At 38.7% G+C, this 72,089-nt stretch overlaps 2 protein-coding genes and 1 long non-coding RNA gene across 6 annotated transcripts in view; 1 reads left to right on the top strand and 2 right to left on the bottom strand.

The window, feature by feature from the left end:
• Positions 1-6,280, bottom strand: part of LOC113966992 — a 9,064-nt gene extending 2,784 nt beyond the window's left edge. Inside the window, exon 1 of the long non-coding RNA XR_003534041.1 lies at positions 6,226-6,280. This is a non-coding gene — a long non-coding RNA (uncharacterized LOC113966992). The remainder of the gene's footprint in view (positions 1-6,225) is intronic.
• Positions 6,281-26,140: 19,860 nt separating this feature from the next.
• On the bottom strand, positions 26,141-46,520 carry RPAP3 (RNA polymerase II associated protein 3). Of its 3 annotated transcripts, none has more exons than XM_027682198.1 (18): positions 46,427-46,519; positions 45,517-45,558; positions 44,376-44,534; positions 43,103-43,243; positions 42,491-42,613; positions 41,167-41,294; positions 40,460-40,581; positions 40,046-40,116; positions 38,973-39,101; positions 37,480-37,607; positions 35,774-35,895; positions 34,252-34,322; positions 33,970-34,086; positions 31,470-31,681; positions 30,146-30,338; positions 29,517-29,614; positions 27,983-28,087; positions 26,141-26,888 (listed from the first exon to the last, which is right to left on the bottom strand). In XM_027682198.1, exons 3-18 carry the CDS (start codon positions 44,526-44,528, stop codon positions 26,831-26,833), a joined length of 1,971 nt encoding a protein of 656 aa, XP_027537999.1. In that variant the 5' UTR covers positions 44,529-44,534; positions 45,517-45,558; positions 46,427-46,519; the 3' UTR covers positions 26,141-26,830. The 3 variants fall into 3 exon arrangements, with proteins under 3 accessions (XP_027537999.1, XP_027537997.1, XP_027537998.1); XM_027682196.1 differs by having other exon boundaries at positions 27,987-28,087; XM_027682197.1 differs by lacking the exon at positions 45,517-45,558 and having other exon boundaries at positions 27,987-28,087; positions 46,427-46,520.
• A 107-nt stretch (positions 46,521-46,627) lies between these two features.
• Positions 46,628-54,844, top strand: ATP23 (ATP23 metallopeptidase and ATP synthase assembly factor homolog). Of its 2 annotated transcripts, none has more exons than XM_027682266.1 (6): positions 46,628-46,900; positions 48,185-48,230; positions 48,338-48,419; positions 49,053-49,190; positions 52,171-52,254; positions 53,174-54,844. In XM_027682266.1, exons 1-6 carry the CDS (start codon positions 46,720-46,722, stop codon positions 53,375-53,377), a joined length of 735 nt encoding a protein of 244 aa, XP_027538067.1. In that variant the 5' UTR covers positions 46,628-46,719; the 3' UTR covers positions 53,378-54,844. The 2 variants fall into 2 exon arrangements, with proteins under 2 accessions (XP_027538067.1, XP_027538068.1); XM_027682267.1 differs by having other exon boundaries at positions 46,788-46,900; positions 48,148-48,230.
• Positions 54,845-72,089: the final 17,245 nt, after the last annotated feature.

Raw genomic sequence — 72,089 nt, 5'->3', positions numbered from 1 at the left:
TGTCTCTTTTCTTAAAAAGAGAAAAAAAAAGGAAAATAATGTTAGTTTTGTACTGACTTGCATCTGTCAGCAAAGGGTGATTTTTCCTTGTTAGCTAATTTAACTTACTCTTTCAAAATCAGAATGGTAATGTAGCCATCTGATTTTTGGGTCTGTAAAGTTCGCATTTAGTATTTCATGGCTTTCTCTTCTCAGGCATGTTTCTTACATCAAAGAAGAAATACATCATGTATCTTGTGGCTGTGTAAATGTGTGCCATTTCTTAGTCATATTTAGACTAGACACAAAGTCACACATTTAAAACTTAATTCTCCCAACATTGGCATAAACAAATGTAGGAAATGTACCTGGGTGATATTAGGAGGTATTCTTAACAGGATTATTCTCTTAAGAAGCTAATATATGTTACATGAGATAGAAGAGGGTGTATGAAATTACTAATTTTCAGAGGTTGAAGGTTTAAAAATAAAATTACCTGACTGTACTCAGGCTTCATGAATAAAGACAAATAACTGATAAAGTAGCAAAGTTTCAGAAAAGTGACTCCATTAATTTAAAGATTTCAGTGAAGTGCAATGAATTAACTTTCTTCACAGTAAATAGAATTTTTAAGTTGTAACCGGACAAACGCACTTATAAAAGCTAGAGGAAGATTTAAATATCAAATAGTGTGTATGTTAAGGTATCTTAAATTGCATGAAAGCAATAACACAGCCTTTACAGTTTTTTTAGGTAATGACAGCTTATTAGGGAAAAACTGCCATTTTCTTAATCACATCTTCACTTGCTGCAACAGTGTTAAGGAGCTTGTTTAATATTGACACAAAGCAGTTAAAATAAATTAGAGCAGAAGAGATGACCATATCCTTGGCTGGACAGGGCTCGAATTTTGCATGAAGACATATCTTGCCCAGCTGATACACATAGTGGTAGTACAAGAGTGAAAAAACAAAATTTAGGCAAAAAGTCTTCCATTAGATCAATCCCTCTGTTAAATAGTGGCTCTCTATTTCTTTTTTCGGTGAGTTTATGTCATAACATATCAGAATAGATGCAATCCAGCCCTCATGCTGACTTAACTCACTGTGAAAGCAACCAGAAAGTTGCACAGAAGTGCCATCAGGTCTTGCATGGTGTTAGGTATTTCCTACCAGATGGGAAATAACTAAGGATCTCATTCTAAAAAAGCTATATTTCTTCTTTTCCCTGTGAGTGTGGGTGTTGATTTGGACACACACAGGCAGGTTAAAGCGAGATGGCTGCATATTGTGCCTGTTTACTCACCAGCTCCTCTTGCAGTCGTGCCACCTCTATGGCAACAAGTGAACCATGTGTGTAGCTCCTGACTGTCAGCCCACACAGTTAAATCAAAGCTTCTTATGGGCTGTATGAACATGCCATTCTGTAGGCTGAAGAGTTTCAGAGGCTGCTTTGTGTACAATGAAATGTTTCTACTGAAAGACGACTTAGTCTAATAGCTTCTGGACAGATTGAAATCTCCCATCATTATCTGAAGTCCTTTAGAAATAAGTTCTCCATCCTATCAATATTGATAGTCACAAGGGTAACATGAATGTTGGCTGCATTTTTTTAGCAGTTTGGTAGGTCCAGTGATCTGACTGGAAGAAGTTGGGTATCACATGTAAAGTTTTTTGGTTTCATCTCTCACAATTTACAAGAGTGATATCCAAATATAGTTTGTGTTGGCACAGAAATACATTACTTGAAAGCAAACCTGCTCCCACTGAGACTATTAAAAATTCTACGGTGTGGGGAATAACTCAGGAATGACATTTACTCCTTCAATTGTATGCTAAAGAAATTGCAATATGAGGGATAAAAACAACTTTCAAGAAGTCAAAGAAATGACTGTGGAATTGCTTAGGTGTTTTTGGCCAACGTTGCAGACTCCCCATCTAGAAGAAAATGCTGATTTTTTAAAAACCTAGCCATTAATTTAAGGAAATAAGATTTCAATTTTCACAGCACACTATTTCAGAATTATTTCTGAATAAGGTTCCTTTCTCAATTTATTTTTGCAAGAATTAATTTTGACATAAAAATAATATAAAGAGGATGTGACTCTCTGATATGTTTTGGGAGCTGTTTATTACGCTGTGTAGTGCGAAAATTGCTCACGAAGTGACCTGATATCATCCCATATAACAGCAGCGCAAAAACACTTAAAATGGGTAAACTACATGTTGTTGGTGAAAAGTAAAGGTACAAATCAGATTTGGTGACAAATATGAGCCTGTTCTCTTGTTTTGTCATCTGGTTTATTTTTATACTATTTATTGCTTGATTTGTGTCTGCTGTTCCAAAATTATGTTATTTTAATTAAGCGGAACTGCTCAGCCTTTCTCACACACTTCAGACCTAAAATTGAGGATAGCATGATGACAGCAGAATGTTTTTTTGAAAATACTCTCATGAATGGTTTTCCTTTAGCGAGATTTTTTTGATCATTACTATATTATAGCTTAAGCATATGGAGATATGTCAGTGAGAAATTTGCTCTTGTGAAGAAGACTTGAACAAATATATTCAGTGTTCAAGGTTGGTCAGGGCGTAGTGAATCATCTGACTGGAGAAAAGGTTCAACCAGGATGGGAATTATGCAAAGATGCATCTTTTTTTTTTTGAGTCCAATTGCTCTCTAGTGAGAGCAGTCACACAACACATGAAATCTCTAGAATTTGTTTTCTCTGTGGAAATTCAGTTTCCGTATCTCATCTGATCACTGAACTATTAGCTACCCTGACAATCAGGGTAGAGAAAGAGGTTCCTAGTCTCTTTTTTTTAACTGGATCCCATTTTGAACAGACTAACTTAACCTTATTAAATGAAAGCAAGAGAAAACAGACAACAACTAGGACATTGACCTGGAAAGTATGAGAGAGATTATTTTCAATCCCTGCCTCACAGGCCAAAGGAAAGATTTTAACTTCCTCTCCTTTTTAAGCTGCTCCAGCCATTAAAAGACTATGTGTTTGTCTTTGGCACGTATTGTGGGAAAACTGCTATAAGCATCTGGGTCTGAGAGAAGTTCAGGGTGATGAACCCAAACCTTCAAATGAAGGAGAAGAGGTCAGAAGGGAAAACTCCTCTTAATCTTTTCTGTGGTTCTTGAGGTTCCCTATCAACCCTGTCTATCCCATCTGTCCTTTTCCAGGCACTACATGATAAGCCCTGACTACAAAAAGACTAGGTTTTTCTGATGCTAGCAGAGATACCAGTAAACTGCTGTCTTTTTCTGGGTCGCTTGATGGCATCCGTGTGTTGTTTAATTGAAACAGAATGTATGTGATTTTCCAGTACTATTTTCAAAAAGAGAGACAGAAGACAAAATTGCCATTTGTTATATTGCTTGTTTTATGGATAGGCAAAGTTAGGGTTATTAGACATGCTCCTGCATCGTGCCATTTTTGTGCCACACTGAGTTAGTTTATAAAAGAATAAGGAGACTACCAAGGAGGAACAGAGATATGTAAACACAGTTTTGACTTTTGTGGTGCTCCCAAGGAAGACACAGAAAGAAGCCAAACAAATCATGGATGATAATGGATTTCTTGTAGCAACTTCCACTTGTCAAGAGCACTCCAAATCAAGCTCTTGACTGAGCAGAGCTGCTCCTTTTTGGACCACCTCCTGAACCCAGAAGCACCTATTCAGGAACACCCCAGCCACCCCTAGGGCAGATCAACACTTACACATCCATATGGCACTGTGCAGCCAGAAAGATTTTAGTCAGAACTGTGTCCATGCCAGCTGGCTGTTCTTGCCAGTGAAGGTGGTGGTCTGAGATGCAGAGTCAGTGCTACAAGTTTGTGGTGTTTGCCTGGTCTCTGCTAACACAGGACTTGTTGTCCTGCCCTGCAACTTGATGTGGGCACCTGCCAGAGGGGGGTGCTGGGAGCTAACCTCACCTGAAGAAACACAATGTTGGTTCTTGGTGTGGGAGATAAGCTCAACACACAGCATAGATTGAAGGCGCAATGTCCAATGATATATGTTAGCCCAAGCATTACACTGATGTGCATGGAGTGGACAGAGAGAAGTATTTAGAAGATAGGCTTCACACTAATCCTGAGGCTTTTAAGACTGTATGAAATCAAATATGCTTTAAACTTTATATCTTACTTTATTTCTCATCTTATGTTCTCACACAGTAGACTCAATTATGTCAATGGTATTTTCCAACCTAAATGATTCTGTGATAATTAAATCTATATGTTAAATATCAAAATGTTGTGGAAAAGACGTTGTACTGAAAGACACTCTAGAAGTCTGTCAAGCTTACCAAACTTGCCAAGGCACTTTGGGGAGAAGAAAATCAGAGGTCCTGAAGAGCTCACTAACCTACCAGAACAAAAACTAATAATGTCTGTAAGTTAAACCGTAACCCAGCTAAAACTTAGGTACTGCCCCTTTAAGTGATGAACTGGAATTTAGAAACCACATTTAGAGCAGGCAGGAGGTTCTCCCTCTCCTGTCATCTCCAGATCACATCCAGATGCCTTACTGTGATCTGCTCTGTCTGAATACAATTATCAGTCTTGATACAGGGACTGGAAATATACGTCAAGTTTCTTCTATATGGGATATGTCATGGGGTGATAGGAAAAACACCAGCAGTCCTGAGCCACGCAGCTGCAGACTCAATGGCTGAGAGTGGCTGGAGTGAGGTGCAACCTTGCGAGAAAACTGTGAGAACCCAACTCTAGCCAGGTGTGATGATGGGCATGTTTATATCATGGTGCACAACACAGAGATAGATACTTAAGCCAACTGTCAGACTTGCCAAGAGAAAGCTGGCAGCTACCTCTGACTGCCGGGGTCAGAGTGCCACAGTCACGCTGTTTCAGGGGACAAGGTAGTACTTTTGAGCTGTGCTGCACTCATGTACTTGGTGACTGGCTTCTTTATAAAGGTCTTCAAAATCTCAATATACTTTAAAAAAATGAGCAAAACTCAGCTGGAATTTATATTGTTTATGACGTAAATAGAGACTGGAAAACCAATTCATGCAGCAATATGTGAATGTCCTCTGATTATTTTTCATATTGAGGTGGCAGACTAAATTTTACCCACAACTCCATATGCATTTTTAGAGGTGTGATGACTAATGATGGGTAAGGGGAGAAAGAGATTGGATGTTTTTGCTACTAGTGCAATTCAGAACCATTTCCTCTCTTCACAATGTGTTACAACCAATGGATGCGCACAGACCATACATTTTAACTAGGAGTGGGATGTACTCTTGGTCCAGTAAATTAAAACCTGATTTTTTTTCAATGCAAACTGCAGTGTATGCCTAAGAGATTAATCAAAAAGATGAAGTAGTTTTAATATCCATTTAGGAAATGCTACATTAATCACATATTTTTATTTAAATTACAAAAAGAAATTGTCAGAGAGGCCTGACTTCAGGCATTTAGTTGGAATTCCATATATTTGTTGCTAACAGTCTAATAAAAGTATCAAAATTGGTTCCTATGTTTTGCTGTTATCCCACACCAGTCTATTTCTTCAAGGCATTACCTAGTTGATATACTTGTTACTTTATATTTAAGTCAATATTTTTGGTTCTATTTAGCATTTGAAATCAAATATTCAGAGACTTGACCTATTCTTCTGGGCAAAATTACTGCTTCAGACGCCTCTATTAAAATATTAATGAAAATATAACTTTTTTTATAACTATGACTTTAGTCTGCACTTTTGATTCTAATTAAAAACAGTAAATCTGCCAGAAAAATCTAATTGTATACTTTCAGAATCATCATCAAATGGGAACATTTCATACCTCAATATTGTTTTCCAGAAATTCAGCTTTAAAATAGGAAAGAAAATTGTTTTAAATTACATTACCATGAAGAATTTATGTTAGTGTCCTGTTCATAAGAGTTAATAGTAGCTTCTCATATTTAATCAACACTAGGTTTTATTTGAAATTTTTTCCACTATCTGTCCATCCAAGAGTCCAATGAATTGAGACAAAGTGGAAAAAGCAAAATGTGCCCACAGTAGACCTACTCACTGAGGTTTTAGATAATATTTTCAACAAAACTTTAAGCCAACCATTATTTTTAAACAGCTTCTCCTAAAATGTCTACAAGAGGGAGGGTGCTAAGAGGGATCAAGCATGGTAGCTGCTTCTCCTGCTGCCTTGTTTTGTATGCATATTGATTGTTGCTGTTATGTGTTTATTAACACCTTTACCTCTCAATTTTCTGTGACTCTGTCTGGGGAGCTGTTTCACAGCCAAGAGGGGTAGATGTGGAGTGATAAGTTCCAGAAACTTGATATGAAGTCATAGAATCATGGAATTATTAAGCTTGGAAAAGAACTCCACTGTCCTGGTCCTGCTGGCTGCACTATTTCTGATACAAGACAGGATGCCATTGGCCTTCTTGGCCACCTGGGCACACTGCTGGCTCATGTTCAGCCGGCTGTTGACCAGCACCACCAGGTCTTTTTCCACTGGACAGCTTTCCTGATACCCTTCCCCAAGCCTGTAGTGCTGCATATGGCTGTTGTGGCTCAAGTGTAGGACCCGGCACTTCATCTTATTGAACCTCATACAATTGGCCTAGGCTCATCAATCCAGCCTGTCCAAATCCCTCTGCAGAGCCTTCCTATCCTCCAGCAGATCAACACTGCCACCTAATGTGGTGTCATCCATGAAATTACCGAGGATACACTCAATCCCCTCATTCAGATCATTGATAAAGATATTAAACAGAACTGGTCCCAATACTGAGCCTTGGGGAACCCCACAAGTGACCGGCCACCAGCTGGATGTAATACCATTCACTACCCCATGATGGTGATTTGTGGTTCAAAGCTTAAAGAACCAAATATTGTGAAATTTGCTGTGAAAATCTCTCCAGAAAAAGGGGAACAAACATTTTAAGATATCCCCATATATTTGGTAAGGTGGAGATTACTGTCAGTCACCCTCATACATACCCAAAGCTTTTCCTATTAGCTATTTGCAGAAACAACATCGGCAATTGTGATATTTTTATGGACAAGAGATGATCGCTCAAAGGCTGGGAACAGGACTTATCTCTGATTATGTAGGGCTGGTATTCAACTCATGAGATTAAGGCATGGACCCTTCTGCCATCAGGTGTGGAAGCAGACATCAGGGCTCACCACCTCCCAGGAATTGCCTCTCAAGGAAAGTTTTGAACATTACATAAAGATTTCAGGTTTTCTGTTGCCTACATTTTCTCTTGGGTTCTATGAATCATAAAATCATAGGAAAAAAATCAGGATGTAAGGGAGCACTGAAGGTCTCGAAGCCAGGCCACCTTTTAAGCTTGGTCAGATTGCTTAAGGCTGTGCCTGGCCAGCTTTTGAGTGTCTCAGGATGGGGCTTCCACAACTACTCTGGGCAACTGACTTTGGTGTTTGAGCATCTTCATTGTGAACATATTTTTCAATACATGCAATTGAAATTTCTCATTATAACTTGTGTCCATTGCCTCTATTAGAGAAGAGACCTTCTTTGTGGAGCGAGGAAAAGAGTATGGCTCTACATGTTCTACAGCTATCTTTCTGGTAGCCGAAGGCAGCAGTTAGGTGTCCCTGAAGCCACCTCTCCTCCCGGCCGAACTAGCCCAGGTCCCTCATCCTCTCCTCACAGGTCAGGTGCTCCAGCCTCAACAAGTGTGGGGTCCTTTTGTCAAACTTGCTCCATATTTTTGTTGTTTCTTGCACTTTAGGGCCAACAAATAAACCCAGTAGGACAGATGCAAACCCATAACTGCTAAATAGAGATGAAGAGTCAATCCCTCAATGCCCTGGCTCCATTCTTGTTAATACTTTATGAGGCTGACCTTCTCCACAAGGGCACACTGTTGACTTAAGACTCCACTTGTTGCCCATCAGGACAACAATTCACAAGTCCTTTTTTGCAAAGTGATTTCTAACCAGTCAATACAGAGTCTGTGCTGTCGCACAGGCTTATTCCATTCAGGGGTTTTACATTTGTCATTTGCTGAACTTCATGAGGTTCCTGCCAGTCCATTCTTCCAGCCTATTGATTCTCTTCACATAACAGCTTTGCCCTTTGGTGTATCAACTGCTATCCCCATTTCATGCCATTCATGATCTTGTTGATTGTGCATTCCACCTCATTGTCCCAGTGAAAATACTGAATAGTACCGGCCTCAGTATCAACCACTGAGGAACACCAGCTACTTGGTAGACTTCAAGGGAGTTATTGTCACTTTTGAGGCACATTCGCTTATTGTAGCCTCCCCATCAGTCTATACCTCCTGAGTTTGGCTACAAGGAATTTTGCATTCTTCCACATAAGGAAGTCTGGCTTCAAAAGAAAGAATGGAAATTGCATCTTTCCTCCTTTAATTTCTCCTGTTTCTTTCTGTCTTTAGTGCAGATCTCTTACTGTGGGTGATGTAGCCTCCTGGGTTTATATAAAAGGTGACTGGTGACATAGATTTTTGCCATAATTTTTGAATGAAAGAGACTGTAGTTCTGTGCTGTTGCTGTGAATCCAGGGAGGTCTAAGTATGCTTATGGTAGTAAAGACATCTGTTCGCTGTGCTATATTTGAGCTGCATTGAGGCTTTCCCACACATTGAACATGGCTTTGATGCTCAGACATTTTCTCTCTCTGATAATTTATGCCTGTGCATGTGTTCCTACTGTGCCTAAAAACATACTGGGCAGCACATACTGTTGTCTCCAGCATGTTGTCGGTTTTCCATCAATCCTCTTCCTTCCCTTTTATGAGACATATGTGGGAATGTATCCTGAAAATGTGGACTTTGTGCTACAATGCAAGTGGAGATCTCAGTGATTTTCCTAAGAAAGTTACTTAACAAGTTTTCCAGCACAGGACCAGCACAACTGGTAGTTTGGAATTTGACCACACAGATTGGCTGTCTGCCTGGAAGCCACTGTATGTTCATTTATCCCCCAAATCTGTGTTTTATTTCCACAGGAGGAAGAGGGAGTGAGATGGGAGGGAAAGAGTGTGATACACACCCACACCAACAAGCCAACATGCACACCAAGATCGGCTGCTACAGGTACAGTTAGTATTGGGCAAGGGGACGTTCTGCAGATCACATCATGTTTTGTTTTCCTGAGTTTTAGCATGGGACTTTACACATGATATATGGCCCATATACTGGAGATTGCCACTCTAGCAATTAATCCAGCAATTCTGCGGTTATAAACTAGTTATTAAACTTGTTCTCAGCAGCTAGAGAGAGATAAAGCTTTGTACCTTTGTTTTCTACCATATTCTTCCACATTTTTTCAAAACAGAATAATCCAGTGATCTAATTAGGCCATGCAAAGTTGAATTTTCAGAGACATTTAGGACCCACTGCCCAGGATGTTCTAGGGCACTGGCTTGACCTATATGGATGAAGAAAGGGATTTGAACCAGGATTTTCCATTTTGATGCTCATCTACTGTGATCTCAGGGAAGCGTGGGGACGTCAAGTTTTCCCTTGAGGTATGGTTAAACTAAAAGATCAAGCCCTATTGGTAGGGCAGATATACCCCAAACTGGTTTCAGTATTCTATCCTTCCCAGGTTTTTGTGGTCTACATGTACACACTGCAAGGAACTTAAGCTGACTGAAAATTCAGCAGAAATTGACGAGCTGAAGACTTTTTACCTCATAGGGTGGAAGAGGAGGATCTGATGCAGTAATTTGGGTCCCAAATCCCCTTTGAGTTGTTAAACCTCCAAAAAGCCTCTCTTCCTATCATTGTTTGATATGAAGGAGCCAACAAGACTGAAGACTGTTTATGTTTCTTCTACTGCTGAGAATACACATATAACATACCTTGCAAATCCCCAACATGCTGCTGCATTTGCTAAATGTAGATTGCAATAATTTCAATAATTAACCCACAGAATTATTAAATGACTTGATTAATGACTTCAGCACGAGTAATTTTAATGTCTTAGGATAAAAAGCCCTCTTAAAAAATATGTGAAATAGCAAGACTTGTGCTCAGAAGTACAAGTTGTACAAGTCAAGAGGGTTCAGTGTAGAACAGTTTGAAAAGGAAAAAAGCCAGACTTGGTTTTTATCCTAATTTACTTTCAAAGTCTGGGCTTTTGGACACACTATACTGTGGTCAGCCTGTTTTACCTTTATTGGTTTTGTTGCTGTTTTCATGATGTCAGTTTTTCTGTTGGTACCTTTCTTTTTTTTTTTAATAGTTTTTATATAACTCTTGAAGAAGATTTAGAAAAAAACTCCAGGCCAAAAATGTAATCATGAGGTTGGCAGTCACGTTATTCAGACTAGACATTCCTCTCTGTGTGTTTATTTTTCTAAACCAGGCTCAACGTTGGCTTTTGCAGCACAGTCTACCAATCAAGTAGAAAGTCATAGTATCTTTTTGGTGTAATCACACATGCTTAATCTCATCTTCCCTTTTTTCTTTGACATAAAGGCCCCCTTGGAGGAAACTATTCTATAAAGCTATTCATTGCTTTGCTTTTCTTTTATTTATGTTCACAGATAAAAGAGCATTATGAGGAAAAATCACTGTTGCTCTAACCTTGTTTTGCTTTGTGTCCTGAACAAGACTGTATCATGACGTCCAAAGAAGTACAGAAGAATATAAAAGATTCATATTTGTCATGTTTTCACAAGGTGGATTTAGCTGAGGAAAAGTGATATTTAAGCCAGAAGGAAAATATGTGTGTTGCATATGCTATTGGAAACTCAGCTGGTGAGGGGAGTGTGTGACATACGGCTTTATGCCTGAAAGTAGTGTTTTTCATTCATTCTTTGTGTTTAGCAAACTCACCTTTGCAAGGAAAAATTGCTGTGATTTCAACAAGTAGCAGAGGGGTACAAAAAGTCAGACGCTGGTCTGACAGCTGAAGAGAGGGTTCTGATCCACTTTTGCATCCCACCATCTATCTCTTCCCTTCCTTCTTAGCTGGTGCATTGCACAACTGGCGCTCTCCATACAAAAGAGCAAGTGCAGCCTGAGAGACACTGTTTCTCGGTTTCTTTCAGCCTCCATTCTGTGGGCAAAGTGGAATAAGTGCAAAAATTTAGGAAAGACATTTTTCAGCCCCCTGCAGCTTCATTCTTCCAGTTTTCCTTCAACATATCCTTATTTTGCACAACATTCATTCTTGCGCTATGTCTGGGCTAAAGGAAGTGCATAATTGTTCAAGCCAGTTGAAGAAAACTCCTTCTTGCAATAGAACTGCATTTATTTCATTTGCCTTGAATGATAAGCAGGGACCTTTTCTTTTCTCTTTTCTCCAAATAAGTCTTTTTGGCTTTTTGGTGTTTTGCCTTGTTTAAAGAAACTGAGCTGCTAGTGATTAATGACTCAAACATTCAACCACCTGCAATGATTACTCAGGTGCTGTAAGAGACTAGACTGTTGGTGCTCATGGCTCAATCAGTAGTGTGCTTTGCTAACAATATGCAGATGCAACCCACACCAGGTGCTGAGGGTGTGCACATCTGACACATCAGGCTACAAGCTGAGTATTAAACAAGATAAAGAAAGAGGGAAATCCTGTAAGGTGGGATAGTGTCTCTTTTTCCTTACACAGATGACTCAGCTGTGATAACTCCCAGGAACATTCATACCCAGCCTGAAGGTTTTCATCTCTTATTGGTGAGCCATAATGGGCCATAATGGACTCAGCTGTGCTGATGTGAGAGACAGGTGCAACATCTTAGAAGGTGTCAAAGACTCCAGAAGTATCCCACGATTCACAATATTGCATCGTCCAGTGTAAAACTCCATTCCAGGAGAGGTACTGAAGGTGTTCCCACCTAAACTCTGAGTTTTGGGGGTTCTGTCACCCACCTGGGGCTTCTACCACCACCCTGATGGATTTGGACTGCGACCACCACTTCAACCAACGAACACTGAAATTGCAACAAACAAGACTTGTCTCTGGATCCAGTGGGTGTCTTGCAGGTCCTTCCAGTCACCCAGGGGGTCTGCAGGCCTGGTCTGACTCCCTGTACCAGCACCACAGCCTCACTCCAGTGCCACACAAGCGTCTGCCAGTATCAAATTCCAGCTATCTGCCGTTTCCTGCCAGTACTGACTCTCCAACTGTTCCTGCAGGTTTTCTGGTTGTGGGAGAGGTGAACCACATGGAAGTGTGGCCATCTTGTCTCTATGCTGTGGCCATGTGTGGTTTTCTGGGTGTGAGAGGCCAGCTGCCATCTCAGTTTGGTCCAGGAGGTGGGGCTTGGGAAATTTCTCCTCATCAGTTGGTTTAACTCAGGTTTATCAGTATTGTTATTAGCATCCTTCTTGGTAAAAAGTTATTTTTTCACTTACATCTGGGTGTATTTGGTCTCTCTCTGGAAAAATCAGGGGTGTTGAATAGGAGGGAGGAGACTTCCGTCTGACGTCTCTGTCACTCCAAATTGTCTTAAACTAAGACAAATATACTAAAAGATTTTAATTTCTCCAAATGGAGGTCCATTTCTATTCTCTCTTTCCCATTATTTATGTTAACACTGTGAAGACAATTTGTGTGGCCTTTCGTCAAAAATGCAGAAAAATAAGGAAATATTGTGAATTAGATGATATCTTCCCATTGCTATTTTTTGCCTATTATGTTGCAAACTGTAAAAGTTTTGAAAAGCTATTCTGCCCACAAAAGAAGGGATGGAGATATAGACGCATCTCATTTGCTATTAGTGTGCAGGCAGTAAATCAACCTATTTCTCCCATTTTGCTTTTTCCCCAAAAGAATTAATCCTTCCTCTCCTTTTACAGTCCCTTTCATCTAAAGGCATTCCCGTGTACCTCCAATTACAATAACTCCACATCTTCCTGCTGAGTTGGCTCTTCACTGCACTCCTCCTTTCTCTGTCCTCAGATGGTTTTGGTTTTTCTTGAATATGGTGAATTTTTAGGGAAGGTCAAAGGATCATGTCACACGTTGGAGTCGGCACAGCTTCAGCAGCCTCCCAGGAAGCCCCTCTCCTGCTAGCACAGTCTCACCTGGGTTACTCGTAGCAACCCCTCATGGCTGCCATGTCTGACCACTGACACTCTTGCTGCTTACAGACTTTCTTTTAATTGAATAGCATCAGAAACTCTCCAAAAGCCTGTTAAACAGAGCTGCTCCCTCCCTGACTGACATGAAATTTGCTGTGTTTGGCTCAGCAGGAAGTGGTTTTTTCCATGTCTTTTGAAGTACTTTCACAAAGCTTATGGTTTGTTCATTAGGACAGCATTATGGCTCATAGACACAGTTAATTAGCACTTATGAATAAAAGGAAAGTAGGAAGGAAAATTAAAGGAGTAAGAACAACAAAAATGAATTGAAAGAAAAACAGTGGAGGTCTATAGGAGCAAAGCAATCAAAAATTAATAAAAAAATATATTGATGTGGTAGATTTTACAATGACTTTTCATTCTCACTCTGTCTAACATAAAGCAAACGTGTGTGCATATCAGTCTGTCTGTCAGACAGGTGTCTCTTTTATTCCAAGCAGCCAGGAAACAGAGGAGTACTTCAATAGGGAGAATAGAGTAACTGTGTGTGGGTGTCATTAGTGCTATCACACAACTTTTAAAACCAGCTGAAGAAGGGCCACTAGTTTTACTTTGCTTTGTTCCCTGTGGCTGCAACTCAGATTTTTTTTGTACAACTGTATTATAAAAAGTTTAAATGCATGAACTGTGCTGCAGACAGGCTGCCCTCTCGATGGCTAAATATAGGCACCAAAAATCCCTCTGGAAAAAAGCTACAGTCTTTCAAACAATCCATTCACTTTTGGAAGATAAATACATTTTAAACATGGCTTCTAGAAGGTAAGAAATTGGGTGTAGCATATAATGCAAGATTATACCATGGTATGAAAAATACACAGATGGGCTGAATAAAGCTAAGTATCACTTTGGGTATTACTGACATTTTGAGCCTTTTGAATGCTTGCAATTCTATTTGTATTATTTTAAGAAGGAGCATTGTTTCCATGACAAGCATGATCAGTAGGCTCAGTACAGCCAATGCATCCTATTCATGCATAAATCAATACACTTTATGTTGTCTAAGAGAATGACTCAGTGATCAGAAGTAATCCACATCAGCTATTGTGTCATCTCAGCGATTCTGGGATAAGTCAAGGCAGAAAGAACAAGGAGCTGTGGCAAACTTTGCTCTTCCTGTCAGAGCAGAAAGCTGTGGCTCTCGTTTGACCTTTTTTATTTCCTTTGAATAGTGCCAGCGAGTAATTTCAGGGAAGAAAATCTTTCTGTGAGCCAACAGTAGGCCACTACTGTCTCTCTGAATTTGTTTATGCTGGCATTCACACCCTCCTGACATGCTTAATCCTCGTGTTACTCTTTAATAGTAAGATCCTTGTCCCAAGAGATGTCAGCCTGGGAGATGAGGTCCCAAGACCTATTTCCAGATTGTGCCCTAGTTGTCAGGGGTGATTTTTTCCCCCGATCCTGGATTTTATGGCAGTTCTGTGAAGGTCAAAATTTCCTGTCAAAGTAAGTCTTGTTGGCAGTCTGTTGGGTAAGGAGAGGAATCAAGATTCTAATTTTAACGTTAGGTAGAAGAGGAAAATGCAACCAGGATCCTGTATGACAAGTCAAATGATCCAGGACTGGGTGATAGGAAACAAACTGGTGATAGGACTGGGTGATAGGCTGGGACTGAAATAATTGAAGAGCCAAAGGTTTTCTTTGCTGGAAAAAATAATAACATGAAGATATAGGCCTTGTGCTCTCTTTCCCTGACAGCATCTCTTTGCTCCCAAGCTGACTCAGATTCAAAGCTTGTCAAATAAATTAAACAAATATAGTTCATAGCTTTCCCTTCACAAAATTCACTTCATAAATAGTCTATGTTTTTTCTTGAATTATTATGCCAGCTGTATAATTTGGAAAGAAAAAGGATATTTCATACAAATTTCATCAAATACAATCTTCAATGACTGGCACTCTTAGCTATAACATGAGCCCAAAAGTTGCTCTGAGGTTTTTCCTTCTAATTCTCAGTTTTCATCTGGCTCCTGCCAGAATCCTGCCCCACTGAGAAGTTCAGTGCATCTCTCTCTGCCCTGAATCTCCCACAGATCTAGAGCTGCCTTTCTCATCAGAAGAAAATATTTTTACCTTCTCCTGCCAAAGAAGAAAATCTCATCTTTACACTTGGGCAACAGTCTTCCTCATTATCCCAGAAAGTCTCAGATGTTCCACCTCCTGTGTACAAGAAAACTCCAGCTCCACCATTGCACTGCAATTTCACGTGACAATCTGTTTCTTAGGCAGCAGTGACAGGACACAAGTACAGGTATGGTGACACGACAAAAGCTTTGTGGCTGTGTAACACCCTCCTGCAAGTCCTCACTTTGGGAATGTTTTGATCTTGTTTATCTTTCTGAGTACCAGCAGTGACAGACCTAGGGTAGGAACTTCATTTGCAGAAAGACTTAAATTTGGGCTCTGAAAAAAACAAACCTGGTGTCAAATTTGGCATGTTTAAGGAAGTGTGTAGGGTGATAGGAGCAAAAGACACTGGGAAGATGGTGAAAAGAGGCATCTTCCATCTAACATGTAAGTGCACACGTGTGCACAGCCTGGAAAACAATCTGGAGTGACAAGCGCTCCAGTGGGATCACAGGGTTGTGGCACCACTGCAGGACTAGAAAGGTGCTGGGACTACCTGCACTTGTGGGTAACAACTCTGCAAGTAAGACAGGCAGTGAAAAAGAGGAGAAATTCCCTCTATGCAAAGAATTAGCTCAGAGGTGCAAAGCATTTCCATGGCACAGAAGATGGGCTGAGTGAAGGCTCATAGGTCACAGTCAAAGGAGAGACTGGTGAGAGTGGAATCACAGTGGGACCTGATCAGGGTGAGGGCAAGCACCAAGACTTCTTTAAACAGCTTAAGCCTCTGTATCACAGACACTTGTTCTTAGGTACATTTTTGCCTCCTTTCATTTGCTGGGAGGACACAGGTGATGAAGATTTCTGGTTGTCCTGGTTAGAACGGCTGGGACCAATTCATCCCTGGATGGGTGTAACCCAGAACTGTGTATTCTATAGCCTCCATGCCATTTCCCAAAAACTGCTGTCAGTAGAGGCCTGCAAGGTGGGAAGATGTTCCTGTACCCTTTTATGGAATTCCCCGCTCTGATACCCTTATATGGAATTCCCCGCTCTGATACCCTTATATGGAAGAGGGACTGAGCATCCGCATGCCCTTTTATGGAATTCCCTACTCTGAGGGAGGGACTGAGCACTCCCGCCTGAACTGGAGAGTATATAACTGGGAGTTTCAGAGCCTTGCCACCTCTCGTGGGGTCCAGAGGAATACTGCAGACCACCGCGTTCAACCAGACTGAGACCACCACCCTCGACTGGACTGCAATCACCACTTCTGACCAGACTGCAGCAGCTCTCCCACCAGCAGGTTTATCCCCTCTCCCTTTGCTTTGGACTCGGGGGTGGGCCGAGGTACACCACTCTTGTTCATACCCTAGGGTGCTGGGTTGTACATTTGGGTTTTGTGGGTTAAAACCAATTGTCTGTCTGTATAATTGTACTTATTGCACTATTTTAATAAATTGTTATTCTGACTTATAAATCTCTCTTTTGAATTGAGTTCATTTTCCCTTGCTGGTTAACTTTTAAACCAGCACACTGGTGGTGTCAGGGAGAACTTCTTGATACAAGGTAGGGGGTGGGCCAAGCAGCGTAATGCTCTCCAGCATCTGCTATTCACCAAAAAAGGAAGAGCCAGCTAGGGATGTGATTGTCAGTGATATCCATGGTTGTAGTGACCACACAATAAACGGGTCCAAGATTCTGTGAGGGATGAGAATGGAGTGCAGCACAAAACACACCTTGGACTCCAGGCAAGAATACTGCTGCATCTTCAGGGAATTGTTAGATGGGATCCCGTGGGGCAGGTGGGAGTGACAGGACCTGGCTTGGCTAAACAGGAGAATCATGGCAGACCCCCAGCACAGAAGGGAAGTGTAGAGGAGGTGGAAGGAGAGACAGGCTAAAATACAAGACAGCAATAATAGGAAAGAGGGTATTTATAAGAATCTAGGGGAAAAAAACTACAAAGAAGTCACATACCAGTCTATCTTCAGGCAGAATTATTGGAAAAATATTTCCTGAGGGAAATCAAGTTCTCCCTATATCTCTCAAGACATAGATGACATATGGAAGCCTCTCTAATAATTTTTGGCCTGAGACACTGGTGTGGCAAATCCAGAATGCTTTCAATGGTAATTAAAAAAAACCCAACAAACAATCAACATTTGCAAATTAGCTCTTTGAGAAAGGTTTTATAGTCAGCAGGGTAATACAGCCAATTTCTGTTTGAAAAAGAAACCTTCTGTGATGGTGTCTTTTCAATTTTCCATGACTTTCAAACTAATCAAACCTGGTTTGCTCCTTCATGAACCTAACAGAGGTGCAAAACCAGCACAACCCTATATTACTAATGAAGTTGAAAACAAACAAAAAAAGAACTTACAGGACAACTAATTTCTAGTTAGAACTTGTCTGAGGCACAGGGCTATGCACAAGAAGTGGGAAAATTCTCAACACAGGGTAAGTCACTACAATCATAGAAGATAATGATGGAGGGGCTTGGTCTTGTCCCTCACTTCATCACCTTGTTTCCCTTCTTTTCCCAAGCACTGATTAGTCCAAGTGTCCCTATGGCCTGTAATAAAACTGTAAGTGGATGTAGCACTGCTCCCATAGGCTCTATCATGCGGCTGTTTTTTCCTGAGATTTAGAGGCATATAGAAATCTAATTGGTACATGTCTTTGACAAATTTTTAAACTTAGCAAGTTAGATATTTCCAAACTGATAAGCATCTGTTGGGAGGTTGCCAGTGTTCATTTCTGTACCTGGGGGAATCCTGTACTCAGGGAGGTTGAATACATTGAGGCTCCTGAAAATGCTGCTTTGGTCTATTATTCTGATTTAATTCCACCCATTCAAAATGTCCCTCTTGCTCTGACAAACACACAGGCTGCATTCTGCCAGGAACTGGCACTGACAGGGAAGACAGGCAGGCTGAAGGATGGCAAGTATCAGCATAGAGGGAATGAAGATTAGAACAAGCTCTGTTTTATGCATTAGGTAACTGGGAATGATAAACAAACTTCCTTTATCAAACCCCAAAGTTTGAGAGTCTTAAAATGAAGATCCCCATATTGTTACCCCAGGTAGCTGAAAAGGAAGAAACAAGACCCCTAGTCAGCCTCTGAACATAGCAGCTGGTCCCTATGTTATTTTCCATTGGCATTACAGTAATTACAGGAAGAAGCCTTACAAAATGACTTGAGATTGGAGTTCTGGCTGTGTGGTAGGAGTGGCTTCCTGTCTCTACCAGCACAAACCAGATAGGAATGTGGCCAAAGCCTGGGTGTTCTATATGCAGCATGTAACCTTACTGAGCCAGATTTCTTTGCTTCTGAACCAGCAGAGGTATTCTGATAAAGTCTGATAATGGGAACACTGACTGCAGGAATCTGTCCTCAGTACAGCTGGCTTCACATAAAACCAGAATGTGACAGGCAAAAGCATGAAAGGACAAAGACAAGGGCAAAATGTAAGCTAGCAGAAGATACTAAGAAAGGGCTAGTGTTCATAGCTTCTCCAAATCTCACATTAAAAATATTAATAAATTTTTAGATTTTACTGGAGAGAAAATATTGAAAACACTGAAAATACTCTGATTTTTAGTCATGCGAAAGGGAAATTCACTTCTCCTCTTGTTCACCCACCTGTCACTGAGTTCATGCATTAGACTGGGAACATGATGGCAATCTACACTGGTAAAATACATTCTCTTCTGCATCCCAGATGATGTGATATGTCAGATGATGGACCTGCCTCCATGACAGCTCAGCAAGTTTATCATCTTGCCCCTTCAGCTCAGGAGCTATCTTTTCTGCTCCACTTCAGTGAAAATCAAGTTAGTTCAGATCATCCACTGAAAGGGTTTTACTGCAAAGAGGGTATTCCTCAATCTCTCCAGGCATTCAGTCCCACATCTCTTAACAGCGAAGAAACTGTGCTATATGTTGTCTATTTAGATTGCAAACCCCTGGGGAAACTACTTGCTTTGTGCTACCATAAGCCACTGACCACAAGCCGCTGGTCTTACTCTCTGTACCAGATCAATAGGGTATGTGCCTCACCCAGGACTCTGCATTTCAAATGCCACAACACAGTTACAGTTTGAACAAGGAAGTTATTTAAGTTGAAAAGCCTTTGTTTCATCCAGATGTCACATTTGAAATTTAGGACAGAAATGAAGTAGAGGTTGCTCCTCAAAAAGGTTCCAGCCAAGTAAGACCCTGCTTGCCGTGGTCTGTACCTAATTTCAGGCAGCATCAAGCCACTCACAGCAGTGTTTCAAGTGCAACTTGAAGTGGGACACAGGCCCTTGCAAGATCAGAAGATCAAGCCCAAGCTTGACAGTTGCAAACCAGTGAAGCTGGTTTCTTCTCTTTTTAAAGTCTAAGAATGATAAAAAATTAAATAAAGATGATGTTCTCCTTAAACTCAATTAATGCTTGCAGATTTTTGGTGAGAGATGCCAGCTTTACTAATGAATCAGACAAGCTCATCCACAGAAGAACAAAACGTGAAGCAGAAGAAAATCTCAGAGATCTGGCAAATTCTTAAGTATTTATTTCACGTCCTTCACTACAGACTGTACAGAAAATAGTCTCTAAAATGTTTTTACCTATCTGTTGAAAAAAACACATGCATTTTCACTTAAATACTGCATTTAATAAAAGGTAACCCCGTAATAGCCTGGCTACTTTTCACAACCACCAAAATCCAAACACAAAATGCAAAGAAATCTTAACATCAAAGACAGAATTGGAGTCTTCAAGTCTCAATGTTACACACAGGCTCCCGCTACAGCAGTATCTCATTATTTCTTAGTTCAAACATCTGAACGTAAGGCTACTTTAGAAAGAGGTGGCAGCTTTTCCACTTTCAAATGAAGACTCTGGAGTGCACTTTTCTGAAGTCAGCAAAGTGTTCCTGATTTTCCCAAAAATGAATAGCAATTCATTATAAACCAAGTTCAAGCACCACTTGTCAAACTCAGTGCTCAGCCTGGTATAGCCAGGAAGATATCAAATTTCAGCTTAAAAAGTCAAATACTATTCTGCCATCACAGCTGGGCAAGTCAACCATTTAATCCTTCTCTGCTTTTGGTGATATTTGTACAGACTGCTGCTTGTTTTGGGAGGAAGTTGCTGCTGAGTACATGCCCCTGCAATCTGAAGTAAAAGCATTCCTGTAATAGACATAAAAGCAAAAAAATCTGTGGTGGTTTTTTTGTTTGTTTGTTTCTGTTTACTGGGGGTTGTTACAACCCACCCCTGAAGGCAAGGGTAACTGAGGTTCTTGTTAATAGACTGCCCCTGGGGCAGATTAGAGTGAAATGACATTGAATGACTGGTGTTTTTATATATGGTTTATGACTGGTTTATTTTAGAACAATTTGCAATGGAATTGCAAATTAGAACAAAATGCAAAGGAAAGTATGGATGTAGCTGTTTTGGTTATTATCTGTAGAAATGCAAAAATACAAAAGCCTAAAGATATCACATAAGAAAAGAAAGAAAGAAAGAGAAAGAAAGGATAACAGTAGATAGAGAGGAAAGATACCACCACCCATGGATCCAGCGATGAGACTTGATTGCTTCTTAGTTACAGTCTTGAGCTATTGGAGGTTCTCCCAGGAAGCAAAGTTAAGTGGGTTAATATACATACAGGTTTAGGTGGGAACTACCAGGTACCTCCCCCGAAGGGAGAGTTTTACACTGTCTGTTGCAACACTGTGGATCATGCCCAGTTCTCTGGTGGAAGGCCCCAGAAATGAACCTGGGGGCACTTTGGGGTCTTTGATAGTTTATGACACCTTCTAAGACATGACAGCTGCCTCTCCTGTCAGTGTAGTTGAGCCAGTTATGCCCCATCAGAAGGGATAAATACCTTCAGGCCTACATGTGAATGTTCCAATACTTCCCCAGGGTGGGGAGTTTTTACACCTGAGCCAGTCATGTAAGGGAGGTCATTGGCACGATAAAAAGCAGTATCCCACCTCCACAGGATTTGTTTCTTATTGGACTTTTGCCTCATCTGGCTCAAAACCCAGCTTGTTGATGAACAAAGGTTGGTTTGTCATGGTCATCCTCTGGTGACGAGTGCACACCCTCTGTCTTACGTGGATCAGATGTTTTGCCACCACACGCAAAAAACTCTCCTCCTCCCCTTTGGTTGGGGTGGCTGATGCAAACCGGGCCTCAGCAAAGCACCTGCTACTTTTGCAAATGTCCTTAACCATCAACATTTCAGTCTCCCACAGGGGTTTTTGTGCGTCTCCTCAGACTCTGACCTGCCGTTCAGCACATTATGGAAGACCTGTTCAAGTAAGTAGCCACAAAACAGGACTTCAATAGTTCATACAGAACATTGATATGTCTTATCAAGCATCAGGACAAGGAAGACTTTTGTATATTCAGTTGTTGGCTAATGTAACGGTATTTACGACTAATGGTACATTTCTTCCTTCAAAACCCAGGTAGACAAACTTGGTATGAAAGGACTAGGAATCAAGTTTATGTTTTATGTTATCACCTCATGCAGCAACTATCAGAAGAGAGATTGGAAAGTATGAAGTTTGAAGATGAAGTCTGGAAAACAAACACTACTTTCAGCTACTATTAAGAAAGCAAAAGATTTCAGAGCATCCAATCCCAACTGAAGTCAGCAATCATTTGAATAGAACACTAGAAAAATAAAATGAAAAAAAAAGGAATTTGCTTGGATTTTATGCTGTACTTACTGCAGTTTATAAAGTCAGACATTACAGTGGAATATTTCTATAAAATGGAGCCTGAAGAAGCAAAGTCATTAGAAGGAGCTTTCAGAAACAAAGGGCTTTGGGCAGAAATTTTTAAAAATTAAGAGGCCTTCAGATGCCATTTTCAGAGGTTTAATTGCTTGCAACTAATGACAGGAGAGGGAAGGCAGTAGAGAATACAGTGTTTTGAACCTGATGGAAAACAGAAAGGGCACAGTGAAAATGAAGACTTAAATTCAGAAAGAGAGAATCAGCACATAGTGACAGATATAACAAGAAAGATCTGATGCAAATAGTTTATGTGAAATACTACAAAAAAAAAAAAGACCACTGCATAAAACCCCCACAGCTTTACTCCTGCAATCAATCTGAACTGCATGCTTAAGAGATGTGACGAGAGTGAAAAATATAATTTCACCTTTTATTCTGAAAGTTGTACCTTCCTTTAGCCTAACCTGCAAAGAAAATAAAAGGTCAGATAAATCACTACTGCAATTCCAGGTCATCTGGCAGACTTGCATGTGCCAATATTAAATGAAGACTAAATTCAAGCTTAGAATGTGTTCCTGAGAGGTCAGGCTAATTTCCTGCTCTCTCAAAGATAACCAGTAACATGGGATTTTGCAGGGTCATGTTGTCTTCTAAATAAAACCACCTTTAGAAATACACCTTAAGTTACAAAAGCATCATTCAAAAGCAGCAGTGATACAATGCAGTTCAAAACACTATTTGCTCTCTATGATCTGAGAAAGGAGTTTGATTGAAAGCTGCTAGAAAAGAAAGCTGCAGGGCTAATCTTGTCTGGGGAGAAGTGAGAGTCAATAAATGTGCAGCTCTATGCTTTATTAAAGCCCTTATTGCTATTCCTAGAAAAGTACCAATTTACTGAAAACAAACAAATGAAAAAACCTACCGGCAGAAGAGACTGGTAGAGCCTTGTGCTTTACAATTGCCACCAGATGGGACACAGGTGAAGGCGAAGAGGATATATATGTAATGTTCCACACTCTTAGATTCTAATACTGACAGTTGAGCAATCTCAAGCTGCCTAGTCACCACAGCACCTAAATACAACCTTGAAAGCTTCATGTACTTTGTCTTCTCTCTGCTTCCCCTGTTGAAGCACTGCTCATTAAGGTTTCATGGTAAGAAAATATAAGGGCTGGAAAAGGTACAGTAGAGTTGACAGTTACTAAATAAATGATAACAAGTTAACCAGTTAAAATTGTGGCAATGGAAAGAGAGAACAGCAAGTGTAAAAATGGACCAACCTGACCAAGGATCTCAAAAGAGAAAAGCATGTAAGTAATTGAAATGAGGACAGATTGTTTAAGAATTATTAAGTAAGAGTAACAAGAAAACATAGAACCAAAAGAAGATGACAAAACGAGCATCAGTTCACAGGAGTAAGAAGAGACTGCTCTGTCAGTGCACCAACAATAAAAGAAAAAAACCAAGGGAAGTGTTAGTTATGCAAGATGAAAGAAAAACAACTGACAGCTGATGACATTAGTAATGAACTGTTCAATATCTGTTTCCACTTCAGTATTCCCCAGTGATGGCAACTATAAGCAACTGTATCCACATAACTGACAAAGAAAGCTCTCTGCCTAGTAAGAGGAGAATGAGTTAGAACATAAGTTTCCTGAATTTCAATGTTCACTGGACCCCAAAGACTTATACTCTATATGTTAAAAATGGGTATGCTAACCTTGTATTAATATTAAAATTATAAAAGATATAAATATAAATTTATATTAATAAAATTATTTTTAAAGTAGCTTCAAAAGCAATAGTAGTAGTTGATGTGAGGATTAGCAAGCTGAAATGTCTATTTTTAAACAGAGCAACAGGGAAGAAGAGAAGCAGCAAAACTTCTTGAGTAGAGTCACGACCATTAATTTTTAATCCTAAAAGTTTTTTTTTTTAACAAGTACTCAAACTATATTCATCTATGCTTTCCACAGTAACTGACACAAGTCCGCCAAGAACAAGTTACGTTAAAATCCTTTCTTCCACAGTAGTGTAACAAAAACCAGTAAATCAAGCATTTTTATCTTGTCATGTGACTGTCACAGGACAAACACAGTTCTGATTAAACAATTACTTTATAAACGCAGAGCTAGATAGTTATTGGAAAGGAAAAAAATAAAGTCACGGTCTACTGTCAAAAGGGAAAACTGTAAGGATGTTTTGTAGAAGCATGCCCTAGGATAAATACCATCAATATTCTAACCACCTGGATTATGAAATCAATAGACAATATGGAGTTTGAGTGTCTCCTGGATCTACTGAAAGACAATATTCAAATTAAAAAAATTATCTTGACAAGTTAAAAGAAAAACATAACATTTAACAGTGATAAGGAATCATTCAAAACTCAAGTCTGAATCCATCACTGCAGCAAACATGACCTCAGATTTCTGACACCTTGAATGCTGCAAGATAGCAAAGGGCTATAAGTATTCTATTCTGTTTATCTGCCTCACACTATTTACATTATTTTTTTTCATGACACAATAGCAATATAACCAGTGTAAAACATGTTGAATTAAAAAAAAAAAAGAGGGAAAAAAAATCCACTTCTCTCCCCAAAAAGGATTCTTGACTTACTTCAAATCTAGAAATCTTCTCCATGTTTCATTAAACTCTCCAATTCAGAGATCTGGCAATCTTTAACAATTCAGAAGGGAAAAACACTGCCATCTCCTGGAGCAGGTGAAGCTGGGAGTTCTCCAAATGCCTGCATTCTGCTCTCTCTCTTGCATTGCTTTTTATGTATTGAAAAGTAACTTCGGGGACTTAACAATTCACAATCAGATGTTGCATTTATAAATAAAAAGGAAAAGGCTACAGTAGCATATGACTTGCAAGATAAATCTTCTGGCCTAGGTTCAGTAGCAACATAAATCAGGTCTACTCATACACTCCACCAAATTCTACATGCTTGAACAACTTCCTTTTCATCAGCCCTTCTCAACATGCACAAATCCTGAACAGAAATCTCTGTAAAAGCAGCAGTGGGACCAGAAGCCAACCATGACAGTTTATTCTCATTAAAAGCATAGCGCACTGCATGAAGTGGAGACGTAGGTGACTCGTGGATTACAGTTTCCAAATCTTTCTGCTATCAGCTTGCTTTTACTTTTGAAGGTCCCTGTTCCAATCATTTGTTTTCATCCATCAGCCTTCAAAAGGCAGCTTTTGAGAATGTACCGCATGCTCTATTAGTATAAGCCAGTCAGGCATACTCCTCTGGTCTACACTGAACAACCTGTAACAGTGCACAGGAAGGCACACTGTATCTACAAAATCTATACTATGAAATTACTCTGCTAAGTACTCCACCACCCCTCTGTCCCCTGGCATGGTGTCTATTAGTTACAGTAGTATCCCTGATACCTTCTCCAAAGTGCTTTACAATAAGGGGAATAAATAGCCCTTATCAGTAACTTGGGACACACCTAGAAATAACAATTCATATTGTAGTTAGTCTGCAAGTAGTGTTATATATGAGGGCTCTTCCACTTCCCCAATAACACTGGCTATTCTCGTGCTCAGTTCCAGGGCTATCTGGAAACTATCTTAGGAATTGAGTGTCAGTACTGCTCCTGTCAGTTGCTACCAAGCCCAAGGATTTAGCTCAGTTAAATTTTTTTTTAAGTGGATTATATCTGAACTAGGACATAACACAGCTCTTATGTTTTAAAATTATTTTTCTAATACTGACTACACAGAAGACAACAATTATACCTTTTCCTATTAATCGATGTTGGGAGTTTGAAGTCTTTTTAAATGCTGTAGCTGTTTAATCATTCCTCTTAAAAACAGCACAACTACGAAAAAGCATTAATATCTAAAAGCTTCCATAGTCAGAGAAGCATCAGTACAGCACAAGGGCTGAATCAGGATGAAAGTAAACTGGCAGAAACTGCGGGATAGAAGAGCTTGCAGTTAAACTTAGAGACACAGGCAAATTTTTAGATACCACCACTTGGATACTACAGTTAAATCTTACAGAATATTTTGCAAGTGCTATTATTTCCTCCTTCTGGTCATGTGAACAGTACAAACAGTTTATTACATCTAATGCTCAATCTTATCTAAGAATTTCACGCTTTTGCCTTCTTCATACTGGAAAGGTATTTTGCTTAGCCTCCTGAGTCATCTTAAGGGGTTTACCTGGTTAGGAACAACCGACCCAAAAGGTAAGTTTTACCAGATTATGTTGGAAGCACTCTTGAAAGAAGAAAAGTGTTTTTCATTAAACTTCTAGTTTAATTCTACAGTATTTGTCTTCCTTCTATTCTGCAATTACAGTTCGGGTTCACAGGAATAGGTTCTGAGGTTCTCAGCTGCCAAAACTCCACTTTTAGGTAAACTCAAGTAAAAATTTTGGAATTTTTTTGCCATCATAACTCAGGTTTGCTTTGCACAGTACAAGTTCTGATGTGATCTTTAGAGAAGAGCGATTTAGGCACCTTAATTAAAAAATTCCATAAAAATGCAGTATCTTTAGTTCAACATTCAGTTTATTTTCTAAAATAAAAAACCATGCACATTTCTAATATACAACATTTGATTCTTACCAAAGACATGTTTATAATTTTTTTTTCTTTTTAATAAAGATCTCTATCTACAGTCCAAATCCTGAATGCCAACCTGCTCAACTGTTTCGCAGGCAAACAGATTCTGCTGAAGAAAATGTAGATTTGTATTGTTTCAGGTCCTGGAAAGCAACTGTACCTGCAGAACTAAATAATTATCTCTTCAGGCACCTGCCATTTGGCTAAACCAAGTTTAAGAGTTTCATTATTTATAAAAAGCAACAAAATTCCAGTCTTTATACATTTCTTAGTTGATTTCCACATGAAAAACATGCAGAAATGGAAATTTACACGTCAGTCATCTTACTAAGAGAAAATGCCATATTTCTTCTCCAATTCTTCAACAGAAGCATCTTTTAATCCCATGTGGTTCACATGATTGAATAATACCCGTGTAACTGTAAAAGAAAATCCCATCATGAATGGTTATTTTTGTGATTTATGCTCTTACGATAAATTAGTCCAATTCTTTCCCCGGTGAGAGAAAAACCTATGGATTATATAGCTGAAGTATGAATACATTTTTAGAACTGCTGAGGATGAACAAAAGCAGCAAAGGGAAACTCTCACTTTGTTTTGACGCCGAGGAGCTGCCTAACAACATATCCTTAAACAGTGTACAATCCTGACAACAGAAAGCTTTTATTTTGTTTACTATCTTGACACTATGCCATTAAATGCAGAAGATAAAAGTTAATACCAGATGGCAGATAAAGCTTAGATAAGGTTAAAGGCGTGAATGCAATTTTTAAGAGGAATTTACTTGCACTTAAATAAGTTATTTTATTTTAACAAAATTCACATATCAAAGTTTTGAAAGTATAAGGGTTATTAGTGAAACTCAGCTGTAGATAGTAAATTTAACATTATTTGACCCCAGAGAAATGTTTTGCTTGTAAGTATCTCACTATTACATAGTCTGTCTGGTGTGCTAAATAAATAAAAAGTTGGACATAAACCCCACTTTTATAACCCATAAACTCAAGCCAATGTCAACTTGAATTGCAAACTAAAACAACTGATGCCTCAAGAACAGGACTGAAAACCACGCTGAGTGGTTTAGAGACATTTGCATTCTTTTGCCAACAGAAAAGTCAGGATTTGTCAAGAAGTAGTTGTAAATTGTGGAAACTGTGTAATCTGGATACCTGTTATCTCAGATACAAGATTTCATACAAATTCATAAATATTTTACAGTACCAGCTAGAAACTGACATGCTAGTGAAGCTTATTTTATCAGAATAAAATACAGTGGTATTACTGATTAAAATAAGAGGATTTAGCTGTAGTTTTCAAATCTAAACAATAAATAAGGAAACAAAGGATTAAGAAAAACTACATGACACTCATATTAACTTCTCAAACAATCAAAAAGCTAAACAACTAAACTGATTATTATATGGAATAAACAAGAATAGCACTAAACTTTACATATTTTTGGTTAGACTGTAGAGAATCACAAAATAAGTTTAAAAAAGCACCACCAAATTACTTACTTTTTTTCTCTGAGCCTGACATAAACATTACTGCCATATCAAATCTTTTTAATTCAGAGAGCCTCTGGAGGATTTCAAGGATGAGTGATGGCTCCTCTTTCCTGAAGAAGATTATTAGAAATATAAAAATAACTACTGTTGATTAGAAAGATTCAGTTACTGCAAGCAATATTAAAGAATTCAAGAAGAAATTAGAGGACCAGTAAAACAGAATTCCCTTCTCTGCTTCTCCTATGCCCTATCTTTCTTGTCTTTCCTGTTCATTCTTCCATTCACAATGCAAAAAGTCAATATCCAGAAATCTTTACGTAAGTATCATTCTTCCACAGAGCAAGAGTGAAGAAATATAAAAGCCTAGACTGATGCAAACTGACTGCTGGTCCTGTACAGATTACCTATTGCATGATTTAATACTTACACCTGGCCATAACATCATCATTTTTATACATATTGGGTAGTGTGATAGGAAGCAGCACCTGTGGCCACAAGAAGCTCAGCGAAAAGCTGAGCCAATTACAGTTGCCTAAATTTTTATCCATTCAGAAAATCCCTAGATTGTGTTTCGTTTTACATTCTTCTGGTCAACAGTAAACAGACATTGTCTTTGTCACAAATACTAACAAACTATTTTTCTATAACTCCACACTTCTTCAGGAGGGAGACACAACTTTCACCTCACAGCAAACAATTTCAACTTCCTAGCCTTTAGATGTCATACTACCAAATGCAGGACAGTATGTCTGAAGATGGCATTTTTCATCCATATGACAGATATTTTACTTTTAAGGAAACCAAGGGAAAGGCAAACATTGATTTACATTTGCTCTTCTACATAAAACAATGCCCTAAAAACATTTCTAGTGTGTGCTCGCAGGCAGAGTAATTCAGAGAAGTAGTACACTGCCTCTGACAGGTAAAATGAACTTTAGCACTCAAATGGTAGCATGGACGGAAATTTCAAAAATATTTTGTCAGGTCCTTGATTATCAGAACTTCAGTCTCCAACACACATTTACCACAAGGTACTGTAAAATGCTAGCACATAATTAGAAGCCTCAATGCATCACAATAACCATGGCATAAAACCAAACCTCTCAGAATTTCTCAACTTTAGAAAGTTAAAATAGAAGACAATGTGCAATTATATGTGATAACAGAATATACACTGCCATATGAATAAAACTTATTTCATACAGTCTAATGCTAGTTTCTGGTGCTCTTTAGAAGAACTAAATTCAACAACCCACAGTAAAAAGTATTTATTTCTTCACTTCTTTTCTATCTGATTTTTCAAGATAACTTTCATTTCTTATGAAGGAACAATTGAGTCATTCCAATTACTGTATCATGCTCATGTAATGTTGTGTGCTGGAAGTAATTTTGTATGCCCAAGGTTGGGACTAGAGAGAAAAAAAACCCCAAACAAACACACAATAAAAAAACAACCTCCCTGCTGTCAAAAAAAAAAACAAACCCAAACCCCTCAGAACAGTAATAAGCAATGTAAAACAAAGGAGGAGTTAAACTTACTCAATGTAGAAATCATGTAGAATTTTCAGTATCTGGTTAAACAAATCTGGATCTAAGGATTTCTGAAACAGCTTTGCATAAAGCGAGGGCTCTATTTGCTTTGAAAAAATTAAAAAAGTGTTATTTTTGGACAAAATGAATACACCTGAGTCATAACAATTAGATTTCCATTTTAAGAATGTCTTGGACAATGCTGAAGTGCACAAAAGCAAATAAAACCCATATCACACTATTTGACATTAAATATCAATTTTTGGGTTGGTTTTGACTGTGTTTCAAGCATTTGTTCAGTTTAAAATTGTTGCTATGTCTAATTACCCTAGAAGCATTCACTTGAAAAACTAGAATTTAACATGGTTACTAATGTATTTAAGTCTTTAAAGAACAAGGGCCTATGTTTGAAAAAAAAAGATTATGCAGAAACTGTACTCAAAGTGAGTGAAAAGTCAGACACAAGAGAAGAAATACTCAAATGTGGACCAAACTTTGTGAAGGCCATTTAAAAAAGAGGGGCTATTGTACACTGTTAAGACATTCTAAACACAGCCATCTCTTCCACCTAAGTGTACCGTTTCTTCAACATCAGCTGAAGAACTGTCCAAGCACTGTTGATACTCTACATTTCATACCTTCAGGTACAAATACATGTTTTCTGGGCAGTCTTTTAACTTCCTGAAGTCAGACTCAAGCTGGAAAGAGTTTGCAGGAACAGCAGGAACTGGAGATACAGACATAAATGACCTGATATCTTTTTCTGTCTGTTTGCTTGCAGGGGAAGATGGATGCAATGTTGATGAAATTCCTTTCACACACACAGGAAGCCTGTAAAAGTATTTTGAAACACATAATCAAGAAAACATTTAAGGAAATCCTACACTGAGACCTAACCATTTTTTTTAAATAATGTGTTTTAGCTTAAACAGATATTTAAAAATCCCTTCAGTTTATAGAAGCTTTATATTCGATTCACCTTTTCTAAAAAAAACATCATCACATCTGCAAGTACTTAAATTTACTCAGCCTCTTTCTATTTTGTTTCTGGAAATAACTGCATTTTATGGTAGGTTTCTCCCATACATACCTAAAAACCCCCATTTTCTGCAGTTTCATAATGCAAAACAATAACCACGTCAAATGAACAAACTGGTTTCAACACTGATAGCAGTGGATCTATTTTTTGTCTTATAAGTTGTCATTAAGTCCGTTTATTTTTTAGACATTATAAAATGGCTAAGAATATACTTTTTTCTTCAACACTTCACAGTAAATCCATCTAACTGAGCTGGAAAAGGTAGGTGCAGGGGAAGTGTTTCTCACATGAATTCTTCAATCAGGGTTCCATAAAAAGTATGGAATTTACTATTAACAGAATGAGACTGTCAATGCAGTGGACAACAAGTAGAGTTCCAACACTCAGCAAGGAGTGTTCTATACTTTAAGTGTAGTTTCAGCAAGCCAGACTTCAGTTTGCCTAACTAACACAGTGTAACCTACAAACTCTGAGTAAACCTTAAGTTATTAGCTGCATGCTTAGCAGAGGAAAGGGTAGTGACACTCATCTGCTCCTCTTCTCTCACACAACTGGTGTGCAAAGAATACTTGAACTCTGCCCAAAATCTATTCTAAACCACCACAAATAAAAATCACAGCTAGGGAAGACGGAGTGCACAAGCAAGAGAGAATATGGCATGCAGGAAAACTCTATGAATTTATTTTTATTTTCAGTGTAAGAATGAGTTTTCCATCTGACACTAAATAGATCATACTTGGCTCCACCACTGCACAATCAAAGAGGCAGATGTGCCATAACTGCAGTTTCTTTCAACATTTTCTCTTTAATTCAGATTCTCCAAAATATCTTTGATACCTCATCACATGTAGACATCTGGAAATGAGGATTACATTTCAACTACATTTACCTTTTTAAAAGAGGACCAGAATTATTATACTTACTTTAATGGTGACGTATCACTGATTTCTTCTATTTTCAAGTGCTTTGCTTTTGGAATATCTATTGTAGCTAACAGATCATCCTGATCTAGAGTCTCTGTTGTTTCAACACTCAGTGAATTCCTCCAGTTATTGACTAAAGAAGTAGTGCTGGGCAAGTCACCATCTGCTGTATCATCATCAACTTCTTCAATTTCTATTCTTTGCAATGGCTTCTGAACAGAACACATACCTCATGTCATATGCAGACTCAACACAAGTGTTTATACAGGCCCCCAACACAGCTGTGTATAATTTAAAATAATCTTATCATAACCAGTTACATCTGTAGTGGTGCACACAGAAGACACTCTCAATAAAGCTAAATGGTAAAAAAGGAAACTTCATTAAATTCTACATGAAGCCTGATATGATAATCTTATTGTTTTACCCTCATAAACCAGTATATCCTTACTCTAGAGGATCTCAGAATCTGCATTGTGTTTTCACTGTAATAATTAAAATAATAATAATAAAATTATACTTTTTTCAGCTAAGGTTGAATAAGCAAGATCTATCATATACTTTGACCAATGATGTAGTCAAGCTTTGTATGTAACCTAGCAAGACAAGTAAATATCCAGCAACATAAGCCTTGACCCACAACTTAAAATTTTGATATAATAAATCTCTGTAACTCAACCCTGCTGACGGACCAAGTTTCATATATCAAAAGGTAACTAACTGCACCACTACAGAACATAGTAACTAAAAAGTTTCAGCTTCTTTAATCTCTACATGATTATCATTATTTTTGGCCATCACCTAGCACCACCTTCACAGGTCCTACAAAAAAACAAACCTTACTTTTTGCTTTGGAATTTCATTTTCTGAACATGAATATAGCATATATTGCTTTAGAAATACTGATGCAAATGCACATGATTAAACATACTCAACAATTGAGACTTCTAAGAAATGGCAGATTTCTCTGTCCAACTCTAACACAATCTCATTTGTAAGTTTGCAGTTTGCAGACTGCTTTAAATCACATCATAAAAGCTCCTTGTCATCTTGGTGTATTGACAGCCAATACCATCTCATCACTGTGGCTGACTAGCGGATATGACATAAAATTACAGTTCTCTCTGCAATCGTTGGGCAGTACTAAAAGCACAGATTTTCAATCTATACTTCTTCTACCTTAACAGAATAACAAGAGAAATACAAGCAACCTAGTATCTCCTGAACACTTTTGTCTGTAGTACTTCAGGTACTTCAGACCTGAAATAAATTAATTTTGATTTATAGAAATATTGTATCTAATTATAGAGAGCACATAATAATCCCTCCTCCCAAAGGATCAAAATAACGACTTTCTACTAAAAGTATCCATCTGAACTATATATTCCATGAAGGTAAACAAATGTTTTCAAATTATCAAAAGCAGAACACTACATAGTATAAGTACATACAAATAAAAGTCTGAGCAAGCTTTGCACTTACATAACTCATTTCTCAATGTATAAAGATTAAATGTACTAAAACAGGAAGCCTAATACATAAAGAATGCTGGTATAACTCTCTGTATTATCATACTTTTTCATATATATATATCATTAATTTGAGTATAACCACTGATAATTCATAGTCAAAAAATATTCTTTACTGAAAACCAATACCCAGCTGTTCTACAGTTTATGAAATGAAAATGCAGGCTCAAAGCTCTTGCTTTGTCTCATAGCTCTATGTGACAGCAGCATAGCAAAATGTCTTGTTACCACTATGGCGCTGCTGTAGAAACTGTAAACAGCAGAAGAAAAGAAGGAAAGTTTACCCAGAGCTTTGTCAAGTATGCAGTCAAACACAGAGACTCAACTGTCTCCCCTTTCCTCTCAACCGCAATGTCAGCTATAGACACGGGACAGGGCTTGGGGTTGCCTCCCTATTTTACATTATAGTATGGCCAGTCTTCGCGAACGAAGATTTTGGGAAAGGTCTTTTACCTTTCAAGCCTGCGCAATGGATTTTTTAGGTGAGACACAGCATGTGCTGAACTGAGCCCACCCTTTAATCCTAAGGTTCATCTGCCAGGGCCAAGCGAACTTGGACAATGGCAGTGAGGTCCTCAGGACGTAGGTTTGTTTAGAGTGACCTTCTCATAGATGGATGGCCTTACAGGGCTGACGAGTTCCATCTGCCCGGGGGAGTATCCCTGACCGGGAATCGAACCCGGGTCGCGGTGGTGAGAGCGCCGCATCCTAACCAGTAGACCACCAGGGGTCCCCACTTCACATTATAAAAGTACGCATACACCATATTTTCTGAGGGTGGTACTGTAGGCTGAATGCTTACACCACTGCTGCTGTGAACTTCAGCATTTCCATGTACGTGTACATTCTTGAAAAATATCAAGAGTAATTTCTGGCTTTCCACAGGCAAGAGTTAATCTACAGAAGTAGATTTTTAACTTTAAGCTCTACTTTACCCATCATTACAGAAAGCAACTCACAAAACAACTTACTGTTGATTTAATCTGTAATGGGTTATCAATCAGTTTCACTATATTTTTTATTTCCGTTTCTTTTATCAATACCGCAGGATATTCTTGGCGAGTTCGCTGTTCTTTCTCAGTTAATTCCTGAAAAAAATTGGCAAGTTATCCAAAAGATCAGAAGTTTCATGAATAATTACAAGATGTTAAAAATAATGTAATAAAGAATAAAAAAATTCTAATACTATACTATAGCCTTACATAAACTCCCAAAGAAACAAAAACCCACCAAACTTGTGTAAGTATACATACATTCCTTATTTTAGTGAGTTCGTTTATTGCTTGTTTATTTCCAGGTTCCAGCTTCAGAACAGATTCAAAATCTGAGTGAAAAACAACATATAAATTGTGGATTTTACAAATTACAGTGTATTCATGGAAGATTTTTAAACCTTCTATTTTCCTTTCATAGCTCTTAAATTAAAGGCAGGTAAGTCATGGAATCACAGAATGAAGAAGGTTGGAAGGGACCACGGTGGGTCCTCTGGTTCAACCTCCTGCTCAAGCAGGGTCATCCTAGAGCACATGGCACAGGATTGTGTCCAGATGGTTCTTTAGTATCTCCAGTGAGGGAGACTCCACAACCTCTCTGGGGAATCTGTTCCACTCACCCACACAGTAAAGAAATTCTTCCTCATATTAAGGTAGAACTTCCTGTGCCTCAGTTTCTGCCCACTGCCTCTTGTCCTAATGCTCAGCACCACTGAGAAGAGCCTGGATCCATCCTCTTGGCACCCTCCCTTCACATACACTCACTGATGAGGTCCCCTCTCAGATCTCTCTTCTCAAGGCTGAACAGGCCCAGCTCCCTCAGCCTCTGCTCCTAAGAGAGATGCTCCAGTCCCTTAATCATCTTTCTCACCCTCCACTGGGCCTGCTCCAGGAGCTCCATGTCTCTCTTGCACTGAGGAGCCCAGAACTGGACATAGCACTCCAGATGTGGCATCACTAGGGCTGAGAAGAAGGGCAGGATCACCTCCCTCGACCTGCTGGCAATGCTTTTCCTAATGCACCCTGGGATACCACTGGCCTTTTTGGCCACAAGGGCACACTGCTGGTTCACGGACAGCTTGTTGTCCACCAGAATCCCCAGGTCTTTCTCCACAGAGCTGCTTTCCAGCAGGTAGCCCCCAGTCTGTCTTGGTGCATGGAGTTATTCTTCCCCAGGTGCAGGACCCTGCATTTGACTATGCTGAATTTCAGATGGTTCTCTGCCCATCTCTCCAATCTGCTGAGGTCCTTCTGAAGGGCTGCACAGCACTCTGGGATATCGACCACTCCATCCAGCTTTATGTCACCAGGGAACTTGCTGAGGAGGCATCTGCCCCTTCATCCAAGTCACTGATGAATAAGTCAAACAGTACTGGGCCCAGTATTGAACCGTGGGGGATACCACTAGTGAAAGGCTTCCAATTAGAGCCTATGACGCTGATTACAATCCTCTGGGATCTGTTGTTCATCCAGTTCTCAATTTACCTCAGTGTCCACTCACAGGTCATCCTAATGCTTAAACCATGACCCACTTTTTAAACAAATTTTTCAAACTATTTCTTACTACTTATCATAAACAACAACAGTTGTAATTTCACACAACACTGTCTTCCCAACACATGGATACCAACACAAGAGTTTTTATACATGTTCAGTGAAACGCAACTAAATCCCTCGATTTTTCCTTTTTGCACTGATAATCTTGATTAGTCAGAGTAAAAAAATCAGCATGTCCTTATACTGATCTCTTACCTGTCACATTTAGGCTAATTCAAAGTCATACCTTGCATAGCTTCTTTTAGCTTTCCAAGAGCAACTCTGGCAGCTCCTCTTCTGGCAAAAGCTTTAGAATAGGAGGCATCTAAGAGCAGAGCTTGTGTACAGTCATCTTCTGCCTCTTCATATCTCAGCAAAAGAGTAGTACAAAATTAATAATCAGTTTCAACTGAAAAGACAGAGCTACTCAAACCAATTAAAATATAAAGGTAGATCCTAATTGCCTACATATACATGTCACTGAGCTAAAATGTAAAAAAACCCAAAACCTCGTAAAATATGATTTTTCAGCACCTTGAAATTTGAGTCAAATTGGTATCTCATAATAGAAAAATTCACTTCCTTTGTGAAAATAAATGTTTAAAGCTTGTCAGAGCAGAGGTCACCTTAAACATTTAATAGCCTTAAAATCAAAGTCAGTACCATGGCTTTGTACTTCTGAAAACCAGAAATACCATTACAAACAAAGAAAAAGTACAAGAAAGGAGAAGCAAGCAAACATGAGAATAAATTTTTCTACATCTGAATTTCTGTGACTTGTCCTTAACTATTTCAAAATGGGAAGTTCAGTATATCCTTGCATTAATGTCATTTGTTTCATTTTAAGATTAAATTTTTCCATCCCATTTGTATTTAGTTATATTAGATCATGATTCCACTATGTGCTCATTAAAGTATTTTCATTCATTCCTCTTCTCCTTCTTCAACCTATCACTAAATTTATGGAAATTAATTTTTATTTGCAGTTCTTATCGATACTAGCAGTTTGTATGAATACCAATGAGTTTCTGTTACATTTTATGTTTGATTCTCTTTCTAATATAAAGACTCACGATACATAGATCTATCATACAGAATCGATTTGCTTGCTTGGCAATTCAATTAAAGTATCACTTCCGCTGAATCTCAGAGAATATTATTTGCATTATGATGTACTTTAAATGACAAGTGTTGTGTCAGAAATACTACCCATGCAACCTATTTTATAATATCCTAATTTGAGATCCATGTACTGCCTCTACAGATACCCAGCCTCGTCAAAGAACGTAACACTGAGCTCTCTGCTTCTCCTGCTACCATCTTGAAAGTTTTAAACTACCACACCATCAGGGAGTCAAAAAAAGCTCAGACTTCAAAAATGGTCATATGGAACTTATCTAGTTCGTTAAAAAGCATGCATTTCCTACTGTTTCTAGGTTATCTGGCTAAAGCTTAATTAAAAATAAACAAACTACACATACAAGTCTCCATTAGTGAACTTAACAAAATAGTTTAAAAGCTCACATTTTCCAGAAAAAGCTTCTATTCATTCCCTTTGAAGTCAAAAGCTATAATCCACTTCTTTTTCCAGTGCAACGTTAGTAGCTGAGCATGCTTTATAGTCAAAAAAAACAAAGGTTCGGGCGGTTCCTTTTAGAAAGGTGACTATCTGAATTTTATGCACGTAAAAGAACAGAAATCCAACTTTAGAAACTATAATTTCATACTGGTGCTATTTTATTATCTCAGAACTTTTTCCTACACAATGCATTGCAAGATCACACACAGATTTGTTCCCTCTCCTTTACTGATTTCAACATGATTTATTCTATACTGAATTCTAACAAGACTTAGAAGGAGTGACAGTAACTCAACCTGAATGAAAATCTACTGGATCATTATTCCTTCTAGTTCACATCAAACAAACAACACAGCATTTGCAATTCCACTTACTTCTCAATTTTTAGGTAGGCCATGGCTCTGTTAGCTGGCAGCAGCGCATTGGTGCCATCTGCTGCAATACCACGGGTGTAACATTCTATTGCAGCCTCGTACTTTCCTTCTTTGAAATAACCATTACCCTGGAATATTTAGGTCAGAAAAAAGAGCATTAAGAAAGATCCAATGTAATGAATCCTTTTAGCAGACAGGGTCACAACATCACAAATACAGATCACAAAGAACGCCCATATCAAGGTAAACATTTATGGCATATTTCCTCATATCTAGGCAGAACACAAAAGGTATCTTAGTTCTTTCTAATACTTCAAGGATTAAAACTCTGCCATGTGGCAAATTTTTAAGTGCAGACCTGTAAGTCTACAACTTCTTATTTATCTTGATGCTTGATGTGCAGGGTAAGCCATCCTGTACCTCCTGAATTTAAACATGACCTGAACCTTTACAATTCCCCTTTCAAGATGACTTTTGCACTGCACAAATCCATCTTTATCCTGCTACATCCATGAATCTTATCCCCAAATATTACTTGGGTCCAAATATTGTTGTTTTGTAATTAATGCTCCATACAAGAAAATTATATTACTTTTTTGTTTGTTTTTGGGGGACTAAAACTATCTTTTGCTTCTCAGTACTAATATGAGGCCACATATCTTCTCTGCTACTACTGTACTCACTGGCAAAAAATGAAAGGCCACAGTTCAGACTTGACAAGATCCATGTTGCCAGGAACAGCGAGTCAACTTTGCTACCAATGAAGTATCGCATTAGACTGAAATTTCTGTTCTGTGATCTATTCAAACTTTTGTTCCTTTTACCTACTTAATGTAGGGTTTCATTCTTTTCCTACTAATTACTTCTCACAACCAGTATAACAAATGTGAATATTGATAACAAGTCAGAAGTTAAACAGCTAGGTAAGTGAATAGATATAAAATTTTGGTTTAGTGGCAATGTTATTTCTTAATTGAAAGAGTGGTGAGAGGGAGAAATCAATAAGCCAACTTTGAGTTAGACTGTGTATCTAGAAATATGTTTTTATTGTCATTGCTGCCTGCACCCCCAAAGTCTGTCTTATAACTACTTTTCACCATGTAATCAAAGGTTTAAAATCACAAGAAATAGTCCACAACCCTACTTGGACAAGCAGAGGTCAGAGTCAAGATACATATAATAATGGAGAAATGGGATCTTTATAAAGTGCAGTTCAGGTGCTATTTGTCTTACCATATATTTGAAATTTAGCATATGCAATTTGGGCCGTACAAGCTACCTTGCATAATTATTCCTCCAGAAGAATCCAAACAGAATCCACTCACCTTCCTACAGAGCCCAAAATGAGAAACAATTAAATGCAATGTCCTTGATGTGACCTTATGAAGTTCAAGACAGCATCAGGTTTAATTTATACATTTGCATAGCTATTATCACAACACAACACTTTTCTTTACTAGGTCTCTCCTGTTGCACCAGAAGCTGTGATTTACCAAATCTTTTTCTGCAATAGCCTTCTGCTTGAGCTGCTGCTCTTTAATGTGCTGCTTCTCTCCATCTGTTAATCCCGTTCTGACATCTTCAAACTCTTTCTGTTCTGAACTTTCTTTTGATGACAGAGCCTGCAAAGATGTATTTTTTCCCTCAGTATTTCCCCACTTACACATTTTCAGAACATAAATTACAAATTCTAAATTTTTAAGATGCAAAAATCTGCCAAACTTTTTAACAGAAGTGCCTGTGTTGTAAATTAAATACAAACTGAAGAGACCATTTTAAATTGTTTCTTGAAAATGTATTTCTATGAGTGACTGCAAGTCAGAATAATACTTGGTAAATAAAAAGTATGTAATTTCTGAAGCACAATGCAAAATGACTCAAGAAACCTGTTTGTATATACTGCAATCCACAAATCATTTATTTCTTCAATTCCTGGAGATTTTGTGTCTTCATTCCGAAAACAAATTTTTCAAGCACTTTCGAAAATACAGTTAAAGAGGTATATGCATATTCATACAGCATTAAGAGGTGAGCTTATATTTCGTAAGTCATCATAAGCAACATTCTCTCCCTGTCATGAAAGGGATCAGAATTGCAATAGAGTAGTATGCTCTGCTAGGCTTAAAACAACTTCCTGGTTTGGCTGACCACAGCAATCAGCGGGACTACAAGCAGGCTAGCTGTTCAGTTTTAACTGCCAAGAGAACACAGAGGTTCTCTCATGTGTTGTGCTACCTTGTACCAAGCTTGACTGAAAGAAGCATTAACACAGGAAGTAAAAATTGAGGGAAAATTAAAAAGACCCCAACCTACCAAAAAAACCAAACCCAAACAAAAAACCCAGATGGTGTACACATAGTCTGCTGATTCACTATTACACTGATGTTTGCATATGTGCTAGTTTATCCAGAAGTAACTCAATTACAGATGTTGACCTCAGTGAACTTCTAATGCCATAAAAAGTATGAGAATTTGTTGAATCAGTTCTTGTTATAAATACAGACTGATAAAGATATAAACTGAACAGGGTGTATTAATTTATGCTAGAGTCTATTAATCTTATTACCTGATCAATTTTCTTCAGTTCATTTTTAGCTTCAAAGTTGTTTGCATCCAGCTCTAAAACTTTTTCATAATCTATCAGAAGACCAGAAAAATATGTTTCAGGTAGGAAGGACAGACCAGTAAGAGCATTCTTTTGAGATAATCCTTTTTTTGTAGTTACTCAAGAAGCCTGAGATATTGCGAGGAATATATCATTCTAAGACATTTAAAGTCGAATTATTCTAGAACTACTAACATCTGCAGCAATCATTTGTACTTGCCACTTGAACTTATGCAACATGGTATTTCATTTCTTTGTTTATAGGAAACAAAAATTAAATTCCTACCTCAAATAAGCAGATCACACAAGTCCTAATCAAGCAGACAGAAGAACAGTTTATATGTATTCTGAGGAAAGAATTTTTAAAAGACCCACCTTCTTTAGCACCTTGAAGATTTTTCAAAGCAAAACGAGCAGCCCCTCTTCTCACATAAGCCTTAATGTAATTTTTATCTAAAGCAAGTGCTAAATTGCAGTCAGATTCCGCAACAGAAAATCTGTTAAAAAAATGAATGAGACGTTTGGACACATCTAGGTAACAAACCCCAAAACTTCAGTAATTTATCTTATTTGAACCTTCCCAGGTTCTTGATAACATGGAAATCTTACATACTTCAGAAGGGACACAGAACAAGTATTTAAACATCTCTTGATTTAGAATACATCAAAACAAGGAAAACAGAGGTCAACAACCTCTACTGCCACAGAAAAAACAACCAACTCCTCTGTAACCTTTCTACCCCAAAACAAGTCAAAGCCTTAGAAACAGAGCTCACTGAATCTGAAAGGCAATTTAGATGGTGAACTTCCTCTTCCTCTTTTTTCTTCAAGCGTTACATTCTAACACAGAAGACAGTGAACTTCTAGCATGAAAGCAGAGGAAAAACAGATGAGGGAGACTACCAGATTCCTTATCCTAGTGATTCCTATCTTACTTTGAAATTGGAAAGTAGTCTGCAACAGTAGTTTTACACAGACTGTATCACAGTATGATATATAATCAAGACTTAAAACCAGACCAGAAATCTGAAGGTAGCATTTCACGTTAGAAAACATTACAGATTTAACAATGCAAGTCTTACTTTTTCATTCTATAAAAAGCTGATGCTCTGTTTGTGGGCAATACTGGATTGTACGGATCAGAATGCATCCCTCTAGTATAGCATTTTATAGCTTCATCAAAGTTTCCTTGTTTAAAGTAGTTATTACCCTGCAAACAGAAAAGAGCCTTTTCAGTAAGTTACTTTTACATTGGCAGAAACGTTGCTAATTTTTGGTGAAAAAAAAAATAGAAAATCAAAGTTTGTATTTTAGAATGCTTAAACATTTTTGTTCAACATTTCTCAAGAAGCACTGCTTTACTGTGAAACCTGTTTTTAAACTAATATATTCTAAGTATCCCACATAATAACTAGTTCTCATGATATATCCTACAACATGGTTTTATAAAGTATTGATTTTCAGTATCTGTAGGTCATTTCCAGAAACCTGTAACAAGCACATACACAGCTGCCTAAATTACTGAATTATTTTTTTAAACATTTTTAGTAACTAGATTAGGCACCTCTGCTTTCCAAGGTAATTACTGTAATTTCTCCCTCCTTTGGGACACAACTTTTATCTCACATACCCTCAAGTACTTCACTGCAGTCAAGATGATAATGGCAATGACACCTCAATTGCTCAGTGTAGACTGCAGATTACATGTTTAGGAATTTCCACAGCAGAACCCAAAAAAACCCACAAAAAAATTTACAAAAAACCAAACCAAAACTAAAACTCTAATGAAGTAAAGCATGCACTGACAGATGGGCTAGGTGATTGCTTACAAACAAAGAACTTTCTCAAAACCACACAAGTTGCTGCACAACTTAGCCTATTTCTCATGCCAATGAATCATGAGATAGATCTCTTTCTGTATCCCACCTTATTAGGTAAAATGGAACTGGTACAAACTTGACATTACTAAGGCAGAGGAGACATACAAGTTCATCCATCATTCCCAGAGGTACTGGCCTCACAAAGGGACTGTCTCTAAATCCTTGGGGATTTAGTTTGGGGCATTCAGATGTTTTGTTCAGGTAAAAAACAGTTTGATCTATATGGCAATTCTATACAGCAATTCAACTTCTCAAAGCAAAAAATCACCAACACATTTATCATCATAAGTATCCATTAAGCAGTATCCATTAAGCAGAATCTGACAGACTTGCTGCTATTTGTGATGAGAAGAAAGAGAATTGCAGTGAGAATTTTCTATTTTGGAATAGGCAGGAAAAGAGACATAAAAACTTCCAGATAAGAAATTCTTCTACCAGGTGTGTGGTCTCAGTGGACGATCTTTAAAAAATGCTCCTACATCTAAATTGCTACTTTGCCAATAACACATATCTATAATGCTATAACCTTTTCCTTCTCTGCAAGAGCCTTTTCTGCATCTATACGAATTCCATCTTCTTCAGAGTCTGATTCTTGAGAGACAGAATCATGAGTACTATCTTCTTTATCGAGTTCTTCAAGTATTTTATCCTGAAATCAGAAAAAAAACCAAACCACCTATTACCTTCATTGTAATTCAACAGTGTAAAATAATATAAGTAAGGCTTTCGGAAAATTATATATGTGTTTTCAAAAATCTTTACTCCTCTCTACTAAGGAGTATTCTACACTTCAAAAGTGAGAGAACTATCCTTTAATACTAGCAGCTGTGTTTAGTCTTAAATTTTACTAGAATTATGACCTTTTCATAGACCTATTGTTAACAAAGATTTTTTTTCCTTAAACTCGAATTCAATCTGCTGGATAAAAGCACAGTCAATAGAAAACCAAATATTTATCAATATTCCAAATACTAAACACATAACCTTTTTGGGAGAAAGCTATTTTATGTTTATACAGTACCCAGCACAGTAAGAGACCATCTTGTAGACTGAACTCTCAGTACTCTAACAAAAATTTTATTTAACACAGAAGCAGCTGGGGCAAGACGCAGGTAACAAAGCAAATATTCTGACTCACGACATCAAGTTTTCCCCATGCTTCATAATCATAGGACTTGATCTTGTTTTTCTTGTTTTCTTCAGACGTTATCTTTGAAGGGATGTTACTTTTGCTTTTCTTCTTTTTCTTAAAAGCCTTGTTTCGAATTGGTGGTAAATTCTAAATTAAGTAATGTAATATAAAACAGATGTGTGAAAGTCATTCATCTTGAAGAATCTATAGTACCTATATCTAGATACATCCAGCACGTATCCACTGACTAGTTTTCTTTTAGAAATCCATCCAGCAAGCTGTTCTCATAAACTCCACAAAACCATTAAGAACAAGTATAAATCTTTCAATACTGATGCCTTAAGACCCTTTCAGTTTTTTTGATTTTGCTAATTTTTATAAGCTTTATATGTAATTATAGTAGAAGTAGATTTTAGAAGTAGCTATATTGTATTCCTCACCCTTTAGCACCCTTTCGTTTACACATTCCTCAACCCTCTTACCCCATTCCATGCTCCCCATATCAATTCTACCCCTGAATTCAGTAGAAACGTTTAGTCTCTTGTCAAGGCAAGGCCTATGCTGTTTAGAGAACACTCATATCTTGGCCTGAACAACAGAACACAGTCAAGAACTGGGTGACCGTGTACCCTTTGCACTCTGAAGATGGTGAAGATGATGAAGAAGTGGTCCCAAAGGCCCCCAGACCCAATTCCCAGGGGGTGGGCCAGGGGGCGGGCCAGGGGGCGGATCAGGGCAGAAGTAACGGGGTGGAAACACTTGGGATTGGACAGACAGTATTATAAAATGTAACATCTTAGGCACAGCCTGCACACGAGTCCTGTAACATCTATGCCTTGGCACAAATTAAACCCTTTCCTTATCTCACCCTCAATAAACTGCTCCTGAGTTTTTTCTTTAGTATCAGCTGCTTGCATCAATACATAGCATATATGCAGAGTATAACTGAAGTATAATTTCAATATATTAAAATTTAAAGGTAAATAAGTGATACTGATGCTGCCAACAGAAATATTCTCATAAATCTACCCCAAACTGACTAAAAATGTACTGGCCTCATCACCTCCGGAGGCTACTACCCCACAGTTCTGCTGGTGGAACAGTTTACAGAGGAATCTTTGGTCTACTTCAGATGAAGAACAAGTCAGCTGGGTTAGTTCACACCTTCTATTCAGATACTTTAAGTCAATAAATGTAATTTTGCTAAAGCAACACGTAATTATTATAAACACTATCACATTATGAATAGCTAAGTTGACACTGGTCTTGTGATTTTTACCTCTTCTGGGACCCCACTCTGTTTCCTTAGTTCAGAATCCACTTCTTTAATATCTTTTTCCCAGCTCTCCAATTCTCTCACAAAATCCTGCAGCTCTTCAGCATTTTGTTTCATTTGCAGCTGTAGTTCTACTGTTTTATTCGGTGCATTCATTGTAATCTGCCAAAATTCAAGGAAAAAAGCTTTCTAAAAAGAACTTGAAAGATAAAGAAGCTAGCTATTTCAAAATTAAGAAGTCTGACTTATATGCAAGTCAGGGTTCCCAATGGCATAGTAGGAACATTAAATACTATAAGACTAAAATGAAACACAATTTAAACGTCATTGAAAATATGAAGGGAAGCCATTATTCAGATATAACAAAGTATATCATAACAAACACTTCATGCTTTCCTGACTAAAAGCACCCAACAAGTCAATGGTAATCCTGAAAGTGCCAGAAAGTCCCCAAAACTTAATAATTATTAACTTAATAGTCATCATAAATTTTGCTCTTAATTTTACTATCTTAAGCGAGGAAGTTGTATTACCAAAAATATCAAGTAACAATTAAAAAGTAATCTTGCAAATAAAAATCTTGGTTACAATTCAGAAAAAAACCCATGTTTGTACAGTTCATAGCACAAAAATCTGAAAGGATGAAGCAACCATGTTTTGAAAACCATGATTAAGTAATTCATGATGAGCTAAATACAAACTTAGAGAGGGAGTGTTATAAATGATTGCTAACTATAACCTCTTGACTGAAAGCTTCAGGATCTGTTACAAGCCTCATGTAAGTATAAATAAACTATTTACAGAGATAGTACACATAAAATATTTAAGGGAGAAAAAGACTAAATTATTTAACATATTTTATTTAACATTATTTTTAACATCCAGTAAGATAACAACCTAATATCATAGAAATATAAAAATTTTTGAGACAAATAAAGTTAATGATTTCTGCAGTACAAGGGACTATCCATATTCATAGACAATGGTCTCAAAGAGATGGAAAAACACATTGTATAATTACTAGCAAACTAATGCCACCAAAGTAGAAATGTTTTTACATCCACAGAAGTAAGCAGCTGAGTGGATGCCCTGCTGCAGCAGTTGTGCTTCTTCCTAGTTCATACTTAGGTGGTAACATACTTACACTGAACAACTTATTTTTCTTGAAGTCTTCTAAATAGTTGGTCTATTTGAAACAAAGCGGAAAAAATCTTTGGATGAAGCAAAAAATGCGTATCTTTCATCACATTTCCAATAAAGGTGCTTACTATGTTTTTTTTCCCACCTACAACTGCTGTCCCATACAGAACTCTCTCTTTAATATTCAGCCTAATAATTTTGTGAAACCTGTGCATGGACACACCAAATATTCCACACAGACTTGTGTATCCTGGCCAACGGTAGTTAGAACAAGACACTTCAAAAGATGAGAGAAAATGCGCTGTGATCTGCTGAACTTTTCTTTTTGCCATGACGGACTGAAACAGTTTCCACTAAACATGTGGAAATCTAACATGAAATCTGTCTGTTTCTTCTCTGGTTGTTTCGTTCCAGTGTATAATGTAAGCTTGCTCCGTTACCCACCAGCCGTACACAGCTTAGCAACAACCTTAATCCACGCAGTGACAGCGGCCGCTTCACAGCACAGCTCTTACACCCTTTCAAGGCGCTTTTATTGGATTCTCAGAGCTGGGCCCTCTCCAACACCCGAGAGCCGCCCGGTTCCCGCGGGTCTGCGGGGAAGCAGCCGCACGGCCCGGCCAGCAGCACCCGGGGCAGCTCGGGCCCGCCGGGAGCGGCTCCCCACGCCGCGCCGCAGGAGGCCCCGAGGCGGAGCAGCCCCCTGCAGCCTCAACACCCGCCACTGCACCGCCCCCAAGTTACAAGCGAGGCCGTGACTCCATCAGGGTGCGCTCCCCCTCCCCTCGCCTCCCGCGTCACCCCGCGCGGCCGGGCCGCCACTGGACCACGGAGCGGCGGCACCGCGGGGCTCGAGCACCGCAGCACATCCCGCTCGTCCCGTCCCTCCCGGCTTCACCTGCTCCGGGTGTCACCTGCTCCGGGTGTCGCCTCTTCGCGCCGCCGCCGCCGCCGCCACCGCCCCTCGCCCTCCCCGCGCGGCCGAGGCCCCTCCCCGGATGCAGCGCGACCCCGGAGCGGGACGGCGGAGGGAGCGGTCGGAGCCGACAGCGCTTGCGCCCCAGGCCCGCCTCCGCCCACGTGTCGGGAGCGCGGGCGGCGATTGGCGCTGCCCGGCCCCGGCGCGGTGCCCGCTGCCCTGAGCTCTGAGCCCTGTCCCGCAGGGACGGGGACCGGAACCGGCGGGAGCGGGAGGGCACGGTCGGCTATGGAGCATGGGGAGGCTGACTCGCCGCCGGCGGCCGAGAAGAAAGAGGCGGTGGAGGAGGATGATTTCGGCTATCGGCTTTTTCCAGACCGGAACAAGAAGCCGCAGAGCTTCCTGGTCCGCAGCCTTTTCACCTTCCACAACAAGTGTCAACTAATGCTGAGGATGACCCTGGAAACGAGTAAGCGCTTCCCCGTGCCCCGGCGGGCCCAGCCCTGGCGCAGCGAGGGCCCTGGCGTCGGACTCGTGCCGCCCGTGTCCCGCCGCTGTGACCTTGTGCCGCGGGGTCCCGGGGCCGGAGCTGCGCCCCCTCCGCTGCCGCTGCCCCGGGGCGGCCGGACGGCCCCCAGCAGGTGGCGGGGTGGGGCTGCTGCTTTATGAACACGCTGGTTTTGCTTAACACAAGTTATTTCAAAAGTGGCCAAGAGGGCTTTTTCTTTCCCTAGCAGAAGGTCCTTCTCTGCCTTTTTTTCCCTGAGAAATTGAGATGATTTGTCAATTTCTGTGCATTTGTACCCTTTTCACTACGTGATGTTGACTGTGAGTGTTAGCAGCAAACGATGGTCACTGTAAGTCGCTCTGTTTATACTAGTAGTAAAATAACTATCAGTCAGGAGTGACTTGATTCCTGAACAGCTTTGACTCTGTATGCTGGGCTGCATCAAAAGCAGCAGGGCCAGCAGGTCGAGGGAGGTGTGATTCTCCCCCTCTCTTCTGCTCTCATGAGACCCCACCTGGATTACAGTGTCCAGCTCTGGGACCCCCAGTGTAAGAAGGACATGAAACTGGTGGAGGGAGTCCAGAGAAGGGCCACCAAGTTGATAGCATGACTGGAGCACCTCTCCTACAAAGAAAGGCTGAGATTTGGGGCTGTTCAGCCTGGAGAAGAAAAGGTTGTGTGGAGACCTCATAGCAACCTTCCAGTATCTGAAGGGGGCCTACAAGGAAGCTGGATAGGGACTCTTCATCACAAACTGTAGTGATAGGACAAGAAGTAATGGGTTCAAACTGAAAGAGGGAAGTTTAGGTTATATGTATGGAAGAAATTCCTTGCTCTGGGGGTGGTGAGGCACTGGAGCAGTTGCCCAGAGAAATTGCAGGTGCCTCATCCCTGGGAATGGGAGTTGCAGGTGCCTCATCCCAAGGCCAGGTTGGATGGGGCTCTGAGGAACCTGGTCTAGTGGATGGTATCTTTGCCTGTGGCAGGGGATTGGGACTAGATTATCTTGAAGGTCCCTTCCAACCCAAACCACTCTATGATTCTGTATCACTTCACATAGTCGGAACTGTAACAAATTGCATTGTATTGAGGTTAAATACTGCAAAGTATGAATTTGCATGTATAGTGCTTTTCTTGTTTTTTTTTTCTTGACTGTGTTTGTATTTTGATTTTATAGATGACTTTCAGAACTTTTGTTTTGAATGTAGGGATTTAGAGAAATTGATTGCAGCAATGTTTTTCTAGATCCATATGCTCAACTGCTCCTTGAGGCTATGAAGCAATCTGGTTGGTATGTAAACTAATTCATCTTTTTCTGTGTAGTAACATCACTATTGTAAGTAGTGACTGATGTTTTTCAAATTCTTTTCTGTAACATTGTTTGTTTGGGCCTTTCAGCACTGTCTTCAATGACCGGCACTTTTCTTGTGAAAACTGTGATGGCTGTGTCAGTGGAGGTTTTGATGCTGCCACATCTCAGGTAGGTGTTGGACATAGCCCCCTTTTGAAGTACTACAATTTTTTTAGTGTTTTGTTACTAGGATTAAATTTACCAACACTGATATTTGCGTTAGTAATGAAAACAAGATAAATGAAAGATGTTCCATGGTACTGAAGGGAGACCTCATTGCAGTCTATAACTTCCTTGTGAGGGGAAGAGGAGGGGCAGGCACTGATCTCTTCTCTGTGGTAACCAGTGACAGAACCTGAGGGAATGTCCTGAAGTTGTGTCAGGGGAGGTTTAGATTAGATATTAGAAAAAGGTTCTCCACCCAGATGTGGTTGGGTGCTGGAATAGGCTCCCCAGAGATGGGGTCACAGCACCAAGCCTGTCAGAGTTCAAGAAGCATTTGGACAATGCTCTCAGGCACATGGTGTGACTCTTGGAGATGGAGGACCAGGAGTTGGACTTGATTATCCTTGTAGGTCCCTTCCAACTGAGCATATTCTGTGTGATTCTATATTGGAACTAATATGCTGCAAAATGATAAAGCTGTTAATGTTGAAAAACAATGATCTAAAGACACTAAATGCTGTAGGTTATGTGCACGCTTAGAAGTAAGGGAGGTATTGAAACTTGTTGGAAAGGCTTCTTTTATCTCTTCTTCCTCAGATTGTTCTGTGTCAGAACAACATTCGCCAACAATCCCATATGAACCGGGTGGTCACACATGAATTGATTCATGCATTTGATCACTGCCGTGCACACGTAGATTGGTTTAAAAACGTCAAGCACTTAGCATGTTCAGAGGTAAGTAAAAATGCTTCTAATGTCATTTTATTAATTACTGCTGGTTATTAGAGATGCTTCATGTTGTATGGTCTGTTACACACACTTTACTTATTTTGATCCTTTTTGTCCTTTCTGTCAGATCAACCTAAATAGCTTAATTCAGAAAACAAATACTTAGTTTTCACAAATATTAGTAAGTTAATGTCCTATAAGTAGAATGATCACTGTGAGTGTAGACATAGCACAAAGTGGTTATTGACAAATGAGAGTAGTTAGAAGGGAAAACATATTCACACATTATTCAAATGTTTATAGCATTCTTTTTCTCCTGCACAAATCTTGGTGTGTTGAGTAGTTTTCACAGTAGTACAGTAATCTTATTTTTGTTTAGATTTTTTTGATTAACAACAAACTTGTCTTTTCCTGTCACATTCATTTTTTTGCATAATTGTGATATTGCTAATAGTACACTGTAGTTATGACTCCATGTCAATTGGATGGGGCTCTGAGCAACCTGGTCTAATGTGTCCCTGCCCATGGCAGGGGAATTGGAACTAGATGATCTTTAAGGTGCCTTCCAAGCCAAATGATTCTACGATTCTGTGATTTCAGAGCACATTTTCTGCTTAAAAGGCTTTAATAATTGATGCTTTAGGAGGTGAAATTAAATGGATCACAGGTTGGGAAGGATTCCTCTTGTGTATATGATCCATGTGTATTTGCATGCTTTTATTTGATTTCTGATATAATCCATATTGTTTGGCCACAGAAAAACTCTTATGATTAATCTTATGAAAGTATATACTCATGACTTTGTAAATTAGGTATTTTTTAACTGTTTTTTTTTTTTTTAAATACATAAAAATATTATGGTGGCTTTGTTTCTGGTTTGTTTGGTTTTTTTTTAGGTCGTGTGTTGGTTGATTTGTTTGTTTTTAATGAGAACTTACTGATCACTTTAGATGTGCACAAGTTTCACCTATGAACAGTATGTGAGATAACCAAAATTATGAGTTTGGTACTGAACAAATCAGATTTCATAAAAATTAATTTTAATTCATTAATTGAATTCATATTTGCTGTAGAAAAGAGCTACTGTCACTTATTATCTTTTTATAGGTAAGACTTAATGAAGTAACCTTATGTGGTATGAATAAAGCCATTCTGTATAGCTGCCAGGAACCCACTGAGCCATTCTCTGACTTCCCCTCCTCAATGGTACAGGGCACAAAAGTAAGATTCAAAAGCTCATGGATCAAGATAAGGACGTGGAGGTCATTCACCAGTTGCTGTCATGGCAAAAATACACTTGACTTGGAGAAGGTTAATTTAATTTATTACCAATTAATGACAGAATAGGATAGTGAAAAATAGAACTAAAAATACCTTCCTCCTCCTCTCAACTTGTTCCCAGGCTCAACTTCACTCCTTCGTTCCTGGCTCTTCTATCTCCTAACCTGCCAAGCGGCATGGGGAGACAAGAAATGCAAGCTGTGGTCAGTTCATAACACTTTGTCTCTGCTGCTCCTTCACCTTCACTCTGTTCCCCTGATTCAATGTGAGGTCCCTCCCACAGAGGGAGGGAGCAGTCCTTCGTGAACTGCTCTGAGTCTTTCCCCTGGGCTGCTATTCTTCAAGACCTACTCTGACTTGAGTCCTTTCCACAGCATACAATCTTTTGGGGATGGACTGCTCTAGCATTGCTCCCCCATGGCCCACAGTGCCTGAGAGAAAATCTACTCCCACATGGGCTGCAGCTTTTTTCAGGGCATGTCTGTTTGCTCTGTCACGGGGTCTTCCTTGGACTGCAGTGTGGATTTCTACTCTACTGTGTTCTTTCACAGACTGCAGGGACTCCTCTGATGCCTGGAGCACCTCTTCCCCCTCCTTCTTCACTGGTCTTGGTGTCTATGGGGCTGTTTCCCTCACATTTTTCCTACTCCTCTGTCTCTGTCTACAGCTGCCCTGTAGTGCTTTTTATCCTTTCTTAAACATGTCATCACAGAGATACAACCAGCCACTAATAGTCTCAACTTTGACTAGTGGTGGGTCTGTTTTAGAACCAGCTAAAGCTGGTTCTTTCTGACATGGGGGCAGCCACTTGTCCTGTCTCACAGAAGCCACCCTGGCAGGCATCTCACTGCCAACATCCTGCCATGTAAACCCAATACAGTAATTCAGAATTATTAACTATTGTCTATTTTTTTGTCTAAGCATTTACACAGTGCAGAATAAAGCATGTAAGCCTCAAACACTAGTTTAGAGAATTTTTATATAAAACAAGTTTGTGCATGTTCTTGGTCTCGTTGAGATTATGTGTTTACCTAAAGTCTTCTGATACTTAATTACATGGTGTTTACATTTTCTGTTGATAGCTTTTTAATTCTTACCTTTCATATTTTCCATTCATTTATTCTCACTCTGGTACTTAATTGTAGGAAATCACAGTTTATTTACATTTCCTGGCAGACCGGGTAGGGTACAGTTGGAACAGTTGGCAGACAAAAGAAATTACAGTGTACAGAACAAAACATTTAACAAGCTAAACCACACATACTCATTTAAATGTGGCTTTTTGCAAAACAGATGGGTTACTGCTCTTCTGAGTATTGCAGCTGTAGTCTTTGAAAGGTATCTGCCTTTCTTTCTGACTCTTGTAACAGTTTCTGATATAGATTGGGGAGAATGTTACTTTCCATGTTCTTCTAACAGTTCATATACATATATACACACATACATATGATCTCTACTGTAGGAATATGTGAGATGTAGTTCCTGGAAAAACTTACAGGTTGCTGTAGTAATACATTGCACTTCACTGAGGCTGAGAGGGTGGATATAAAGGGTAACAGCTACTTAAGAAACTAAAGTGGCCTTGGGAATAATCTCTACCAGCAGTTACCAGAAAAATACTGAAGAAAAAAATTTGTTACAACTTTTTTGACATTGTATTTTCATGTGTTTCTCTGATCTTCTGGCTTTGTATTTTTCTCAATAGATTCGAGCTGCTAATCTCAGTGGAGACTGTACATTGATGAATGAAATAGCCAGATTTAAATTTGGATTGAAAGGGCATCATCAGGTAAAGACTGTAAATGTTAAAGTCTAATAATTTTTTATGAGCCATCGTTACCTACTTGATCTCAGCCTTCTGCACTTTCATACCCAAACATCAGAAAAAGAAGTAGATGCCATGGGCTTGCTGTTTTCTCTTAAATAACCTTTAATGACTGATGTTAATTTTTTTTCCCAGCATGTTATTTTTATTGGAGTGAAATTCCTGAATACTTAGTAATATCATAAAGCAATACCATTGACAATGGGTGGCTAATAAGAACCAGACAAAACACAGGGTTTGCAGGAAATGTAGTGGGAACACTCTTTTTAAAAGTCTTTGAAAACTGGAGGAAGCAGAATGACAAGATTTCCGAATAACCATGTGTATTAAGTCTTACAAGAATTAATTTTTGTAAATAGTAACGAAGCCTACAGATTGAGTCACAATTAGTTGCTCATGTTAGAGTGACAGTAGTTTGTAGCTGATATTTACATCGTTTTTTATGTTTTTGTAGACAAACTGTAAGAAAAAGTTGCCATGAAGAGAGGTATCGAATGCCAATAGAGAAGTCATTCCTTTATGTTTTATAGTATTTCAGTTTGAAACTAACTAACTGGTATTTATGTCTGTTTCTTTCTGACATATTTTTCTTGTGTGCAGGATAAGTTTTACAAATACTTGATACCAACAAAAATGCCAAATTGTGTTTTAATTTCTGTTCTAAGAAATGTCTTTTAATTATCACATGGTTTATGTGTACATGGAAAACTAAAACACAGAATTTACAGAGGATGAAACTAAAATATACTGTAATGCTTATCACAGGCACTGTTTGACTTTTCTGTGATACAAAATTATTGCCTATGTAGTAGGAGTTACTACTTGACAAAATCTTGAAAAAATTTATACTAATAATGTCAGATTTTTCTTTTTTTCCCTTTAGACTTGTGTACGAGACAGAGCAATTCGTTCCATTCTGGCTGTTAGAAAAGTTAGCAAGGAAACAGCTGAAAAAGCTGTGGATGAAGTTTTTGATGCCTGCTTCAATGATCTAGAACCTTTTGGAAGAATCCCACACAGCAAAGCAGATGCAAGACGTGCTTATAGAGACTTTCAGAACAGAGATCGCTATAATGCTAATTTGTAAGGGGGGAAAAGAAAACACATGAGAAATTGTTAATATCAGACTGTTCTGTAACATCTGGAGTTACAGTCTGTGCACACAGTGCTGGTGGAAAGGGCAATTCTATCAAATGTATCAATTAATTTTGTAAACTTTTTTCAGGAGCCGACTTCTGTGGAAGTAAACAGGGTAAATGAACAAGACTAAAAATCGTGTTTCCTCACCTGTTATTCCAGGAAGATAATTTAGTATGCCAAATGACTTGTCAAATAATGATCTGCACGTTTCAATGCACATTTAATTCTTTTCAATCTGACTGACTAAGAGTTGGTTTCTAAAAGTTTTGTTGTTACTAAATAAATCTTTTTATTTCCACTATCTTTGATACACAGTCATGAAGTCGGTGATCTTAATCACTCTATTTTAAAAGATGGGCACCCGAACTACAGCTTGAGGGTCTAGATTTAATAACTATGGCTAAACCTAAAATTTAATAAACTGCTGCGTTTGTTTTTAAGCACCTCCTGAAATTCTTGGGAGGTCTAACATTTGTTAGCGGTGGGAAAGCTTTTGTGACTTGAGTCCTTTATGCCTTGAATTGCTGCTCCTGTGCTGATTGTCTCTGGTGGTGGAGGACTGGGTATGATGATGAGTGTTGCCTTCTCCTGTTCTGTGTCCCAATATATTTTGTGATAACAGGACTGTCAGTGTATGAAGCTTTGTCAGGCAACACACAACTGTGAGATTTGGCTGCAGTGGGGCAACAGACTCCCTGGTGAGACTGGAGCAGGAGTGAGGTACTGAACCGCTCAGATAAGAAAAAGTCAGCACATGCACAGATTTCAAGTGCCTGACAGATGCTACAGCTGAGAGGGGAAGATCCTCCCATGTACCTCCAGAATTTGACAGCCTCTGACAGGGCTCTTGTTTGACTGTAGCTTTGGGCTTGTGCAATCCACCTATTTATTTCACATGCCTACAATATTTTGGATCTGACTGTCATTCTGTAATTTCCTCCTGAGAAATATTCACTCGTGATTAGCCTCCAGCCCCATGTCCTGCTTCTAAGATGTCAAGACTTGGGAACAAGACTCATGAAGAAAACAATAGAGCCAGCAGTGTGTTTTCCTGACCAGCAGCAAACAATTTGAGAAGATTCACACCTAAGCACTGCCCTCACAAAGGATAAAACAACATATACTAGAAGTGCCTGAGAGATCTAATCAAGCCTAACTTTTCTGAGTTGTTCTGTTTGTGTTGGACTATGTGTGTAGGTGTAGCATAATTCATACCTACAGGAACTACTACTTCTGGCACTAGGCATTAATGCAGATCCCTCAGAAAGTCATCCCGCTTGTATTGGAGGAAATTGTCTTGACAAAGATTCCCCAAACCTGTGCTTTCAAGAGAGTTAAAGAATTTCAAATGGAGATTTCATAATCTTATTTTGTTGGGTTAATTCCATCCGTGACTGACATAATCGCATGGCTGAATATCTGAACAGAAAAAAATGGGTATATAATACCCTGGATACCTATAGAGAAAATTACAGATTGAATCCTAAGCTTCCCATGTTTGATGGAGTCTATATGGACCTAGGGTTTCCAAAATCCCCTGTGGATCAGAGATGCCTTGGAAACAGCATAATCTTATATAGTAATATTCCCTTAATGTTTACTTCTCTTCAAATCACCATTTTAGTCAGTACAATGTATGACGCTGAGTTTTTTATGCTTCTGACACATACTCTGACAGATAATTCCTTCCCTTCATTATACCTTACTAACGGAAGTTCTGCCTTAATGAATGTATGTGTGTTTGCATTTATATTATATTTTGACCAATACGTAGTTTGAATATATACATTCGTCTGCTATCTGGGATAAGCTTTATAAAGTTTACTTAGAAATGGAAAATGCAGCAATAAAAACTAGAAAATGCAAGCATACAAGCTACTTTTTTCCTTCAGCATTTTTGATAGATGAACATGATCAAAATCTTGGAAAGAAAGTATTCCAGAGATATCTGTAAGAAATGTTGGTAACAAAGAGTACATTGAGCTATATAAAAACATAATTATATATATATATAATATAAAATCAGTATTAAATGTGACGTGATCTTGGGCACAGTGATCACAAAATGTTTGAGTTTGCAATTCTCAGAGAAGAAAGGTGGGGACTCAGCAGAACTGCTACCTGGGACTTCTAGAACTCAGGAAAAAAAAGGAGAGTTGATGACCTTTTGAAGAAGGGACAGGCAGCTCAGGAGGAGTACAAGGGTGCTGTGAGGTTATGCAGTGAGAAAATTAGAAGGGCCAAAGCCCAACTAGAACTACAGGCCTGTCAGTCTGACCATGGTATTGGGGAAGGTCATGGAGCAGATAATCTTGAGTGCCATCATCTGGCACATACAAGACCACCAGGGGATCAGCATGGTTTATGAAGGGTTTATGAAAGGCAGGTCCTTCCTGACCAATCTAATCTCCTTCTGTGACAAGGTGACCTGCTTAGTGAATGAGGGAAAGGCTGTGGATGTTGTTTACCTGGACTTCAGTGAAGCCTTTGACACTGTCTCCCACAGCATTCTCCTGGAGAAACTGTCTGCTTATGGCTTGGAGAGGTACACTGTTCACTGGGCTAAGAACTGTCTGAATGGCTGGTCCCAGAGTGTGGTGGTAAATGGTGCTACATCCAGCTGGTGGCAGGTCTTTAATGGTGTTCCCCCTGACTGGGGCCAGTCCTGGATCTGGACAAGGAGATCGAGTTAATGGTCAATGATCTAGACAAGGGGATCAAGTTCACCCTCAGCAAATTTACAGGTGACACCAAGCTGGGTGGGAATGTTGGTCTTCTGGAAAGTAGGAAGGCTCTGTGGAGGCATCTGGACAGGCTGGATTGATGGGTTGAAGTCAAGAGTATGAGGTTCAATTAGGTGAAGTGCTGGGTCCTGCCCTTAAGTAAAAAAAACCCGATGCAGTGCTACAGGCTGAGTGTCTGGAAAGCTGCCCACTTAGGGGTATTGGTTGACAGTTGTCTGAACATGAGCCAGCAGCGTGCCCAGGTGGCAAAGAAGGTCAATGGCATCCTGGCCTGTATCAGAAATCATGTGACCAGCAGGACTAGGGAAGTGATCATCCACCTGTACTCAGCACTGGTGAGGCCACACCTTGAATCCTGTGTTCAGTTTTGGGCTCCTTACTTCAAGAAGGGCATTGAGGTTCTGGAGCATGTTCAGAGAAGGAGGTGTTGAAGGGTCTGGAGCACAAGTCATATGAGGAGCAGCTGAGGAAATTGGCGTTGGTTAGCCTGAAGAAAAGGGGGTCAGGGGAAACCCTATCGCTCTCTACAACTACCTGAAAGGAGGTTGCAGCTAGGTGAGGGTTGGCCTCTTCTCCCAAATAATAAGAGACAGGACTAGAGGAAACAACCTGAAGTTGTGACAGGGGAGTTTTAGATTGGACACTAGGAAAAATTTCTTCATGGAAAGTGTGGTCAAGCATTGGAACATGCTGCTCAGGACAATGGTTGAATCACCATCTCTGAAAGTATTTAGAAGGCATGTAGGTGTGGCACTTAGGGACATGATTTAGTGGTGGACTTGGCATTGTTAGTTGGACTCAATGATCTTTCCAACCTAAATGATTCTTTGATTCTATGAAATCATTGCTATGAAATAAAATTGCATAATCAGAAAACGTCATCTTAAGCCACAGATACATTTCTGTCACACCGAGTCCAATTGTAATGGCAGAAAATATGCACTACAAGTCACCAGTAAGCAAGCAGGACAATCTGATGTCTTCCTGTCATTCCCCGAGGAAACGAAGGACAATAATTACATGGAACTTTGCACACACTGTTTATCTATTCAAGCAATCATTTAATTGCTTTAGGTGCAATTTTAATATACATAATTTTTCTCATCAAAACCGAGGTAAAAAAAATGACTGAAAGTTACATGCAAATACAAAAAATATGGGAATTGATTAAGCAGCAGAGGGTGCTGAAAGACTGTGCAACAGCATACTGCTGTGGAAAGCCACTTGCAGATTATACACAACTATTCTTCAGTGTGCAGTTCAGTCTTGGTTTAAATCTCCGTTTTAATCAAATTTGCATAACTTTCACATTAAAAGAGGTTAAAAATTAAGGTGTATTTCCATCGCATTTTTTTCTACTTCTGCAGAATATTTACTTCCTTTAGAAGACCACCTCAAGACATATATGGAAATACTTTTGGCATTTGTACTGTTTTGGAGTGTGATTGCATTTGCAGGGAGAGTTAGATAAATGCTGGGGTATGTGTGGCAGAGAAAATTGTCAAGCAGTAAAGACCCATCATTAGTAAATAGAATCATGCAAATTGCATTAGCTCAATTCCTCATGCTTGAATTTTCACAAGATTATAATTTTGTCTCTTATATCTGAAAGATTTTCAAGTTTTGACAAAACCAAAGAGCAGGGAAACAAAGAACATTGTCCAAATAATAAAGATATATAATTTTACATAGGAGAGTAATTTAATAGAGTCTTCAGTTGTTTTGCTTCTGCTAGAGAGAAAGTGTTAGCTGTGACATACCTCACTGAATAGCTCCCTGTCAGAATTGTTTTTAAAGTTTGTAGTACCTAGCTCTCAGGTGCATGGATGTATGTCAGTTACCACAGGAGTCTTCATGTGTAGTTTTTTAAAACTGTTTTAGAGACAGTAGCAATTATAAGTGAAAACAACAAAAATCATCAGTAAGCAAAAAAATGCAACTCTGAAATAATGAAAAGTTCATAAGTTTTCAAGGAATTGGTCAGGGAGTCATGTCTTGCTAGGTTTGAAGAATTCAGCACCAAGAGGGTTTTATCCACTGGAGATTCACCCAAATTAATTAACTAGGTTGATTCATGCTTCAACCTGCCTGTAAGCCTCATTAAAAAGAAAACTCCAAATGAAATATTTACATATTTTTATTTAATAGGGCTTGGGTTTTGTTGGTTTTGTTGTTGTTGTAGCTCTTTAATGGGTCATGAGAAATTAATTCAGAATTTGGGAGAAAGTGAAACCGTTACTCTCACTTTCTTTGGAAAGAAGATGAAGAGAAGAAAGGAGAAGAAGGGCACACACAAAAGACTCTGTTGGTGGGTAAGGAATAAATATATAAGAGAGTTCTTGGTCTCAGCCCCTGTTCTACTAAACACTAAGCAAAAAATTTTGAAGTGCTTGCTGGTTTTACACCCATGTTCCCTACGTACACACATCAGCTGGGGAAAAGGTTGTAAACAAGGCAGGACTGCGTAACAGCTGGGCAGCATGATGGCTGCAAGGGAAGCAGGAAGCCTCTAGTATCCAGTCACTTTGGTTAGTTCCCCTTCCTCCTTTCAAGTGCAAAGTGAAGCCCTCGGGGACATCTTTCCCACTCTCCAAAGTGTTTTGAAGTTGAATGATTTTCCTTCATCTCCATTTTTTGTCCTGCTGTTTTCTCCTTGTTTGAGGGAGTTACTTCTCAATGAATACATTACACTTGTCCCCTTTTCCTACTCAACTTCTTCCTATGCATGTGTGTGTGCAAGTAAAGGATGCCCTTACCTATATTCCTTTCATTGCTACTTACCTCCTTCTCCCACTGTGTGTCTCCAACACACATCAGAGAGATGGTAAATGAAATTCTGTCTGGAGAATCAATGTTACATATGTGAGATTGAGAGGTATTTCTTCCTAGTGCCCTCTTTCAATTTCCATGTCCTGATCACACAGCAGTGGATTTTGCTCTGATAGCTTCAGTCTGGTCTAGTGGGATCAAGCTGGGAGTTCCCAAGAGCAGACTGTGAACGAAGATTTGAATTGCCTTCCCCCGGTGCTATTTCTATGGAGCTTCCTTACTCACCTCTGATCATATGCCCATGAATAAACCTAGATATGTGTATGCATCTTGACTGTGTCTTCTCCACTCCTCCTGTGGCCCAGGTCCTGCTACTGTCTTCCTCTGTTCCTCAGCTATCCTCACACTCCCTGCATCCATGCTGAACTGTTGTGGGTTCCAGCAGGTGGCTCACCAGGCTTTAGTGTCTTGATTTGACACTTTACTGGAATACATTTGGGAAACCATGGGGGAATATGTTTCCTTACCATAGGAACCATGGCAGGGGATGGGCACTACCTGTGACCTCATGATGATACTGAGTTGGATTTCTGGCAGGGCTGAATATTCATTAATGGGAACTGGGTATCACAGAATATATATTACAACCAGGCTTCAAGCCTTCTGCCTTAGATCTGGCATGAAGAGTGGGAGACTAATTACCTGTAGGACTGGGAATACAAGAAAAGAAGGTCACAAGTACACATTTCCATCTTGATGCATTTTTCTGACTGCTGGGTAAGAGCAGACTTAAAGGGACAGTTTTAATATAACAATCCTTTCCTACTCTTTGGCTGCTTCCAGTAGAGTGAATTTGTCTGCCAGCCACTGACTGAAGAGGACTGGATATAATGTCAACTCTTTGTGGTTCCTGTACACTTCTACTAACTCCCTGCAAAGAAAAGATACCAAGGGGGTCCCCTTCCTTCTCTTTACAATACCAATACTCTGACCTAATATTCCCCAAGAGGTGGGAAGCCTAGGTTCAGACTTTTGCTCAGAAAGGAAGAGATGCTCTGTATTTCAGACACATGGGCTCAGGAAGCCTTCCTGGGTTCAGTCAATGAATCCTGGATAGCTGAGTCCTTGATGCAGTTAAGTTTTTAGAAATCATACTGTTCACACTCCTTTTTGAGAGCTTATCTTATGTAGAAAATGCACTTTTCTGAAGATATTTTCTAGAAATCCACTAATCCCATCCAGCAAGGCCAGGTACCTAACTTGTACACTACATATTCATCAGGAAGTTTACTCCGTGTACAGTGGTAGAGTCTTAAAGAGTGTGTCTTGACCTGAAAAAAAAAAAGTAAATGTTAGCACTTCCTTTAACGTTTCTTTTAGATTTCACTTTAGAGAATATTATGAGTTTAGGTTGCTTTTCTCTTGCCATTTTGGCCTTTGTAGATGTTTTTTGAGATACTTAACTGTCATCAGTCATGACATGTTTAATGTAAGCAATCTAACTCCATTCCAAATGATGGCATGAAAGAAAAGAGATCCGGTCCCAGACATTGAGTGTCTGAGAACAGAATGTTGTCAGGATGACTGAAGCACCTGTGGATGAACTTTAAGAAAGCACCAGGATTTTCATATTCAAGATCATCCTTCCCTGAGGTGATCCTCCTTCTTGCTTTTTCAAGACTCTTGGACACGCTCCTTGTCTCCTGAGAGTCTCAGCAGACTGCTGTCTGCTCTCTCCAACCCCCTGCACCTTCAGCAGCAGTGGCTGTGTCAGGTACCAGTCTTCAGGCACATTTGCCTCTATCTGAGAAATTCTTAAACTAGCGCTTAGAGTAAACCTCCTTCTTGTAAAATCCTCGCTGCAGCACTGGAAATTTCTATAGAAATCAGCATCTCTACAGTTAGGTTAACAACTGTGCAGAAGTTTTTTAGAGATCTAGATTTTGTCTAAATTTTTTCTGATATGTTTTAGGGGGTTTTTTTGTTTGTTTGTTGTTTTGGGTTTTTTTGTTTGTTTGTTTGTTTGTTTTTTAACAGAACCCTTGTCCTCTTCCACTGTAGCCTCATAAAGCAAATTCTAAAGGAATGGGTGAGAGAAAGGATTTTGAGAGAAATTATTTCTGGCCTTGTAAGTGATGCCAGTGAAAAATACCAAACCTTTTCACTGCTTCTGTTTCTCTCCTTCATGAATCCTGCTTTCAAGATGTGAATGTTAGGCTTTCAGATACACAGACTCTTTTATACAGCTCTGGAAGTTCTGATCAGTAAAGCACTTAAGAACTTACTTACATTTAGTTGTGTCATTTTTACAGACTTACCATTTGTTGCCTTGTGAACCACAGTAGTCAGCACCTTGGAGAACAGTACTTGAAGTGTATGAAGTGCACTTGAACTTACTCAGTGAGTTATTGGATGTATGGTCCTCTCAAAACACAAAAGGAAGGTCATTAAATTGATGTGACACATTTCCTAAGTAGTATGTTAACTTCAGTGATCTCTTTGCATTTCCATTTGAAGTGTTATTGTCTGCCTGCTGAGACTCTTCCTGCTTTATAGTAGTCATATCTTGTCCTAGAGTGAACTAGACTTTACTATGTGTTGTTAAAAACCTTTCACAACAGAGGCTGCTGAAATTCAGTGGTGAATGGCAAGATTCATGTATGTAATTTGTCAAGTTTTAAAGCATTTGGGCATTCCTTGGCATGAAAACCACTCTATAAATGTAAGATCACTGTGACTGCGACTTGTCTCCTCAGACAGAGAAAAACATGACTGGTCTAACAAATCTTACCAGCATCCTCATCTTATTAAAGCCTTCAGTTTTGTTCATTCAAGTCACAGGTAAACATTGCCTGGAAATCTATTTACCTTCTCTTTAAGAAAATTACATGTTTTAAAAGAATATTTTTTCCTTTTTCTTTATTAATCCTCCATCAGAATGGTTAAAAACTCACAACTTTTAGATTTCTCCCAACTCCTACACATTAGTAAGATCAAAACATTTAGCATGATGAAACACAAATTAAGAACAAAAAAAAAATCATGTACTAATGAAAAATATATCTTATGTTTGTGTATTTTCTAAAATCAAAATTACATGTCAGTGATGTATCTAATTGAATGTCACGATATCAGTAATTGTGCTGTCTATAAAAGAAATTTGTTCCAAAATGTCACCTTGCTGTCGAATAATCCCATACATTACCATAAACAGAGCTAGTGAAATTGTACTGTGACCGAAAAAATATGTGATGTGAATCCCAGTCATTACCAAAGACATGACTTCCATTGTAATTATCTGCCTATTGCAATCGCTTCTTTCTGCAAGCTCTTTGCTTACCTGCTGCCACACAAACTCATTAACATTTCTGTTGATGCAGTAGCATTTGTACAGCTAACCTTTGTGCAAAGTGGCAGCATTTCTTCATTATGATGGATTCTGTAATACCACCACGACTTGCTTTGAGGATTATATTTCTCTTTTCTTAATTTATGGTTAAATTAGAAATTAGTCTAACACCTGGGTTCCATTATACTGAGTTGCTTCAGTGTTCTCCATCTGAGAAGGGATTACTGCTGTTGCTCAAAGCGACTTTTAAAGGCATATAAATCCTTGCACATTTCAGCTGGTTTTTGATGGAAAATAAAAATGTTTTTGAAGTAAAATAAAGAATTATTGTTTCACTTTTAGATATCAGATTTGAGAAACTGCAAAACTCTTGCTATGTCTAGACTTTATGACAAAAATGTTACAATCTCTTTTCTAGATGATGCGAGGCTAAAGATTGATTTTATATCAATATTTCAAATTCAAAGTAACAACCTTCAGTTTTTGCTTTCTTTTTTACTGTCTGCAAGCATAACCTCTTGTTGCATTTGTTGGACCGTTGTAAACTATGAATGGCTTTTGCAACACCTATAGAACATTTTCCGTAAGTAGTTACTTGATACTTGTAAATTTAGATTAAAATTAGTACTCCCAGACTGGTTTGAAAGTAAATACAGCTTTTAAATTCATCAATGCTGAGAAATATAATGAGAGCTTTGGTGCTAGACAGAAGAAATTATTATATTTCAGGTCTTGGGTGGATCTGTAGAGCTTGTTGCAGTTAGTTTAGATGATAAATCTTACATTTCATCTAGCAATTTCATGAAGATTATTAGGCATTTGGTATTTGAATTAACACTATACTTCTCACAGTGATGTGATTTGTGAAGCTGAAGGTGAACATGTAGCTAATTCTACATTTGTGAGTTCTCTGCCTCATATGTAACAGACACTGAGCCACTTTCTTGCTGATCATATCTCTTCCTCTCCTGAGAGCTCAGACCTCCTGCTCTTCCTACTATCCCATTCCTAAAACCTCCTTAACCCCTTTTTCTGTCTTATTTCTGTCTCACATTAGTTCCTTTTTAATTCTTTCCTAAGGTTCCCTGGAGTATCTCTCTTCACTTTACTGTGCAAATTTCTAGTCCCAGTTGATGCAGCAGCAGGGAGGCAGGTCTCTGACAGACTGCATATTGGAGACAGAAGAGGACTCTAGGCAGCAATGGGGTGTGGTAGGTCAGGATGCGTTCCGCACACTGAACAGAAGAGCTGTGTTAAAATCCAGACTGTGAAAGCTCGCCAGATGATAATTCAGCAAGGGAATTTGATACAATGAAGAGTGATCCATGAAACAAAATGAAAATAAGTTATGGTGAGTTTTCATGAGATATGGGTATAATTACAAAACGTATGTTTAATTCTGTGACCTTGTAGACCTGCAATACAGTATTAGCATTGTTTGTATCTGGCCACAGGCTTTGCACTGAATTTGTAAGGCCCAGAAGAGAGATGTGTCCGGCTTGCCCTCTCTTAACTGTTTTTGTTTTACTTGGGTTACCTTTACTTCTTTTTAATTTTCTATCAGCTAGGTTGGCACTAATTCATTCTACTTTACCTTTTTAGAGTATTCTCATAGGTTTTTTTTGAGATAACAATAGTAGGCAATTGTTCTGTGTAGAATGAGGCATTTTGGGCTAACATAAATACATAGTACAGAGAAATACCAGCCTGGTAGGATAGCAGTGGCATCAAGAAAGGGAAATGCAGATTGTGAAACAGAGAAGGGCAGACATGCAATGATAAGAAATGGGCACAGGCTGACACGGGGGCTGTTAATGGCCCCAGGGCTATAAATAACTCACTGGTGGCCAACTAAAGGAAGGAACATCTGGAACTGGATAAATGTACTTTTAGGGATAACAATACATAGGTAAAAGGCACCGTAAATTTGGTTGTAACATGGAGCTCCAGATCATTGGAAAAAGAAGAAAGGGTAAAAACATGTTAGGAAACATATAAAAATGTCCTCAGGTATTTCACAGAGTGAAGAAGAGGACACCACCAACATGAACCTCATATTCCTGCCAGTGAAGTACTCCAGATACTGACACTCATCATGATACTCATCACTGTCACTAGGCTGAAACCACTGACCTCAGGATCTGCAGGAGCAGGGAGAGGGTGTGCATAACACTAGGAAAAGGGGTAGAAACTATGTATATGAAAAGATGATGGTGATTATTATTAATTATTTTTATTATTATTACAACAGAGACTTTTCCTAATAGAAAAGTAGTCTTTCTGCAGAAATTAGATCTAAATCCAGAAATGTTTTTTGGATTACACTGTTGTAGTTTTGAGCAAGTTCTTGATTCTACATATAACATATAATATTTGTTGACAAAATTTGGAACATAGCTACACTAATTGCCTGAAATGGAAAAAGGTCATGGGCAGAATTCAAGGAACTGAAGAGGTTTTGTCCCCTTATTCCTGTAGCTTGCTAAACTTTTGGAAGCCCTTACACAGACCAGCTTCAAGTAGAGGGACAAAGTTTTTTTCTGTGGACTGGTCGCTGGAACAGATTGCCCAGAGAAAATGTCATGTCCCATCCCTGAAAGTGTTGAAGGCCAGGTTGGACAGGGCTTTGAGCAACCTGGTCTAGTGGAAGGTGTCCCTGCCCATGGCAGGGGGTTGGGACTAGGTGATCTTTAAGGTCTCTTCCAACCCAAACCATTCTATGATTCTATGATTCACTGTGGCACATTACATTTTCTTTAACCTGTGCTGTGTCGATCAACCATAACCTCACTGGGGCCATATACCCTCATTCAAAACCATACGCATAAGCACCTGAAACCCAAAGAAATTGCCTGAATCTAGGTATATGTTTTCTTAAAATAAGGCCTATTGTCTTAACTCAGGTTATTCATACTCCTGGTATAGAAGCATTTTGTCTTTTGTGTAATAGGGTGAATGTCTTGAGTGTGTGGTTGGTCTCAGCCAGAAAATGACTACAGGCCAACACAACTGCAGGTAATTCTTCAATATGGGCCTTAGTATATCTTTGAAACTCTGTATAATGGATGCATTCACTTTAGTATTTTAAAATAAATGAGAGAAACAGAAGGAGGAATATTTTATGTGCTATATTTATATGAAAACAAGAAATGTACCCTATTTCTTGTATAATAAGGCTCCTAATATGGAAGGCTTTCAAAATCTTCCTGAGCATTTGCCCCTAGAGAGGGAGTTAGACATTCAATGCCTGAAAAATTCACCCTTAGGAGTACAGTAGTAACATTTCACAGTGAAAGGAAACAAAAGAGACTCATAATTATAGGTGAAAAGAAAACTTAATTGTTTCTGATTAAGGAAAAAAGTAAAGTAGATTAATCAAGAGAAAGACATAAAAACACTTTTTTGCATGGACAGTTTGAAACACTTCATGATTATGGGTGCAAGGGTTAAACCAGATGGCATACATTTTAAATAGATGCTACGGCAACATGTCAAATATATCCAGATTTGCATATACTTTATGTTAAAAACATGCCAGCACTTATATATTCACTTATATATGCCAGTCTTATATATTTGGAGCCTGGCAAGTGGAAGTCAAAGAAGTCACCTGTACAACTGGTGCAGGTAATGGAATTCTCATCAGGTAGATTTAGAAACTCTGAAGAAATGTGCTGAACACAACCCTCCATCTGTTTGTAACCTATTGAGAAAAACTTGCAATTTGTATGCTTTAAAAATAGATATTATAATTTTAGTATTTTACTTTGTGTGTGCTCATTAGAGCACATTTCAATATGTGTCATTTGTTTGGAGAACACGTTAATGTGCACATAAATACCTAAGCCATGTATACGTACAAGTGTGTTTTGGGGTTTGTTATCTCAGTTCTGCTTCTGATAAAAAAGAGGAAACATTATAATAGTCTTAATGGTTAACCTAACAAAGCAAATGCTGAAAAATATGTTATGGCCGTACTGTGCCAGGTGGTTGCTACTAAGACCTGTCTAAGAGGGAACATTAAATAAAATGATAAAATCAATCTGAAAAGCAGAGACAATAAGCATGGAGATCATAAGACAAATACCTGTGAGAAACATAATAGGCCAGATTCTTCTCTTAGACAGGCATGAAGACCTTTAGCTAGATGCTATGTGGTAATTTTGCCACAGAACAGAATTGAAGGCAATGTTTCTAATATCTACTTTAACTTTTGACTAACTTTTTTTCTACAGTGAGAGCCATGTTAGCTTGAGACAATGACTGAATACAAGATTTTGCATTGTACAGTAATTACTGCATTGTAATTTCATAGTGTCCTGCCTGTAACTTTAAAATGATCCTATCTAGGTTGCCTCAGAAGCAGATCAGGGAATACACACCTGCTAATGTTACTGCTTTTGGCAGTAGCTGATTGCTTTTATGTCTTACCTCCTACTCTCCTATCAGCTTTAGCCATTTTCTTTGGGTTTTCTGAGTACCCAGGAGTCCCCTCAAAACAGAAACAGGACAAATGACAGCTGTCTATATCCAGGTCATCTATATTTTGCATGCTTGATTAGTCTCATTGACAGCCCTTGGGTAAGCACTTGCTTCGTGAACGTCTTGACCACTGTGTCGGTGTTGCAGAAACCGTCTGCTCATACATTGTGGATCTGCTAAAACTGTCCTTAACTAGACTTGTTAGACATATGCTGATTAGCTGCACAGAGCACCCACATAGGTCTCGGGATGTCCCAGTATATTCAAACCCTAACCTGTGTAACAAACTGGTGAGTGGACAAATTCATGCCATAATAATATGGTGCAATTTTGCCCCTTTTTCTACTTCATTTTTTTCCCTGGCTAATGTGTTGAATGATAGGATATTTCACTTAACATCGTATTTATTGTGATGTGTTTCTTTGAAAGATATTAATGAGTCTATATGAACAAGAGAAGGGTTGCGCTGTCAGGTCTGCAGGATGCATGCACCAAACTTTGAACCCTGAGTTTTCCGGATTGCCTGAACTGAGGGCCTGGGCATGTTAGGAATGCTGGTGGAGGAACTGGATATGTGAGTGTACTGTGGTACAGCTGTCAAACTCTGTTCTGTGGCAGTGGATGCCTCTGAAATGTTGAGTGGACAGCCCCATTCAACCTGGTTCACTAAGGAAATATGGCTTATGGGTCCACGATTCTAATGTGACTGTCCATGGATCCATCCTACCCATTTCCCATGCTCCCCAAAAGTGCAGGGGGAGAGAACTGAGAACACTAGAAGTGGCTGAGAATAAGTTTGGATGTGTGACAGGTATTGCACTGAGGGTCTGAGGGTGCTGCAGTGGTGCTGATGGTAAAAGATGAAGCAGCTGAGCGTTGTGATGGAGAAGAGAGTAAAAGCTTCACAGAAAATGTGGAGAGATCTGTTGTTGTTGTTTATTGTAAATGACAAGATAAATTCTTTGGAAACAAGTCTTCATGACTCTGTCCTTTGCATTAGTTATTTTCTTTCCTTACAGACCTTTAAGCTTTGTTGTTTATGCATAGTGTCTTAATTAAATAAAAGCTTAATAAACTGACAAGGACTGAAGTATCATCTGATCATCCTTTGTTTATTTAATAATTGGATGGTAAATTTCTTGTTCCCAGTAGTTATATACTCACACCAATTTTTATTTCTTCAAGGCATGAAGTTATGGATAAAAGAAATACTCTCAAGGCCAAATATATATTTGTTCAGGTATGCTAATATGTCTTTCAAGAATATCTTTTTAAGATTATCTGAAAGATTTACCAGTAATTTACTATTAAGATAAATAGCATAAATAAAGATTGCTAATATTGTAGCATTACCTGCCTTGTACAGGAGTTTAGACACATTAAGACGGAGTATGAATAATATAGACAGAACCATGATACTTGATCCCAAACCCCTTAGTTCAACACACATAACAACACAGCTTATTTAGCCTGTGCTTGGCCTACCTCTGACACAATATTTACATCCAGTTTTCTACCTTAATAAAAGTGGATTATAAGTGTTACTTCATTGAGTTTATTAAATAAATTCATAAGTGTTTCTGAGGTCTTCCTTACCATAGGGTGCCTCTTAAAGACAATCCACTGGGCAATCACTGATTATAGTAGTTTCTTTTTTTTCTTAAAGCAAAATTATGGCATAAAAAATCAATAAAAAGAATCTTCTTGTATAGTGCTAGGCACAGTATATATTTCAGCCTCTAAAAGTTGATTCTTGGGAGGCAGAATGCTTTATTGGTGAAGGGGTCAGGATGTGAGCTCAAGCTGAACTGCTAACATGGCCCTGCCCTGCGGATGGGGAAAGGTAGTGGCATCCTCTCTGTGCTACTATTTCCCCAGCAAAGGAAGAGCATAATGATGCTAAAGTACCTTTCAAACTGTAGATGAAAAGGGCTGTGGAAGCGTTCATTATTAGTAAAAGAAAGTCATACATCTAAAAGTGGGTCTTCTTTTCCAAACCTGAAGTTTAATTAGAGAAAAAAATACACATGATTTATTACCTTTGTCAATGGTGTCTTGGAGAGTGGCTATGGGAATATTACTTCATTTGGAAAATTCTTAAACAAGTAAGACAAGTTTTATATGATTGGTGTTTATATAATTGGTGTAAGATGACATAATATTCTTAACGTTCAGTTAAAGAATCTGTAAATTCCAGTTTATATAAACTGGCTATGAGGAAAGGGTACTACTTGTAATAGCTCTGTAGATCAGATGTATCTTGATTAGAAAAGTCAAAGACAAAGAAATTACTTTATTCAAGTTAGAAATAAAAATTCTCAGGGACTTGAGCAAAGTCTAATAATTAACTTTAAATAAGAATAACAGTTTAACAATTTCACATTAGAACATTATCATAGTTGTCATATGTTAGACTAATACATAAGATAGCAAAAAAACTAATTTAGGATACATATCCAACAGCCTGATCAGTACTTCCTGATTTTTATATCATCTATAAATACTACTAAGGATAGTTAATGTCTTTAATATCTTTCACTGTGAAAAACTCTTCTAAAATATGATTTTCAAATTGTGTACCTACTACTACCTTCAAATATTTTCCTCTGTAAAAAAAATAAATCAAAAAAATAGATAATTCTCTTCAGGGAAAGAGGGAATATAATTCATATTTAAATTAAACATCTTGCTAATGGTATTGCCTTGTGTATATTTTTGATCCAGAATAAAATATTAGCACTCCTCTGGTATCAAAGACATATTTATATGCCAGACTTTATTTCAGAATTTCAAACAAATAGCACAATGTCACCAGTTTTTAAATTGTCCTTCACTATGTTATTTTATATGTGGGCATATGTGCATACATATACACATTCTATTATCCTCCCACACACAGATACATATACATATCTGCATAAGATCTTTAAAATATTGAATTGGGAGTTGGACTGAAGCTTTAACTTCTAATATTAATGCTGCAACATTTTGAGCAAGTGCTTTTGAATTTTTAAATTTTGTAGTGAAACAAATTTTTGATGATAGTTTTAATGGGGGAAAAAAGGATACTGCTTCTTTGTCTGCTATACATGAGCCTGGGCTGAGTAAAGTGTTAATATAATATAAACGTCTGACTAAATACACAGTGAAATTGAAACCACCTCCTTGAAATTTGAATATATCCAGGCAGTACGCCTAGAACATTTGCCTTGGCTTCATCCCAGTTGTTGTCATACACTGTATCTAACTTCTTGATTTTAATTTTGCCTCTAGAGGGGAGTAATACAGGGAAATCAGCCAAGTGCTCCTCAAAACTCTGCTACTCTTTTTGTGTTTGTCATCCTACTGTGTGGAGAGAAAAAAAGAAATCATCAACCATCAACACCTATCATCCATTGTAGTAAAGTGAATTATTAGTTGCAAAATATTTACATAAATTTGTTCCATTCATCCCTTTATTACCAGAGCACTTAACATTGTTGACATAATTCTTAGTCACCTAATTTATTCACACTGGAATAAATAGCTAAATAGTTGTAGAATTTTGTTGTAGTTTTTTTGTTGTTTGTTTTTGACTTTTTTCCCCCTGGGGAACAAACAGATTTTGTGATACATATTAGCCGGATCTGCCTCTGATACAAGGTAATGGTGACTTTTGCATTTGTATCTTAAAACCTCTGTTGCATGCAGAAGTGAAATATAACTTGCACACCTAATTTATAATCCTTTAATCCTCAAATATTTTTCTCTTCCTAGGAAATTGAATGTTAGATCAATCTCTAGTCTATATTTGCTCAAATATTGTTTAGTTGACCTTTATTTCACACATTACTTATCTGAATATTATGCTGACTATGTGTTCTTGATAAGGAGTAGCAACAGATATAATGGCCAGATATCCTAGACATCTTGTCATTTTCCATATAAAATGCAAAACTCAAAAAAGCATTGAGGCAGAACTACTCTTTTGTCTTCAGTATGATATTTCAAGGTTGAAAAAAGTCATGGTAATGGGACAATTTAGCATGTAATAAACAGTGCTTTGCCATTGCATGTGTTATATTTCTTCTACTATCTGAGTTCTTGTTTGTTGTATTTTCAATCCTACCTTTATAAGAAGAACAATGTTCAGGTTTTTAAAATGAAGATGACTGTATACCCGTGTTTTCACTCCAATACCAATCATGTAAAGTATAGTGTTATACTTCTCATACTGTTTTCTCATTTTTTGTCAAACATGTGAAAACAATATATCAAGGCATTGACAATATTTACAGATGTACAAATTTCGCAAGGCAGCTTTCTATACGCACCATCATATACTGGTGCATGGAGTTGTTCTTCCCCAAGTGCAGGACTCTGCACTTCACCATGTTCAGCTTCAAGTCAGTCCACTTCTCCAACCTGCTGAGGTCCCTCTGAATGTCAGGATGATCTGGCATATCAGCCCCCCCTCTCAGTTTGATGTCTGCAAATTTGCTGAGGGTACACTCTACCCCATCATGTTAAACAGAGGTGGACCAAGTATTGAGTATACAACTAGTGACCGGCCTCCAACTAGACTTTGTGCTGCTGATAACCACCTTCTGAACCCGGCCATTCAGCCAGTTTTCAGTCCACCTCACTGTCTACTTGGGCAGAATGTACACCTATAGCTTCTCTATGAGGACCTTGATATACCCAGGCACGGCTTCCAGGATTAACTGCTTCATCAGGTCCTAGAATTATGCTCTAATAACAAAACCTACTGTATCCAAAGCAAAAATATCCTCTTGAAACTAAACTTTTGAGTAGAAACAAGTGAAAAAAATCACAGGCCTTGAAAAAATGAAAGCGGGCATATTTCTCAGTAAGTCATTTACGAATTCACTAGGGCTGAAGCAGAACTGGGGATCTGTTCCCAGTCTGGAACTGGGCTTAATTTTTTTCTGTGATCTATTGTAAACATCACTTCTCATCCAGGATGCCTGGCATGGGCACATTAAGATTTGAGGTGCTGAATTGCTCCATGGAGGTTATGAGCTCTAGATATTGATCATAAGAAGCATTTGGGGCACTCATTTCCTGAGCTGGTTCCATTAAGTTGTACGCCTGAGATAAGTGGGATGACTCTGGGTACAGGAATTTTGTTTGCAGTTTCAAAACTTCGTCAATCTGCTTCTGATGTGACAACTCTCCCTGTTTTGAGCAGATAATTTAAAGTCCTTTTGATGTGTCTCATCAGTTATTTGCAAAGTTACCTTTGTTGGTCTTTGCTCAGTTTTAGGAACCAGGCCTATTCCCACCGACTTCAGAAAGCTTGAGGACAAGCCTTC

The sequence above is a fragment of the Neopelma chrysocephalum genome, unplaced genomic scaffold (genome assembly GCF_003984885.1).
Source record: "Neopelma chrysocephalum unplaced genomic scaffold, ASM398488v2 Primary Assembly neopelma1_62, whole genome shotgun sequence".
NCBI classification, from domain to species: Eukaryota; Metazoa; Chordata; class Aves; order Passeriformes; family Pipridae; genus Neopelma; species Neopelma chrysocephalum.
This window is presented reverse-complemented; position numbering and strand designations above follow the sequence as displayed.

Coding starts and splice junctions, on each gene's coding strand:
- ATP23 (XM_027682266.1), top strand. CDS start 46,720: ATGGAGCATGGGGAGGCTGACTCGCCGCCGGCGGCCGAGAAGAAAGAG. Junction 46,901..48,184: donor GAGGATGACCCTGGAAACGA/GTAAGCGCTTCC, acceptor ATGTTTTTCTAG/ATCCATATGCTCAACTGCTC. Junction 49,191..52,170: donor AGCACTTAGCATGTTCAGAG/GTAAGTAAAAAT, acceptor TTTTCTCAATAG/ATTCGAGCTGCTAATCTCAG.
- RPAP3 (XM_027682197.1), bottom strand. CDS start 44,528: ATGAATGCACCGAATAAAACAGTAGAACTACAGCTGCAAATGAAACAA. Junction 40,117..40,459: donor TCTTCAAGGTGCTAAAGAAG/GTGGGTCTTTTA, acceptor GTCTTCTGATAG/ATTATGAAAAAGTTTTAGAG. Junction 26,889..27,986: donor GTCAGGCTCAGAGAAAAAAA/GTAAGTAATTTG, acceptor TTTCTTTTACAG/TTACACGGGTATTATTCAAT.